Source organism: Ranitomeya imitator, chromosome 4, assembly GCF_032444005.1.
Source record: "Ranitomeya imitator isolate aRanImi1 chromosome 4, aRanImi1.pri, whole genome shotgun sequence".
Taxonomy (NCBI): domain Eukaryota; kingdom Metazoa; phylum Chordata; class Amphibia; order Anura; family Dendrobatidae; genus Ranitomeya; species Ranitomeya imitator.
Window position 1 is genome coordinate 398,844,269 of NC_091285.1, and position 72,089 is coordinate 398,916,357.

Here is a 72,089-nt window from a genome sequence, read left to right on the forward strand (position 1 = left end):
TACACGGGCAGCAGTGACCTGGTCAGTGTAGTAGTAGTTGAAAGAATGGACCGCAGACAGGCATCGAAGGCCTAAAATAAAAAAATTGGGCTGGCTGTAGGCAATTTTAAATTGGTTCCAGGGGTACACGGGCAGCAGTGGTGTGGTCAGTGGAGGCCTAGTGGAAGGAGTGACCGCAGACAGGCATCGAAGGCCTAAAATAATAACACATGGCTGTAGGCAATTTTAAATTGGTTCCAGGGGTACACGGGCAGCAGTGGTGTGGTCAGTGGAGGCCTAGTGGAAGGAGTGACCACAGACAGGCATCGAAGGCCTAAAATAATAACACATGGCTGTAGGCAATTTTAAATTGGTTCCAGGGGTACACGGGCAGCAGTGCCCTGGTCAGTGTAGTAGTAGTTGAAAGAATGGACCGCAGACAGGCATCGAAGGCCTAAAATAAAAAAATTGGGCTGGCTGTAGCCAATTTTAAATTGGTTCCAGGGGTACACGGGCAGCAGTGGTGTGGTCAGTGGAGGCCTAGTGGAAGGAGTGACCGCAGACAGGCATCGAAGGCCTAAAATAATAACACATGGCTGTAGGCAATTTTAAATTGGTTCCAGGGGTACACGGGCAGCAGTGCCCTGGTCAGTGTAGTAGTAGTTGAAAGAATGGACCGCAGACAGGCATCGAAGGCCTAAAATAAAAAAATTGGGCTGGCTGTAGGCAATTTTAAATTGGTTCCAGGGGTACACGGGCAGCAGTGGTGTGGTCAGTGGAGGCCTAGTGGAAGGAGTGACCGCAGACAGGCATCGAAGGCCTAAAATAATAACACATGGCTGTAGGCAATTTTAAATTGGTTCCAGGGGTACACGGGCAGCAGTGCCCTGGTCAGTGTAGTAGTAGTTGAAAGAATGGACCGCAGACAGGCATCGAAGGCCTAAAATAAAAAAATTGGGCTGGCTGTAGCCAATTTTAAATTGGTTCCAGGGGTACACGGGCAGCAGTGGTGTGGTCAGTGGAGGCCTAGTGGAAGGAGTGACCGCAGACAGGCATCGAAGGCCTAAAATAATAACACATGGCTGTAGGCAATTTTAAATTGGTTCCAGGGGTACACGGGCAGCAGTGGTGTGGTCAGTGGAGGCCTAGTGGAAGGAGTGACCACAGACAGGCATCGAAGGCCTAACATAACAAAAATGTCAATACAATGGTATTGTCAGTGGCAGGCATTGAAGGATGTCAGCGCATAGACTAAACATTGGTGGAGCTGTGAGATAATTTTGCAAGTGGTAGAGCACTGTTTGAGCTGGGGTGGGGGGAAACTGTCTTGTGGCCGGCGGTACAGGCCCAGGGCCCCTCATATTACAACGGTGTGTCTGACGTTGGGTGCGCACCACCACCGCCAGAGACACTTTATTGTACTAGGAGGGACCAAGTGGCAGTGCCGTCGACCAAAAGCGGGCTCACCCACCTCTTCAGACAAACTGCACTCTCACGGGTGCTGTCGCCAAGTGTCGATACCACGGCCCCGTGTGGGGAGTTTGGCCATTTAGTGAGGTGTAAACATGTCGTATGCTGGACAATCAGGTGCTGAAAATTACGAGATTGGAAAAGGCATTCAGAATAGTCCACAGGCAAGACCTTTTCATAGGAAAGCTAGGTGTCCGCCGGGCAAGGTGCGGCAAAAGATTTCGAAATCCAGTTGTGGTTCATTTTAATGAAGGTTAGATCATCTACATTTTGGGTAGCCAGACGAGTCCTTTTTTCTGTTAGTATTGAACCTGCAGCACTGAATACTCTTTCTGATAGGACACTAGCTGCCGGGCAAGCAAGCTCCTGCAATGCATATTCTGCCAATTCTGGCCAGGTGTCTAATTTTGATGCCCAGTAATCAAATGGGAATGACGGTTGAGGGAGAACATCGATAAGGGATGAAAAATAGTTTGTAACCATACTGGACAAATGTTGTCTCCTGTCACTTTGAATTGATGCTGCAGTACCTGTCCTGTCTGCGGTCATAGCAAAATCACTCCACAACCTGGTCAGAAAACCCCTCTGGCCAACGCCACTTCTGATTTCTGCCCCTCTAACTCCTCTGGTCTGCTGGCCCCTGCAGCTCGTGTGAGAACGATCACGGGCGCTGTGTGCAGGGAATGCCAGAAGCAAACGGTCAACAAGAGTTGATTGTTTGGTTGCTAATATTAGTTCCAAGTTCTCATGTGGCATTATATTTTGCAATTTGCCTTTATAGCGAGGATCAAGGAGGCAGGCCAACCAGTAATCGTCATCATTCATCATTTTAGTTATGCGTGTGTCCCTTTTGAGGATACGTAAGGCATAATCCGCCATGTGGGCCAAAGTTCCAGTTCTCAAATCTGCGGTTGTGCTTGGTTGAGGGGCAGTTTCAGGCAAATCCACGTCACTTGTGTCCCTCAAAAAACCAGAACCCGGCCTTGCCGCGCCACCAATTTCCAGTGGCCCCGGAAAAGCTTCCTCATTAAAAATATAATCATCCCCATCATCCTCCTCGTCCTCCTCCTCCTCTTCGCCCGCTACCTCGTCCTGTACACTGCCCTGGCCAGACAATGGCTGACTGTCATCAAGGCTTTCCTCTTCCTCAGCTGCAGACGCCTGATCCTTTATGTGCGTCAAACTTTGCATCAGCAGACGCATTAGGGGGATGCTCATGCTTATTATGGCGTTGTCTGCACTAACCAGCCGTGTGCATTCCTCAAAACACTGAAGGACTTGACACATGTCTTGAATCTTCGACCACTGCACACCTGACAACTCCATGTCTGCCATCCTACTGCCTGCCCGTGTATGTGTATCCTCCCACAAAAACATAACAGCCCACCTCTGTTCACACAGTCTCTGAAGCATGTGCAGTGTTGAGTTCCACCTTGTTGCAACGTCTATGATTAGGCGATGCTGGGGAAGGTTCAAAGAACGCTGATAGGTCTGCATACGGCTGGAGTGTACGGGCGAACGGCGGATATGTGAGCAAAGTCCACGCACTTTGAGGAGCAGGTCGGATAACCCCGGATAACTTTTCAGGAAGCACTGCACCACCAGGTTTAAGGTGTGAGCCAGGCAAGGAATGTGTTTCAGTTGGGAAAGGGAGATGGCAGCCATGAAATTCCTTCCGTTATCACTCACTACCTTGCCTGCCTCAAGATCTACAGTGCCCAGCCATGACTGCGTTTCTTTCTGCAAGAACTCAGACAGAACTTCCGCGGTGTGTCTGTTGTCGCCCAAACACTTCATAGCCAATACAGCCTGCTGACGTTTGCCAGTAGCTGCCCCATAATGGGAGACCTGGTGTGCAACAGTGGCAGCTGCGGATGGAGTGGTTGTGCGACTGCGGTCTGTGGACGAGCTCTCGCTTCTGCAGGAGGACGAAGAGGAGGAGGAGGGGGTGCGAACGGCTACAGCCAATTGTTTCCTAGACCGTGGGCTAGGCAGAACTGTCCCAAACTTGCTGTCCCCTGTGGACCCTGCATCCACCACATTTACCCAGTGTGCCGTGATGGACACGTAACGTCCCTGGCCATGCCTACTGGTCCATGCATCTGTTGTCAGGTGCACCTTTGTACTCACAGATTGCCTGAGTGCATGGACGATGCGCTCTTTAACATGCTGGTGGAGGGCTGGGATGGCTTTTCTGGAAAAAAAGTGTCGACTGGGTAGCTCGTAGCGTGGTACAGCGTAGTCCATCAGGGCTTTGAAAGCTTCGCTTTCAACTAACCGGTAGGGCATCATCTCTAACGAGATTAGTCTAGCTATGTGTGCGTTCAAACCCTGTGTACGCGGATGCGAGGCTAAGTACTTCCTTTTTCTAACCATAGTCTCATGTAGGGTGAGCTGGACTGGAGAGCTGGAGATCGTGGAACTAGCGGGGGTGCCGGTGGACATGGCAGACTGAGAGACGGTGGGAGATGGTATTGTTGCCACCGGTGCCCTAAATGCAGTGTTTCCTACTACGAAACTGGTGATTCCCTGACCCTGACGGCTTTGGCCTGGCAAAGAAACCTGCACAGATACTGCAGGTGGTGCGGAAAATGGTGGCCCTACACTGCCGGAAGGGATGTTGCGTTGCTGACTAGCTTCATTGGCCGAGGGTGCTACAACCTTAAGGGACGTTTGGTAGTTAGTCCAGGCTTGCAAATGCATGGTGGTTAAATGTCTATGCATGCAACTTGTATTGAGACTTTTCAGATTCTGTCCTCTGCTTAAGGTAGTTGAACATTTTTGACAGATGACTTTGCGCTGATCAATTGGATGTTGTTTAAAAAAATGCCAGACTGCACTCTTTCTAGCATCGGATACCTTTTCAGGCATTGCAGACTGAGCTTTAACCGGATGGCCACGCTGTCCTCCAACAGGTTTTAGCTTTGCCACCCGTTTTGGGCAAGATACGGGCCCGGCAGATGGAACCTGTTGCGATGTTGATGCCTGCTGCGGCCCCTCCTCCTCCGCTTCAGAACTGCTGCCGCCTGCACCCTGTTCCCCCAATGGCTGCCAATCGGGGTCAAGAACTGGGTCATCTATTACCTCTTCTTGTAGCTCGTGTGCAACTTCGTCTGTGTCACCGTGTCGGTCGGTGGTATAGCATTCGTGATGGGGCAACATAGTCTCATCAGGGTCTGATTCTTGATCAGCACCCTGCGATGGCAATGTTGTGGTCTGAGTCAAAGGACCAGGATAGTAGTCTGGCTGTGGCTGTGCATCAGTGCACTCCATGTCAGATTCAACTTGTAATGGGCATGGACTGTTAACTGCTTCACTTTCTAAGCCAGGGACGGTATGTGTAAAGAGCTCCATGGAGTAACCCGTTGTGTCGCCTGCTGCATTCTTCTCTGTTGTTGTTTTTGCTGAAGAGGACAAGGAAGCGACTTGTCCCTGACCGTGAACATCCACTAACGACGCGCTGCTTTGACATTTACCAGTTTCACGAGAGGAGGCAAAAGAGCTAGAGGCTGAGTCAGCAAGATAAGCCAAAACTTGCTCTTGCTGCTCCGGCTTTAAAAGCGGTTTTCCTACTCCCAGAAAAGGGAGCGTTCGAGGCCTTGTGTAGCCAGACGACGAACCTGGCTCCACAGCTCCAGACTTAGGTGCAATATTTTTTTTCCCACGACCAGCTGATGCTCCACCACTACCACTACCCTCATTACCAGCTGACAATGAACGCCCCTGGCCACGACCTCTTCCACCAGACTTCCTCATTGTTTTAAAAACGTTACCAAACGAACGGTATTTGTTGCTGTCACACAACTTACACGGTGAGCTATAACTTCAGTATGATTTAGCTACCCCTTTACAGGTGGGTGAGACCACAACGAAAAGCAGCCACAATGTTACACACTCGGTTGTTGTTGGCAACAAATGAGATGGCACACACGCAGGACTGTCACTGAAGCGCAAATGTAAATATTTATCTCCCACTGATTTGTGTTTGTTTTTTTTAAAAGGGAGACTTCAGAAAAAAAAAAAATTAAAAAAAAATTATTTTTTACAGAAGAATTTATAAAACAAATAAAATGAAATGATTGTTTCAGGGAGAATTTAGGAAAAAAAAAAAAAAAAAAGGCTTTGTAGGGCCCACTGAGTGAGAGAGGACGCACACAGGAGTCAGGAGTGGCACACAAGCCCAGAGGCCAATATTAATCTCCCACCGATTGATTTAGTGATTTTTTTTGGTAGATTTTGGAACCCAAATCAAGCAAAAAAATTTATAGGCTTTCTATGGCCCACAATTGGGGAGAGAGAGAGAGATGGCACACCCAGGAGTCAAGACTGGCACACAAGCAGAAGGGGCAATATGAATCTCCCACAGATTTTTTTTTTTTTTTTTTTTTCAGGGAGACTTGAGAGAGAAAAAAATACAAAAAAAATGATTTTTTTTCAGGAATAATTTAGAAACCAAAGAAAATAAAATGATTGTTTCAGGGAGAATTTAGAAAACAAATAAAACAAAAAATAGGCTTTCTAGAGCCCACTGAGTGACAGATGACGCACACAGGAGTCAGGAGTGGCACACAAGCCCAGAGGCCAATATTAATCTCCCACTGATTGATTTAGTGATTTTTTTTGGTAGATTTTGGAACCCAAATCAAGCAAAAAAATTAATAGGCTTTCTATGGCCCACAATTGGGGAGAGAGAGAGAGATGGCACACCCAGGAGTCAAGACTGGCACACAAGCAGAAGGGGCAATATGAATCTCCCACAGATTTTTTTTTTTTTTTTTTTTCAGGGAGACTTGAGAGAAAAAAAAATACAAAAAAATGATTTTTTTCAGGAATAATTTAGAAACCAAAGAAAATAAAATGATTGTTTCAGGGAGAATTTAGAAAACAAATAAAACAAAAAATAGGCTTTCTAGGGCCCACTGAGTGACAGATGACGCACACAGGAGTCAGGAGTGGCACACAAGCCCAGAGGCCAATATTAATCTCCCACCGATTGATTTAGTGATTTTTTTTGGTAGATTTTGGAACCCAAATCAAGCAAAAAAATTTATAGGCTTTCTATGGCCCACAATTGGGGAGAGAGAGAGAGATGGCACACCCAGGAGTCAAGACTGGCACACAAGCAGAAGGGGCAATATGAATCTCCCACAGATTTTTTTTTTTTTCAGGGAGACTTGAGAGAAAAAAAAATACAAAAAAAATGATTTTTTTCAGGAATAATTTAGAAACCAAAGAAAATAAAATGATTGTTTCAGGGAGAATTTAGAAAACAAATAAAACAAAAAATATGCTTTCTAGGGCCCACTGAGTGACAGATGACGCACACAGGAGTCAGGAGTGGCACACAAGCCCAGAGGCCAATATTAATCTCCCACTGATTGATTTAGTGATTTTTTTTGGTAGATTTTGGAACCCAAATCAAGCAAAAAAATTTATAGGCTTTCTATGGCCCACAATTGGGGAGAGAGAGAGAGATGGCACACCCAGGAGTCAAGACTGGCACACAAGCAGAAGGGGCAATATGAATCTCCCACAGATTTTTTTTTTTTTTTCAGGGAGACTTGAGAGAAAAAAAAATACAAAAAAAATGATTTTTTTCAGGAATAATTTAGAAACCAAAGAAAATAAAATGATTGTTTCAGGGAGAATTTAGAAAACAAATAAAACAAAAAATATGCTTTCTAGGGCCCACTGAGTGACAGATGACGCACACAGGAGTCAGGAGTGGCACACAAGCCCAGAGGCCAATATTAATCTCCCACTGATTGATTTAGTGATTTTTTTTGGTAGATTTTGAAACCCAAATCAAGCAAAAAAACTTATAGGCTTTCTATGGCCCACAATTGGGGAGAGAGAGAGAGATGGCACACCCAGGAGTCAAGACTGGCACACAAGCAGAAGGGGCAATATGAATCTCCCACAGATTTTTTTTTTTTTTTTCAGGGAGACTTGAGAGAAAAAAAAATACAAAAAAAATGATTTTTTTCAGGAATAATTTAGAAACCAAAGAAAATAAAATGATTGTTTCAGGGAGAATTTAGAAAACAAATAAAACAAAAAATAGGCTTTCTAGGGCCCACTGAGTGACAGATGACGCACACAGGAGTCAGGAGTGGCACACAAGCCCAGAGGCCAATATTAATCTCCCACTGATTGATTTAGTGATTTTTTTTGGTAGATTTTGGAACCCAAATCAAGCAAAAAAATGTATAGGCTTTCTATGGCCCACAATTGGGGAGAGAGAGAGAGATGGCACACCCAGGAGTCAAGACTGGCACCCAAGCAGAAGGGGCAATATGAATCTCCCACAGATTTTTTTTTTTTTTTTTTCAGGGAGACTTGAGAGAAAAAAAAATACAAAAAAAATGATTTTTTTTCAGGAATAATTTAGAAACCAAAGAAAATAAAATGATTGTTTCAGGGAGAATTTAGAAAACAAATAAAACAAAAAATAGGCTTTCTAGGGCCCACTGAGTGACAGATGACGCACACAGGAGTCAGGAGTGGCACACAAGCCCAGAGGCCAATATTAATCTCCCACCGATTGATTTAGTGATTTTTTTTGGTAGATTTTGGAACCCAAATCAAGCAAAAAAATTTATAGGCTTTCTATGGCCCACAATTGGGGAGAGAGAGAGAGATGGCACACCCAGGAGTCAAGACTGGCACACAAGCAGAAGGGGCAATATGAATCTCCCACAGATTTTTTTTTTTTTTTTTTTCAGGGAGACTTGAGAGAAAAAAAAATACAAAAAAAATGATTTTTTTCAGGAATAATTTAGAAACCAAAGAAAATAAAATGATTGTTTCAGGGAGAATTTAGAAAACAAATAAAACAAAAAATAGGCTTTCTAGGGCCCACTGAGTGACAGATGACGCACACAGGAGTCAGGAGTGGCACACAAGCCCAGAGGCCAATATTAATCTCCCACTGATTGATTTAGTGATTTTTTTTGGTAGATTTTGAAACCCAAATCAAGCAAAAAAACTTATAGGCTTTCTATGGCCCACAATTGGGGAGAGAGAGAGAGATGGCACACCCAGGAGTCAAGACTGGCACACAAGCAGAAGGGGCAATATGAATCTCCCACAGATTTTTTTTTTTTTTTTCAGGGAGACTTGAGAGAAAAAAAAATACAAAAAAAATGATTTTTTTTCAGGAATAATTTAGAAACCAAAGAAAATAAAATGATTGTTTCAGGGAGAATTTAGAAAACAAATAAAACAAAAAATAGGCTTTCTAGGGCCCACTGAGTGACAGATGACGCACACAGGAGTCAGGAGTGGCACACAAGCCCAGAGGCCAATATTAATCTCCCACCGATTGATTTAGTGATTTTTTTTGGTAGATTTTGGAACCCAAATCAAGCAAAAAAATTTATAGGCTTTCTATGGCCCACAATTGGGGGGAGAGAGAGAGATGGCACACCCAGGAGTCAAGACTGGCACACAAGCAGAAGGGGCAATATGAATCTCCCACAGATTTTTTTTTTTTTTTTTTTCAGGGAGACTTGAGAGAAAAAAAAATACAAAAAAAATGATTTTTTTCAGGAATAATTTAGAAACCAAAGAAAATAAAATGATTGTTTCAGGGAGAATTTAGAAAACAAATAAAACAAAAAATAGGCTTTCTAGGGCCCACTGAGTGACAGATGACGCACACAGGAGTCAGGAGTGGCACACAAGCCCAGAGGCCAATATTAATCTCCCACTGATTGATTTAGTGATTTTTTTTGGTAGATTTTGGAACCCAAATCAAGCAAAAAAATTTATAGGCTTTCTATGGCCCACAATTGGGGAGAGAGAGAGAGATGGCACACCCAGGAGTCAAGACTGGCACACAAGCAGAAGGGGCAATATGAATCTCCCACAGATTTTTTTTTTTTTTTTTTTTTTTCAGGGAGACTTGAGAGAAAAAAAAATACAAAAAAAATGATTTTTTTCAGGAATAATTTAGAAACCAAAGAAAATAAAATGATTGTTTCAGGGAGAATTTAGAAAACAAATAAAACAAAAAATAGGCTTTCTAGGGCCCACTGAGTGACAGATGACGCACACAGGAGTCAGGAGTGGCACACAAGCCCAGAGGCCAATATTAATCTCCCACTGATTGATTTAGTGATTTTTTTTGGTAGATTTTGGAACCCAAATCAAGCAAAAAAATTTATAGGCTTTCTATGGCCCACAATTAGGGAGAGAGAGAGAGATGGCACACCCAGGAGTCAAGACTGGCACACAAGCAGAAGGGGCAATATGAATCTCCCACAGATTTTTTTTTTTTTTTTTTTCAGGGAGACTTGAGAGAAAAAAAAATACAAAAAAAATGATTTTTTTCAGGAATAATTTAGAAACCAAAGAAAATAAAATGATTGTTTCAGGGAGAATTTAGAAAACAAATAAAACAAAAAATAGGCTTTCTAGGGCCCACTGAGTGACAGATGACGCACACAGGAGTCAGGAGTGGCACACAAGCCCAGAGGCCAATATTAATCTCCCACTGATTGATTTAGTGATTTTTTTTGGTAGATTTTGGAACCCAAATCAAGCAAAAAAATTTATAGGCTTTCTATGGCCCACAATTGGGGAGAGAGAGAGAGATGGCACACCCAGGAGTCAAGACTGGCACACAAGCAGAAGGGGCAATATGAATCTCCCACAGATTTTTTTTTTTTTTTTTTCAGGGAGACTTGAGAGAAAAAAAAATACAAAAAAAATGATTTTTTTCAGGAATAATTTAGAAACCAAAGAAAATAAAATGATTGTTTCAGGGAGAATTTAGAAAACAAATAAAACAAAAAATAGGCTTTCTAGGGCCCACTGAGTGACAGATGACGCACACAGGAGTCAGGAGTGGCACACAAGCCCAGAGGCCAATATTAATCTCCCACTGATTGATTTAGTGATTTTTTTTGGTAGATTTTGGAACCCAAATCAAGCAAAAAAATGTATAGGCTTTCTATGGCCCACAATTGGGGAGAGAGAGAGAGATGGCACACCCAGGAGTCAAGACTGGCACCCAAGCAGAAGGGGCAATATGAATCTCCCACAGATTTTTTTTTTTTTTTTTTCAGGGAGACTTGAGAGAAAAAAAAAATACAAAAAAAATGATTTTTTTTCAGGAATAATTTAGAAACCAAAGAAAATAAAATGATTGTTTCAGGGAGAATTTAGAAAACAAATAAAACAAAAAATAGGCTTTCTAGGGCCCACTGAGTGACAGATGACGCACACAGGAGTCAGGAGTGGCACACAAGCCCAGAGGCCAATATTAATCTCCCACCGATTGATTTAGTGATTTTTTTTGGTAGATTTTGGAACCCAAATCAAGCAAAAAAATTTATAGGCTTTCTATGGCCCACAATTGGGGAGAGAGAGAGAGAGATGGCACACCCAGGAGTCAAGACTGGCACACAAGCAGAAGGGGCAATATGAATCTCCCACAGATTTTTTTTTTTTTTTTTTTCAGGGAGACTTGAGAGAAAAAAAAATACAAAAAAAATGATTTTTTTCAGGAATAATTTAGAAACCAAAGAAAATAAAATGATTGTTTCAGGGAGAATTTAGAAAACAAATAAAACAAAAAATAGGCTTTCTAGGGCCCACTGAGTGACAGATGACGCACACAGGAGTCAGGAGTGGCACACAAGCCCAGAGGCCAATATTAATCTCCCACTGATTGATTTAGAGATTTTTTTTGGTAGATTTTGGAACCCAAATCAAGCAAAAAAATTTATAGGCTTTCTATGGCCCACAATTGGGGAGAGAGAGAGAGATGGCACACCCAGGAGTCAAGACTGGCACACAAGCAGAAGGGGCAATATGAATCTCCCACAGATTTTTTTTTTTTTTTTTTTTTTCAGGGAGACTTGAGAGAAAAAAAAATACAAAAAAAATGATTTTTTTCAGGAATAATTTAGAAACCAAAGAAAATAAAATGATTGTTTCAGGGAGAATTTAGAAAACAAATAAAACAAAAAATAGGCTTTCTAGGGCCCACTGAGTGACAGATGACGCACACAGGAGTCAGGAGTGGCACACAAGCCCAGAGGCCAATATTAATCTCCCACTGATTGATTTAGTGATTTTTTTTGGTAGATTTTGGAACCCAAATCAAGCAAAAAAATTTATAGGCTTTCTATGGCCCACAATTGGGGAGAGAGAGAGAGATGGCACACCCAGGAGTCAAGACTGGCACACAAGCAGAAGGGGCAATATGAATCTCCCACAGATTTTTTTTTTTTTTTTTTTTTTTCAGGGAGACTTGAGAGAAAAAAAAATACAAAAAAAATGATTTTTTTCAGGAATAATTTAGAAACCAAAGAAAATAAAATGATTGTTTCAGGGAGAATTTAGAAAACAAATAAAACAAAAAATAGGCTTTCTAGGGCCCACTGAGTGACAGATGACGCACACAGGAGTCAGGAGTGGCACACAAGCCCAGAGGCCAATATTAATCTCCCACTGATTGATTTAGTGATTTTTTTTGGTAGATTTTGGAACCCAAATCAAGCAAAAAAATTTATAGGCTTTCTATGGCCCACAATTGGGGAGAGAGAGAGAGATGGCACACCCAGGAGTCAAGACTGGCACACAAGCAGAAGGGGCAATATGAATCTCCCACAGATTTTTTTTTTTTTTTTTCAGGGAGACTTGAGAGAAAAAAAAATACAAAAAAAATGATTTTTTTCAGGAATAATTTAGAAACCAAAGAAAATAAAATGATTGTTTCAGGGAGAATTTAGAAAACAAATAAAACAAAAAATAGGCTTTCTAGGGCCCACTGAGTGACAGATGACGCACACAGGAGTCAGGAGTGGCACACAAGCCCAGAGGCCAATATTAATCTCCCACCGATTGATTTAGTGATTTTTTTTGGTAGATTTTGGAACCCAAATCAAGCAAAAAAATGTATAGGCTTTCTATGGCCCACAATTGGGGAGAGAGAGAGAGATGGCACACCCAGGAGTCAAGACTGGCACACAAGCAGAAGGGGCAATATGAATCTCCCACAGATTTTTTTTTTTTTTTTTTTTTCAGGGAGACTTGAGAGAAAAAAAAATACAAAAAAAATGATTTTTTTCAGGAATAATTTAGAAACCAAAGAAAATAAAATGATTGTTTCAGGGAGAATTTAGAAAACAAATAAAACAAAAAATAGGCTTTCTAGGGCCCACTGAGTGACAGATGACGCACACAGGAGTCAGGAGTGGCACACAAGCCCAGAGGCCAATATTAATCTCCCACTGATTGATTTAGTGATTTTTTTTGGTAGATTTTGGAACCCAAATCAAGCAAAAAAATTTATAGGCTTTCTATGGCCCACAATTGGGGAGAGAGAGAGAGATGGCACACCCAGGAGTCAAGACTGGCACACAAGCAGAAGGGGCAATATGAATCTCCCACAGATTTTTTTTTTTTTTTTTTTTTTCAGGGAGACTTGAGAGAAAAAAAAATACAAAAAAAATGATTTTTTTCAGGAATAATTTAGAAACCAAAGAAAATAAAATGATTGTTTCAGGGAGAATTTAGAAAACAAATAAAACAAAAAATAGGCTTTCTAGGGCCCACTGAGTGACAGATGACGCACACAGGAGTCAGGAGTGGCACACAAGCCCAGAGGCCAATATTAATCTCCCACTGATTGATTTAGTGATTTTTTTTGGTAGATTTTGGAACCCAAATCAAGCAAAAAAATTTATAGGCTTTCTATGGCCCACAATTGGGGAGAGAGAGAGAGATGGCACACCCAGGAGTCAAGACTGGCACACAAGCAGAAGGGGCAATATGAATCTCCCACAGATTTTTTTTTTTTTTTTTTTTTTTCAGGGAGACTTGAGAGAAAAAAAAATACAAAAAAAATGATTTTTTTCAGGAATAATTTAGAAACCAAAGAAAATAAAATGATTGTTTCAGGGAGAATTTAGAAAACAAATAAAACAAAAAATAGGCTTTCTAGGGCCCACTGAGTGACAGATGACGCACACAGGAGTCAGGAGTGGCACACAAGCCCAGAGGCCAATATTAATCTCCCACTGATTGATTTAGTGATTTTTTTTGGTAGATTTTGGAACCCAAATCAAGCAAAAAAATTTATAGGCTTTTTATGGCCCACAATTGGGGAGAGAGAGAGAGATGGCACACCCAGGAGTCAAGACTGGCACACAAGCAGAAGGGGCAATATGAATCTCCCACAGATTTTTTTTTTTTTTTTTTTTCAGGGAGACTTGAGAGAAAAAAAAATACAAAAAAAATGATTTTTTTCAGGAATAATTTAGAAACCAAAGAAAATAAAATGATTGTTTCAGGGAGAATTTAGAAAACAAATAAAACAAAAAATAGGCTTTCTAGGGCCCACTGAGTGACAGATGACGCACACAGGAGTCAGGAGTGGCACACAAGCCCAGAGGCCAATATTAATCTCCCACGGATTGATTTAGTGATTTTTTTTGGTAGATTTTGGAACCCAAATCAAGCAAAAAAATTTATAGGCTTTCTATGGCCCACTATTTGTGAGAGAGATGGCACGCTCAGGACTGGCACACAAGCCCAGAGGCCAATATTAATCTCCCATTTTTTTTTTTTCCAGGGAAAATTTATAAACCCAATAAAAAAAATAATAATAAATAGGCTTTCTATGGCCCACTATCTGAGAGAGAGAGATGGCACGCTTAGGACTGGCACACAAGCCCAAAGCCCAATATTAATCTCCCACTGATTGATTTAATGATTTTTTCAGGTAGAATTTAGAACCCAAATCAAGCAAAAAAATTAATAGGCTTTCTATGGCCCACTGAGTGAGAGATGGCACACACAGGAGTAAGGAGTGGCACACAAGCCCTGAGGCCAATATTTTTCTCCCACTGATTGATTGATTGATTTTTTCAGGTAGAATTAGGAACCCAAATCAACCCAAAAAATAAATAGGCTTTCTATGGCCCACTATTTGTGAGAGAGATGGCACGCTCAGGACTGGCACACAAGCCCAGAGGCCAATATTAATCTCCCATTTTTTTTTTTTGTCCAGGGAAAATTTATAAACCCAATAAAAAAAATAATAATAAATAGGCTTTCTATGGCCCACTATCTGAGAGAGAGAGATGGCACGCTTAGGACTGGCACACAAGCCCAAAGGCCAATATTTATCTCCCACTGATTGATTGATTGATTTTTTCAGGTAGAATTATGAACCCAAATCAACCAAAAAAATAAATAGGCTTTCTATGGCCCACTATTTGTGAGAGAGATGGCACGCTCAGGACTGGCACACAAGCCCAGAGGCCAATATTAATCTCCCACTTTTTTTTTTTTTCCAGGGAAAATTTATAAACCCAATAAAATAATAAAAAAATAGGCTTTCTATGGCCCACTATCTGAGAGAGAGAGAGATGGCACGCTTAGGACTGGCACACAAGCCCAAAGGCCAATATTAATCTCCCACTGATTGATTTATTGATTTTTTCAGGTAGAATTTAGAACCCAAATCAAGCAAAAAAATTAATAGGCTTTCTATGGCCCACTGAGTGAGAGATGGCACACACAGGAGTAAGGAGTGGTACACAAGCCCTGAGGCCAATATTTTTCTCCCACTGATTGATGTTGTGATTTTTTCTGGTAGATTTTGGAACCCAAATCAAGCAAAAAAATAAATAGGCTTTCTATGGCCCACTGAGTGAGAGATGACACAGACAGAGATGGCACTCTAGCAGAAATGTCAATCTTAATCTCCCACAAAAAAAAAAAAAAAAAAAAAAAGGAACTGTCCTTCAATTACTATCTCCCTGCAGTAATCTCAGCCAGGTATGGCAGGCAGCAATAAGGAGTGGACTGATGCACAAATTAAATAAAAAGTGTGGACAAACAAACAAGATAGCTGTGCAGAAAGGAAGGAACAAGAGGATTTGTGCTTTGAAAAAAGCAGTTGGTTTGCACAGCGGCGTACACACAGCAATGCAGCTATCAGGGAGCCTTCTAGGGCAGCCCAATGAGCTACAGCGCTGAGGAAAAAAAAAAAAAAAGGAGCTTCCACTGTCCCTGCACACCGAAGGTGGTGTTGGGCAGTGGAAATCGCTACAGCACAAGCGGTTTTGTGGTTAATGGACCCTGCCTAACGCTATCCCTGCTTCTGACGAAGCGGCAGCAACCTCTCCCTAAGCTCAGATCAGCAGCAGTAACATGGCGGTCGGCGGGAACTCCCCTTTATAGCCCCTGTGACGCCGCAGACAGCAAGCCAATCACTGCAATGCCCTTCTCTAAGATGGTGGGGACCAGGACCTATGTCATCACGCTGCCCACACTCTGCGTTTACCTTCATTGGCTGAGAAATGGCGCTTTTCGCGTCATTGAAACGCGACTTTGGCGCGAAAGTCGCGTACCGCATGGCCGACCACGCACAGGGGTCAGATCGGGTTTCATGAAACTCGACTTCGCCAAAAGTTGGCGACTTTTGAAAATGTTCGACCCGTTTCGCTCAACCCTACCCCTGAGCACTAGCATATTGGCTCCAGTTGGTCTGCATGCTGTTCATGCGTGGTCCACTTGTGCACACGGACAACAAACAGAACAAAAGTTCTAGTCCTCTTCCTCTCTGAAGAGGTATTGTCATCTTAGCATTAGGTCATCTACAAGGACTTGTAACTACTTTGATAAGGATTTTGGTGCTGAGAGACCCCCTTTAAACCCTTTAACCCCAAGGGTGGTTTGCACGTTAATGACCGGGCCAATTTTTACAATTCTGACCACTGTCGCTTTATGAGGTTATAACTCTGGAACGCTTCAACAGATCCCAGTGATTCTGACATTGTTTTCTTGTGACATATTGTTCTTCATGATAGTGGTAAAATTTCTTTGATATTACCTGCGTTTATTTGTGAAAAAAGCGGAAATTTGGCGAAAATTTTGAAAATTTTGCATGTTTCCAACTTTGAATTTTTATGCACACAAAATAGATATGTCACACAAAATACTTAACAAGTAACATTTCCCACATGTCAACTTTACATCAGCACAATTTTGGAACCAAAATTTTTTTTTTAAGGGAGTTCTAAGGGTTAAAAGTTGACCAGCAATTTCTCATTTTTACAACACCATTTTTTTTAGGGACCACATCTCATTTGAAGTCATTTTGAGGGGTCTATATGATAGAAAATACCCAAGTGTGACACCATTCTAAAAACTGCACCCCTCAAGGTGCTGAAAACCACATTCAAGAAGTTTATTAACCCTTCAGGTGTTTCACAGGAATTTTTGGAATGTTTGAATAAAAATGAACATTTAACTTTTTTTCACAAAAAATTTATTCAGCTACAATTTGTTTTATTTTACCAAGGGTAACAGGAAAAAATGGACCCCAAAAGTTGTTGTACAATTTGTCCTGAGTACACCGATACCCCATATGTGGGGGTAAACCACTGTTTGGGCGCATGACAGAGCTCGGAAGCAAAAAATTGCCATTTGACTTTTCAATGCAAAATTGACTGGAATTGAGATGGGACGCCATGTTACGTTTGGAGAGCCACTGATGTGCCTAAACATTGAAACCCCCCACACGTGACACCATTTTGGAAAGTAGACCCCCTAAGGAACTTATCTAGAGATGTGGTGAGCACTTTGACCCACCAAGTGCTTCACAGAAGTTTATAATGCAGAACCGTAAAAATAAAAAATCATATTTTTTCACAAAAATTATCTTTTCGCCCCCAATTTTTTATTTTCCCAAAAGTAAGAGAAGAAATTAGACCCCAAAAGTTGTTGTACAATTTGTCCTAAGTACGCTGATACCCCACATGTGGGGGTAAACCACTGTTTGGGCGCATGGGAGAGCTTGGAAGGGAAGGAGCGCCATTTGACTTTTCAATTCAAAATTGACAGGAATTGAGATGGGACGCCATGTTGCATTTGGAGAGCCACTGATGTGCCTAAACATTGAAACCCCCCACACGTGACACCATTTTGGAAAGTAGACCCCCTAAGGAACTTATTTAGAGGTGTGGTGAGCACTTTGACCCACCAAGTGCTTCACAGAAGTTTATAATTCAGAACCGTAAAAATAAAAAATCATATTTTTTCACAAAAATTATCTTTTCGCCCCCAATTTTTTATTTTCCCAAGGGTAAGAGAAGATATTGGACCCCGAAAGTTGTTGTACAATTAGTCCTGAGTACGCTGATACCCCATATGTGGAGGTAAACCACTGTTTAGGCGCATGGGAGAGCTCGGAAGGGAAGGAGCGCCGTTTGACTTTTCAATGCAAAATTGACAGGAATTGAGATGGGACGCCATGTTGCGTTCGGAGAGCCACTGATGTGCCTAAACATTGAAACCCCCCACAAGTGACACCATTTTGGAAAGTAGGCCCCCTAAGGAACTTATCTAGAGCTGTGGTGAGCACTTTGACCCACCAAGTGCTTCACAGACGTTTATAATGCAGAGCCATAAAAATAAATCATATTTTTTCACAAAAATTATCTTTTTGCCCCCAATTTTTTATTTTCCCAAGGGTAAGAGAGGAAATTGGACCCCAAAAGTTGTTGTCCAATGTGTCCTGAGTACGCTGATACCCCATATGTTGGGGTAAACCCCTGTTTGGGCACACAGGAGAGCTCGGAAGGGAAGGAGCACTGTTTTACTTTTTCATTGCAGAATTAGCTGGAATTGAGATCGGACGCCATGTCGCGTTTGGAGAGCCCCTGATGTGCCTAAACAGTGGAAACCCCCCAATTATAACTGAAACCCTAATCCAAACACCCCCCTAACCCTAATCTCAACGGTAACCCTAAACACACCCCTAACCCTGACACACCCCTAATCCTAATCCCAACCCTATTCCCAACCATAAATGTAATCCAAACCCTAACCCTAACTTTAGCCCCAACCCTAACTTTAGCCCCAACCCTAACTTTAGCCCCAACCCTAACTGTAGCCTTAACCCTAGCCCCAACCCTATCCCTAACCCTAGCCCTAACCCTAGCCCTAACCCTAGCCCTAACTCTAACCCTAACCATAGCCCTAACCCTAGCCCTAACCCTAACACTAACCCTAGCCCTAACCCTAGCCCTAACTCTAACCCTAGCCCTAACCCCAACCCTAGCCCTAACCCCAACCCTAGCCCTAACCCCAACCCTAACCCTAGCCCCAACCCTAACCCTAGCCATAACCCTAGCCCTAACCCTAGCCCTAACCCTAACCTTCCCTGTACCGCCGGCACACCGCGATCATGTTTGATCGTGGTGTGCCGGGAATTAATGTACCGGGAGCGGTCCGTGACTGCTCCTGGCACATAGTGCCGGATGTCAGCTGCGATAGGCAGCTGACACCCGGCCGTGCTTGGCCGCGCTCCCCCCGTGAGTACGGCCGATTGCTATGACGTACTATCCCCAGAAAGGGGTTAAAGAGTACATTTCACCAGTATGAGCATATTAAACTGATATATATTAAATGTATTTTTTATTTCACCTCTCCCTTGCAGGGATATTAGCTTGTAAAATTTAGGTTATAATTTATGATAAGTCCAATTGGGTGTTACCAGAAATTTTTAATTGGTGGAGGGTACTTCTTGCAATCCTTGAGATTAACTACCGTAGTCAATAAAAAGCCAGTAACACATAGGAGAGAAAATAAAACACTCCCACAATAGCTTACAGCAGGTTTTCTAAATGTGAGACATGGAATGACAGACAGCTGGCACTCCTTACTGGTCTCACTGCAGAAGCTGTGTGCAATTACAAAGTGCTTGTAGTAGTAGAGCAGAGACGAGTATGATTACATGCACCTTTCAGCTTTCATCTCCTGGCAGTTAGTGTAGGGGGAGAGTTGTTACAGCACATCTGAGCTTTTTGTCAATACAAACACCTATCCAGCTGCAGTTTTCTTTTCACATTGCTTTCCCCTCCTCCCACACTGACTGCTGTGTGATGAAAGCAGAAACATGTATTTAACCCCTTAGCGACATATGATGTACAGTTACATCATATGCTGGCTCCCTGACTTTGATAGGGGGCAAGAAACTGAGGCTGAATCTTTCCTGGCAAATGATAGCTGTGATATTCAGCCATTCTCTTCTTCTAACAGCCAGGGGAGATGTGGAGCTCCAGTTGTGACTGTTTACGTGTTAGGGTACGTGTCCACGTTCAGGATGGCCGGCGGTTTTGAAGGAGCGGCAAACTCGCTTCGCCCAAAGCCCCGCCCCTTCTGGAGACGCGATGATGCCGGATGTGTTCATTGCACACATCCGGAATCATCGCACCCCACACATAGGGCCCTGTGCTATACATTGCGGCGGTGCAGCATCGCCACAAGGTAAACGGACATGCTGCGATCTAAAAAGACGTGCCACATGTCCGGAATCGCAGGGCCACCGGATGCATGTAACCACGCATAGTGGAGACGAGATTTCATGAAATCCCCTCCACTATGCTGTAACATCTGGACGCTGCGTGTTTGACGCTGCGTCTCTATGCAGCGTCAAACACACAGCGTTTCCTGAACGTGGAAACATACCCTTAAGGGCTCATACTCACTTGCGAGCAACTCGGATGAGTCTCGCATGTTAAAACCCGCTGCCGGCACTCAGATCGGAGCGTGCGGCCGCATAGGAATACATGCAGCCGCATGCTCCGCTCCTCTGTGCCAGGTTCAGTGCCGGGTTTTGCTGTGCGAGACTCATCCGAGTTGCTCACAAGTGAGTATGAGCCCTAAATGTTGCTGTCACTTGCTGACTGCAGCATTTACAGCGCACCTGCACGGGGCGCGTAATTTCATGCCCTTCTGACGAGACCGCAAGGAGCCAATTGGTTGCATGGCAGCCTGCTGAAAACCCCATGCCTGTCATGATGGAACTCCTGTGAATGTCAGTTTCTGGCTGGTGTACATAAGAGACTGATTTGATGCTGTGGTATTTTCTGTACATAGCACAAGCAATCAGATGATCGCAGGTTCAAATCCCCTAGAGGAGCCAACCAATACAGTGAAAAGTACAAAACATTTTCTTTTAAAAAATCTCTCTCTCTCTCTCTATATATAAATTAAAAGTCACCCCCCCCTTTTGCCCCATTAAAAATAAAGAAATTAAATATACACATATGTGGTTTCATTACATCCATAAAAGTTCAATCTGTTAAAAATATAAAATAGAATAACCCAACCGGTAAACTGTTTAATGAGAAAAAAAACAACAGAATTACATTTTTTTGGGCACCGCAACACTACAAAAGAATAAATGATAGATCAAGACATCATATTTACTCCATAATTGTATCAATAGAAATGTCAGCTCAGTGCATAAAAAATAAGCCCTAACACATCTCTATTGACCAAAATTTTAAACATTGTGGGTCTCAGAAAATGGTGTCACAAGCAATTTTTTTTGTTTTGTTACAAATAACTGATTTTTTCCACCACTAAAATAAAACAAAAAAAGAAATGCATGTTTGGCATTTCTGGAATTGCACTGACCTGGAGAATCATTTTTACAGTAAAGTGAGCACAGAAAATAAACTCCCCAAAAATTGTGGCATGAAACTTTTTTTTGCAATTTTGCTGCACTTTGAATTTTCTTCCAGTTTTCCAGTATTTCACATGGTAAAATGAATGATCTAGTTCAAAAGTACAACTCATCTTGCAAAAAAACAAGCCCTCAGATGACTATGTCTACATAAAGATAATACATAGTGGATGCTTTCCTGAAACAGAAAGTACTTGCAAGCAGCATAATACAAAGAATAGCAGGTTTACCCAGAATCCTTTGCAGTAGGCGGAGCTATGCAAATCATCTCTTTCCACCCCTGTCTAATCCACAGCGCTTGGAACCGCCAAGCGTGCAATGCTGCGGATTAGTTTCTAAATTTACACAGCCAACCAATTCCTACCTGTGGACACGTGTTTCGGGCTTTAGGCCCTCATCAGCACAGGGCTGGAATTGGTTGGCTGTATGGAGTGGGGCTCGGTGAGCAAGCGATACATACATGCTAGCCACCTTAGGGAGAAGTACTCCCTAAGAGAGAAGTACTTTCCGTTTCAGGAAAGCATCCACTATGTATTCCCTTAAGTAGAGGGCTTTTCGGTCTCTTTCGTCCCGCTACAATTAGCCCAACTTGGGTCTCTCCCTAAGGTGGCTAGCATGTATGTACATAAAGATAAAAAATCTATGGTTCTCGGAACAAGAAGAGGAAAAGCAAAAGCGCAAAAAGGCCAAATAGCTATGTCGGGAAGGAGTTAATCACACTAATCTCTCCTTTGATCCTGGCAATATGTAATCACACACAGCCCTGTACTGAGGAGATCAGGCTGTCTGTCATTACATGTCATACATAAAATGCTTGTTCTAACGCATTGTTGCAGCGTGTTCTTTTTTCCTCTGTGTGTTGCTGCCTGCTTATGATTGATCTACCTCATACAGGGGAAGAAGTAGACGCCCAGAGACAAATCTTTGGTAGCACCCTGTTGAACTATAGAAAATTATAACCTAAACTTTACAAGCTAAGATCTCTGCAACGGAAAGGAGAAATTAAAAAAATAAATACTACATTTTATTCAGGTTAGCATCCGCCATTCAACTATGTGAAAGCTTTAGTTATGATATATTTTATATTGAAACCTTTTCCAAACGTTGCTGCATAGCTTTATATGACTTTATATGAAAAATACATTTATATATCTTTGAGAAAAGCTTGAACATGTACGGACAATGTAATAAAAACATTTTTTCATATAATTTTGCAATTATTTAGGGTAATTTACATTTATTATTATATCAGGAAAGTAGATCATTTTTAATTATAGTGAAAACACATTAGGAGTACAAATTATCATTTGTTTTATTATTGTTAATAATAATTTATATCGCATCTTCCACCTAAAATAATAAGCAGATCATCGTCAATGTTTTCACAAGTACAAAGAAACCAAGCAATGACTGACAGTTACTAGTTTTTTTATTAAAATATTTCCACATGGACAGTATCTCAGAAGGCCAGCTGTACACTTGGCATCTCATCGGTGGGAAAGCATGTTCCTTTCTCATGCCCACTTTGGGAACTAAGTTCTATTTTTTGCCACAGTAAATTTGCTAAAGCCACTTTATGGCTGGATCTTGATCTTTCCATCATAGCTCATTAAATGCTAAGTGAAATCTGTTCATATGAAAAAACCCGCTTTGTTTTGGAAAATGATCCATTGATTTATGTATACTATTTAAAGGGACTGACTAGGCACATTCCTCCAATACTCTGTCCCCCACCATCTGGTGGTGGCCAGATACATACAGTAAATGGAGCTAAGAAGCATTACAGCATTTACTGTCTAGTGGTCATTCTCCGGTACTGCAGCTCAACTCCTATTGGTCTGAATAAGAGCTGCAGCACTCAAGAACTGACATTACATAGTGTCTGGGCTTAATAGATGATTGTCAGAGTTATAATATACTGCTATATTACAGTATTGAAATGTATTATACGAGCAATAAAGCGAATGCAGGTTCAATAAAAATTGTACAAAAAAAACTGTTCAAATATCTTAACACATAAAAATATCATAATATAAAAGTTGAAATCACCACCAAAAAATAAACTACCGTATTTTCCGGCGTATAAGACGACTAGGCGTATAAGGCTACTTTCACACTAGTGTCGGAATCTCCCCGTCGCAATGCGTCGGGCAGAGATTCCGACGCTAGCGTTTAACGCACTGCACAACGGAGGCAGCGGATGCATTTTTCCTGCGCATCCGCTGCCCCATTGTGAGGTGCGGGGAGGTGGGGGCGGAGTTCCCATACACAATAATGGTGTAGCCAGATCGGCTACTGGGAATACCGTGATTGGCCGCGTTCATTGCATCATCGGGTCTTATGGACCCGGTGACACAATGCTCAGCACATTGTCCTCTGGAAGCAGTTCAGAGAGAGTTGTTATATGAGGGAGAGCTTAGATTAATGTCCACCCACCTCTAAATATTATAAAGTTGCACCCTTTACTGCCTTTCATAACCTTTTATAAACCTATTAAATAAATAATTAATTAAACTCAATGACCTGGGGTCCCTTCTATTTTTAATAACCAGCCCAGGTAAAGTAGACAGCTGTGGGTTTATATTATCAGACTTGGAAGGTCCAAGGTTATTTGGCCTTTCCCTACCTAAAAATATCAGCCTGCAGATGCCCCAGAATTGGTGCATCACATTTGATGCGCCAATTCTGGCACTTTGCCCGACTCTTCCTGATTACCGTGGTGCGTTGGCAATCGGGATAATATTTTTTGGGATTGATGTCAGCTATGTAATGTCAGCTGGCATGAACCCATGGGGTTAGTAATGGAGAGGTGTCTATCAGACGCTCCCTCCTCCAATGTTGTCCACGTTCCTCTATGTTTCTGGTGACTGTGAAGAGTGGTAAAGTACAGCTATTCATAGGCGCCGGATAGTGACAACAACTCTCATCAGAGCCGTTGGCTCTAGCTGAGTGCAGCATTGAGCCTTTGGCTCTGATGAGAGTTGTCACCAATAAATTGGTGACAAGTTATCAAAAATAGGGGGGAACCCAAGTCATTTTTAAATTATTTATTTATTTAGTTCCCAGCAGCGACCTGAGAGTCAGAGATGTGTCCGGGCATCTTCTCCATGCTATTCCCATTCCATTTGAGCGCTGGTTACATCCATTCAGCAATTTTTCTGCATCCCCACCAGCCCTCTTGTTAGAGTCTGACCTGCTTGATTCGAGTACCGAGCACTCAATCATTTTAGTGCTTGATCATCACTACCACGAAGTCAAACACAACGAAAATCATTTCAGTACATTTTATATATTTTAGAATAAAGGCAGCTCAGCTCTCTGACTTTAAAGTGATTTCCAAGATTAGAAAAATAGTGTCTAAATGGTAATAAATATTGCATAATGAACATGAAATATTTCAAAAGCAAGTTTTAAAGTGGTGTCCAGCACAAGAAAACCATGGATGCTTTCTTCCATTAAGAGCACCACACCTATCCACAGGTTGTGTGTGGTATTGAAACATTCCCCCCTATGGAGCTGAGCTTAAAAAACAGATATGACTCATGGACGCTATGGTGCTGCTTTTGGTAAGAGCTGGTGTGAGGTGGTGGTGGTGAAAGCCCTAGATGGGAAAGACATTACACAAGCACCACTTTTACCATCCAATATCCCACTTAACTGTTGTACACAAAATAATAGGTAAATAACTAAATAACAAAATTATTGATGATGATGACAATATCCAGCATAATTACAATAACATTTGCATAATAGAGCCAGTATGTTATTCGTCTTACCAGCATGACCCAGTTTTTGACAGGACCGGGATGCACTACTTCAAAATTCAATGTTATTGAAAAATTAAGTAATTTGTGTTAATGGCATTCAGCATTGTTTTTAATTGCTAGAAATGAAAAACAAGAGAGAAAAGTGAACATGTTGTTCCAGATAAACAGATGATGCTGTAAAAAGTGTAATACATTGCAATACCTAATTCTGTAAATGAAAGACAGGACGTTATGTCTTGAAGCTATAAAGACCTCAGTAATGTTAACTCATATGTACTTCCATTTCCTGCTAACTTAAACCCCTGACTAATGAAAAAAGAAAACACGTCTCCATTAAGAGGCCAAGCAGAGACCGCCAGGATAAACAAACGGACCTGGGAACCTTACCAGTCTAAGGAATATGCTTGAGTTCAAAATAAAAGTAAATATAGATCTACGTTAGAAGGAAAACCAAAATGTAACCGAAATATGAACATCAGCAAAAAAGTATTAATTTGTGGCAAAAAAATAAACGTAAAATAATGAAAATAAATACAAATTAAGAATAAAAAATGCTAAAGTAAAGTTTTTTCATGTCTGATCTAACACTAGCACCTTAATCAGCACCGGTGCTGCATTCCATAAAAGGGGTATATAATCCCCTGACTCCACCAATATATCCCCCCAAAAACCTTTAGAAACTTTCCTGTGCTCTATGTAAATGTTGCCGTTCCGGTCCAATAGATGTCCTTGCTGAGGTGTCTATCCCTGCTCCCGTCTTCTGATCACCGTCCTCCTGCTCTGATTGATGTGGATGTCACCTACTGTGTCATCCACATAGCTGGGAGAATTCTCATGCCTGTGCAGAGACATCAGCGACTTGTGCCGGCGCACTTTGCTCTGCCCTACTGTAGGCAGAGCGTAAAACATAAATGCGCATGCGACTGTCTGTGTTATACGCTCTTGTGAGCAAGCCCTTACTCTGAAAAACTGTGTGGTGAAAGGCTGGTGGCTTTGCCTTGCCCTGCTCTGCTAGTCTGATAAGTCGCCTGCTATGCACACCCATTAAAAGAGAAACATAGACCTTGGCTATCTTCTCAAAGTATGTATTCCCTGAAATGCATCTGCAGCGCCCCAGAGTCCTGGTCCTTGCAGTAATGTTATTCTTCCACCAGGGGGAGTGATATTACGTCTGATGGCACTAAAGGAGTTCACCTTGCCAGGTATCACAAACCATACACTATGCTTCACACTCCAGTCCACCAGGGGGAGCCTTGCTCCTATCTACTAGGGCACTCCTCACATTAGGGTAAAACTGGTGTGTTGGATAGAAAGTTAGTCAGTCGCTGCCTGGGTTTTGCCCAGGGAGTTCCTGTCAGGCAGACAGCGGGAAAGGAGGAACACCACAAAGCTGCAGACAGAGGGCCCCAGACAGGGGTGGAATCCTGTCAGAGGCATAGACAGAAAGACACGGAGCTGCGCCTGCCCCACGTGCGGCAGCATTCTAAGAAAGGATACGAAGAGAATTGTATTGTAGAGAGTGAGAAACGAAGTCATAGCCAAGGAGAAGAAAACCAGAAGGAGTTCTGCCCTGAGAGAGACTGCCTCCTTCTGAGGCACGTAGCCGGTGGCCGGAACACCGAGGGAGTAATAGACTCTACGCTTTACTTCAGAGACCGGCAGGACAGTCAATTCCAAGTTGGCTGCCCGACCTTAATACCTAAGAAGACACGGTGGCAAATTGTGGGGGTCGGGGCATCTCTAGGGTCCCTATAAACAAGCCTCAGGCCTTCAGTCATACGGGTTTGTCCTATCCACACCATCTGGGGGACAGAGAGAAAGAAATAACATCTAGAACATCTACAACAGTTGTGAGGACCTTACCGAGTTGCTCAGCAGAGAGGTACTACAACACCCAGGCGCTAGTAGGAAGGCTACTGAATTCCACCTGGATAAGGGGACTCTGGATGTGCCTTCTGACCGGTCGAACTCTGCCTATCCTGTGGTCTGGTGCCCTGGACTGTGGATGTTGAAGCCTTCAGTAAAGGTAAAGAGACTGCAACCTTGTGTCCGTGTTATTCCCTGCGCCTTACATCATCCACCATCTACTACCTACACTCTGGGAAACCCTGGGGACACACTTCACCTGTGGGAAGGTATACCATCTAGCTGCCATAACATCACCCCAGCGGACCCCTAAGCAGCGTCGGTCACCCTGACCGAATACCACAGGTGGCGTCACGAATATTATCCCTTTAAAGACCTTTCCCCACACACATTTTCAACGGACGTCCCCTAGGGCCACAGACCAGGTCAGCCGCCGTGACATCCCCACTGAGAACCGAAGGACCCGGTGCCGAGTACCCCATTGCCCTACTACGGGGGCGCTCCACATCATCTTTTCAGACTGAAACATGCATGGCTGCAATAATGCAGCAAGCAAAAACACAAAGATTGAGCTTGATTTGAGTTTGTATACATGCAGCACATAAACGCATGTTCACATTGGCCACAAAACATACAAAACCTACAAGAAACAAAATGAGCAAAAACCCTGCTGTAACTAAATAAGTAAAAAGCAAAAGTGCATTTAAATAACACACAGTTCTTAGTAATACTGTTTTTGATCAAAAATAGCATAAAAGCCATCCCAACATCGTCAAGGTGACCCTGGTCAGGACTGTCCTATGTTGTCTAATATTAACAACCTTACCCTGTGTCAGAGTTGACCTCAGTGTGTGAATAAGGGCAGACAAATGGACTGGGACCAGTGGACACCAGTCTGGGGAAGTCTTTAAGTGTAATTTCCAGCTCAGGAGCGAGAGGCCACTCCCTGGCTTGCACAGAATGTAAAAATACAAATAAAAAACACAACAATTGAGCTTGATTTGAGTTAGTATACTGTACATACAGCACATAAACCCATGTTCACATTGGCCAATGCAGAAGGTGCCTGGTTCATGCTTTTTCAGCCAGTGTATGATTGATAGTGTAATAGTTGAAATGCACATCTGAATCTAGGAATCTGAAGTTATCTACAAATTGTTACAGGAAAAATGCTTCTTGTAATAGCGGATCCATACCAGTTGGTACAGAGGACTCTTACCCTTAGGCCCCTAAGTAACATGTGTTCTGCTCTGGGTCACCTTTCAAGCCTTCACCCCTCTAAAAAGGGTCCGCTATCTGGCTCCTGTCACTCTGTCCTTGCTGTAGTGGTAAATTGCGCAGCCACAACTGGATGGGGGTGCTTTTTTGCCTTGTCCCTTTTCCAGCAGGTCTTGGCCATGGCCATGTCTAGCACTGATAGTAACATAGTAACATAGTTAGTAAGGCCGAAAAAAGACATTTGTCCATCCAGTTCAGCCTATATTCCATCATAATAAATCCCCAGATCTACGTCCTTCTACAGAACCTAATTGTATGATACAATATTGTTCTGCTCCAGGAAGACATCCAGGCCTCTCTTGAATCCCTCGACTGAGTTCGCCATCACCACCTCCTCAGGCAAGCAATTCCAGATTCTCACTGCCCTAACAGTAAAGAATCCTCAGCGAGATATTTGTATTGTCCCCTTATATACTTATACATGGTTATTAGATCGCCCCTCAGTCGTCTTTTTTCTAGACTAAATAATCCTAATTTTGCTAATCTATCTGGGTATTGTAGTTCTCCCATCCCCTTTATTAATTTTGTTGCCCTCCTTTGTACTCTCTCTAGTTCCATTATATCCTTCCTGAGCACCGGTGCCCAAAACTGGACACAGTACTCCATGTGCGGTCTAACTAGGGATTTGTACAGAGGCATTATAATGCTCTCATCATGTGTATCCAGACCTCTTTTAATGTGTGGCACCCCTAGGGGTATTTGCCACAAAAATAGTTACTGACAGAAAGTACAAATACTAAAATAGCAAGACTGCACTACCACCTCCGGCCAGAAGGGGGAGCTCCAGAGACTCCCCTTGATCCATTCTGGTCTGAGAGAAGAACTGGCAGTTGGGCCAAGGAGCTGATAGTGAGAGGTCATACAGTTGAATCTCTAACAGCCCTGTGACTGTTACCAGGCCTAAATCACCGGCCTGAGGAGAAGAGGGATAGAGAAAAAGGACATTGTGAGAACCGGGTAGCATTAATCACTACCCAGAACAGGTGCAAAGACGGATACCGGATCCGTGGCTGTATTCATTATATATAATACAGCAACCGGAAAAACGTGAGGTGATATCAGCTTCACTAGGGCCGGACGCAGCAACAGACACAGAGTTCAGCGGTACTCCCAGAGGGGGTAAACCGATAAAAGGACTCGGGTTGCCCGTCGAACCAGGACCCGGAGGGGACAGATTGGGCCGGCAGCCAGTTCACATACAGCAGCAGGGCCACACAGAAATTGCGCACAATAAGAGGCGAAGACCCCGGCAGGGTCAAAGTAACTCAGAGTTCCCATACAGACTCCGGTGACAGGACTGGTTGTAAATCCTTTTATGTTAAAGTAAACTGGTTAAACGTTTCAGTGCCTCAGTCTTTCATTTGGACAATAGCTATCTATCCAGGATCGGGATCGTCACCGCTGGGAGAACCTGCTGCTGATCAAGTAAGTGCCTGTCCCCTCATGATACCCCTTACACTGTGCATTGCCTGAGGCCACAGCACCGGGTCAAGCAACCCGTGACATCCCCCTCAAGAGACAGACTCCATTGGTCCGGTGCTGGGTATCCCGGTCTCCTGGGCGTCACAATTGGCGTCACGAACAGGATCTAGCCAGCCCGTATACCGGGTATTGTGTGCCGTGATTGGAGCCCAAAACTGTGAAAACTGGGATGAAAAATCTTGAAAATTGACTTTATTAAAGAAAAATCCATTCCCCATTGAAAACTATTGAAAGTGACTTTTCCCCATTGGTTATAATGGAGTAAAGATGGCCGCCATCCCCTGAGGTAATCACTTCATAACCGTTAGGCACGAGACTGTTAATTGAGCTACGCCATGACCTGAGCCCCAGTCTAACTGAAAAACTTCAGAATCCGCCATTACAGAGCGCGGTGGGTGGGAGCAGCAGGGGGCGTGTCATTGTGGGCGGCACCAAGCTGAGCGCTCTGACATCAGAGCAAGGGGAAAATCGATCCTGCTGCACAGCGGAACGAATCTACACTATCTCGACGGAAGCGGAGGACCGGAAGGGTCCGGATTAACTAAGGGGGCACAGTATGTCGCAGCACGGAGACGCCGCAGCACCCGGCGACGCTAATGCAGCTGAAAGACAGAGTGTCAATAGAGAGTCCGGCAGCGCAGCGGTGCAAGGAGTGGCGCCGATCATGCCGGTGCTGATGCCATATACCCCGGGTGGCCCATGGCTTCCAATGTATGAAGGTGAGCCTAATACCCTTGACAATTTCAGAGAAAAGATGCTGGCCCATTTTGACATGTTCCCTGTGGGTGAAGTTCAGCGTGTTAGTCTCCTGATGATGCAGTTAAGTGGCCATGCTAAGCGAGAAGTCACAGCATGGGCAGCTGATCTAAAAGGCACTGTTGAACGCATATTTGCTGGATTAAAAGCTACATTTGAAACCACGGCCAGCAGCAAAGCTAAAATACGATTCTTTAATTGCAAACAAAAAGCTAATGAGGGCGTGAGAGACTTTGCCTTAAACCTGCAGGAAGCCCTTAAATCACTTACACTGGCTGAACCCATTTTTAACACCGGAGCGGATAAACTGCTAAGAGATCAATTTATTGAGGGACTTTACACCCCTTCTCACCGGGGGCATGTGAGCATGCTTGTTTTTAAGAACCCTGAATTGACATTTGCCCAATTAAAGGAGAGCGCTATACGTCTCCAGCTGGCAGAGGCATCTCGGGATCAGGATCCTGCGCAACCCATGGCAGAGGCACCTCAACAACAGGGAGTGCCAGTGACATCAGCTATGTCTGGGGCCATTGCTAAGCCCCTGGGACCCAGTACTAATGAGGCTCTTCAACAAAAGCTTGACTCTTTAGCTGATGTTGTTGCTTCAATGGCTAAAACCATGCAGGAGATGAGAGGACACAAGATGGAGTTGGCAAACTGTAGAGAGGATGTTCCATGGATGAGACCCCGGAGATACCCGACATGGAGAGGACGACCCCGCGATCGCTACCAACCGGATGGACAGCCCATTTGCCGCCATTGCCAGCAGCCGGGCCACTTTGCACGAGATTGTGATTTAAACGGGAATCCCCTGGGAATGCGGGCCGCTTCGCAGGAATGAACTTTCGAGGCCCAACACCCTGGCACGACAGGTACATCGGAGGACGACCCATTATCCCTATCGTGCTGGACGGAATTCCCCTCAACGCTTTGCTGGACACAGGTTCCCAGATTTCATCTATACCGTATATCCTTTATAAGAGGTACTGGGCTGATGCAGATATTGATAAAGGGCCCTCTGATGTTGAACTAGATATATGGGCCAGTAATGGTAAGTTGGTACCGAAACTAGGATTCAGGGAGATGACCATAAAGATTGGTAAAGTAGAACTGAAGAAACAGGGTATAATTGTTGTTGATGTTGACCGGCGGAACTGTGAACCAACTGTATTGATAGGAATGAATGTGTTAGAGAACTGCTTTTCCGAAGTCATTTCTGTCTTACAGCAAATTGCTGAAACTGCCCAATCCTGCCAGCAGAGAGTTCTCCGGAGGGAAATAAAAGTATTGATGTTAAGGCAACAGGTAGAAGTTGCAGGTGGAGAAATTGGCAGTGTGAGGGTAAGTGATCCAACGTCTATTGTAATCCCACCAAAAACAGAAATGCTGGTATGGTGTAGAGCAGCCATTGGTACTAAGGGACGAGATTATCAAGCCTTAATAGAACCAGTCTACACTGACAGCAGGCCCACTATACTCACAGCATGAGGGATAGTCGAGGTACACCGGGGACGAGTGCCGGTACGACTTTTGAACTGTGGAGAGGAAGAGGTCACTTTGCCAAGGTATGCTACAATGGCAAAGCTATATACTGTTGACAACAATGCCATCACAACCATTGAGCCCTTAGAACCAACCTGTCAGGTGGAAGGCAATGGCTCAGATGGAGAAATGGAGGATTGGTGCCAACAGCTACACGTGGGCATAAATTCAACACCTACCCATCAAAAACAAGGGGTGTATAGGCTAGTGACGGAATATGAACAAGTCTTCAGTAAACACCCATTGGACTTCGGACGGATAGAAGGGGTAGAACACACAATCCCCACAGGTGACCATCCCCCAATAAAAGAAAGATATAGACCCATACCGCCCGCTCACTATCAATGTGCAAAAGATATGCTGAGGGAAATGAAACAGGCCGGGGTAATAAGAGACAGCTGTAGCCCCTGGGCGGCCCCTCTAGTGATTGTCAAAAAAAAGGACGGAACCATGAGAATGTGCGTAGACTACCGGAAGATTAATAACATCACCCATAAAGACGCCTACCCCTTGCCTAGGATAGAAGAGTCCTTAACTGCTTTGAAATCTGCTAATTATTTTTCCACCTTAGACTTAACAAGCGGGTATTGGCAAGTCCCTGTGGCTGAGAGAGATAAGGAAAAGACGGCATTCACCACACCAATGGGTCTATGTGAATTTAATCGCATGCCGTTCGGACTCTGCAACGCATCCGGTACCTTCCAGCGGCTGATGGAATGCTGCCTCGGACACAAGAACTTCGAGACCGTCCTCCTGTAGCTAGATGATGTGATCGTCTACTCAAAGACTTACGAACAACACTTAATAGACCTGGCAGAAGTGTTCGAAGCCTTATCCAGGTATGGCATGAAAGTCAAGCCATCCAAATGTCACCTTCTCAAGCCAAAGGTACAGTACCTGGGACACATCGTGAGTTCGGAGGGAGTAGCACCAGATCCCGAGAAAATAAGCGCCATAAGGGATTGGCCAAGACCTACCAGCGCAAAGGAAGTGAGACAATTCCTGGGATTGGTGGGTTACTATCGCAGATTTATAAAAGGATTTACCAAGTTGGCAGCACCCTTGCAAGACACCTTGGTAGGGCAGACGAAGAAACCTTCAAACCGAAACCCTCCTTTTCAGTGGAACGACGAAAGGGAAGACTCCTTTGAACAACTAAAGAAGGCACTAACCGGAGAAGAGGTTCTGGCATACCCAGATTACCATAAACCTTTCATCCTCTACACCGATGCCAGTAATGTGGGACTAGGAGCGGTGCTGTCACAAAAGCAAGAAGGTCGGGAGAAAGTCATCGCCTTTGCAAGTAGAAAGCTCCGGCCTACTGAAAGAAATTCAGAAAATTACAGCTCCTTCAAATTGGAACTACTGGCAGTAGTTTGGGCTGTGACGGAGCGTTTCAAACACTATCTGGCCGCTGCAGAATTTATTGTCTATACTGACAACAATCCGTTGACCCACCTGGACACAGCCAAATTAGGTGCGTTAGAACAGCGATGGATAGCCCGGTTATCTAATTACAACTTCATAATCAAGTATCGAGCAGGTCGCAAGAATGGAAATGCCGATGCCCTATCCCGGATGCCACACTTGAGAGATGTAGAAGAGGAAACGGGGGAGCTTGAAGAAACTGAACTACCAGCCTTCCATCGTCCCAAGTCAAAACATCATCAGTCAAGTACCTATCAGAAACAACAAGAGGTGAATTTTAATCCGTTAGCACACCATAGATGGGCTGACACCCAAGACAGCAATCCGGCTGTGAAGTTGGTGAAGGAACTGTTGACTGAGCAAAGTGCATATCCCGATGAGGATGCCCCAGAAGAGACGCATCAACTCTGGAAAGAGAGAGGCAAAATGTTCCTGTATCAAGGGAAGCTCTGTAGAAGATACACCAATCCGAAAACACATGAATTGGTTTGGCAGATTATTGTGCCTAAATAAGATGTGAAGATGGTCCTCGAAGCTTACCATAATGGTGCTGGTCACTTCGGTTGGAAAAAGTTAGAAGTACTTCTAAGAGAAAGATTTTATTGGGTCGGGATGAGAAAATCAATCGAACAGTGGTGCAGAAATTGTGGCCCGTACAACCTCAGAAGAAACGATCAAAAGAACCAAAGAGCACCACTGCAGCCCATAATCACCAAACAACCACTTGAACTTGTAGCCATGGACCATGTGAAGTTGACACCAAGCCGGTCCGGCTATGTCTATGCCTTGACCATCGTGGACCATTATTCACGTTTCTTGGTAGTAGTACCCGTAAAAGATCTGACAGCAAAAACAGCAGCCAAAGCGTTCCAAACGTACTTTTGTAGACCCCATGGATATCCGGAACAGGTTCTCACCGACCAAGGTACAGCCTTTGAATCAGAGATCTTCAGAGAATTCTGTAATATGTATGGTTGCAAAAAGATCCGGACGACGGCCTATCATCCACAAACAAACGGCTTATGCGAGAAGATGAACCATATTGTAATAGACCTACTAAAGACTTTACCTGAGACAGAAAGGAATCAATGGCCAGAGAAATTGCCTGACTTGGTGGATCTGTATAATCATGTCCCGGTGAGCTCCACCAACTGCACCCCAGCTTACCTTATGCGTGCAAGACCCGGCCAATTACCAATCGATCTAGAAATGGGAATTCTGAAACCAGACGCAGAAGTTCAAGACTCCAATTGGGATATCATACGGCAAAAGCAGTATCGCCAAGTGCAAGAGAGTGTGGAAAGAAACCTTCAGCAAACTAGAGAAAGACAAGAGCGAACTTTCAACCAGAATGCTCTAGCGACCCCATTAAGACCGGGTGACCAAGTGCTCAAGAGAAATCGTCGAACCAATAAACTGGACAATCAGTGGGAAGCCGTACCCTACACAGTTTTACCAACAAGAGTGGATAATCCTAAAATGTGTCTCATTAGCAAAAACGGAGGCTTAACATCTGTACTAGTGTCAAGAGACAATCTTAAATTATGTCCGGAAGCATTGAAAGAGCCAGACATTGTCCAGCCAGAACCAGAAGTTATTCAACCCATACAGGTTCAACCAGTAAAGGAAAAAGAAGAGGAAGTGTATCACACCTGTATAGGAGACTTTCCCAAAACCCTACTAACATACCATGGTGCAGTAGTGGTTCCCATGGTGGCCTTTTACCCAACACCGAACCCAATACCAGAAGTCCCAAGACAGGAAGAGGCTGACCCCGTACTACAGGAGGTTCCAGGCCAGGAAGAACAGATTCCTGGTCAGAGTAATCCCATTCACGGTGGACTTGCCAACTCCATAGTCGTGGAATTATCTTTAGCAGAGCGGGCAGATACTACATCCGCAGTAGACAGTAGTACACCACATGAAGAGACACCGCTATTACGTAGATCACAGCGTAGTACCCAGGGTCAATTACCGGCCAGGTATGCAGATTACCAACTATAAAGCTCATAATGTGAATTGTATATATGTTATGCCGTATATAGTTAAACAGAAAATGTAGTATAGTCATTGTTATCAGTCTGCAACGTTTAAGCCCAGTGCCTACAGAGACTTGTCTGTATGAACTTATTGCATATTCTTGAACTTTTTATCAGCCCGGAGGCACTAAATCAAAGCTCCGGAAAGACTGCTTTTTGAACTTTGCTTTTTGCTCTTTTTGAACTTTCTTTAGACTTTATATTGATAACTCCGTTGGAAAAATGGAACTAAATTCCTGGACACTAAGTACAGTGCCTTTCCTAATACCTTCAAGGATAGAACTGTATTAATGGACGCTATTTGAAGTGACTTTTTACAGAACTCTATTTTTGTTTCCTTGGGTGGTTTTTGTAACTTTTCATTTTTAAAACTCTGTACATATTAATTGTTATTTCAAAATGTTATTGTCCCACAGTCCCGGAGTACTGTTCTTAACTAAGGGGGAATGTGGCACCCCTAGGGGTATTTGCCACAAAAATAGTTACTGACAGAAAGTACAAATACTAAAATAGCAAGACTGCACTACCACCTCCGGCCAGAAGGGGGAGCTCCAGAGACTCCCCTTGATCCATTCTGGTCTGAGAGAAGAAATGGCAGTTGGGCCAAGGAGCTGAAAGTGAGAGGTCATACAGTTGAATCTCTAACAGCCCTGTGACTGTTACCAGGCCTAAATCACCGGCCTGAGGAGAAGAGGGATAGAGAAAAAGGACATTGTGAGAACCGGGTAGCATTAATCACTACCCAGAACAGGTGCAAAGACGGATACCGGATCCGTGGCTGTATTCATTATATATAATACAGCAACCGGAAAAACGTGAGGTGATATCAGCTTCACTAGGGCCGGACGCAGCAACAGACACAGAGTTCAGCGGTACTCCCAGAGGGGGTAAACCGATAAAAGGACTCGGGTTGCCCGTCGAACCAGGACCCGGAGGGGACAGATTGGGCCGGCAGCCAGTTCACATACAGCACAGGGCCACACAGAAATTGCGCACAATAAGAGGCGAAGACCCCGGCAGGGTCAAAGTAACTCAGAGTTCCCATACAGACTCCGGTGACAGGACTGGTTGTAAATCCTTTTATGTTAAAGTAAACTGGTTAAACGTTTCAGTGCCTCAGTCTTTCATTTGGACAATAGCCATCTATCCAGGATCGGGATCGTCACCGCTGGGAGAACCTGCTGCTGATCAAGTAAGTGCCTGTCCCCTCATGATACCCCTTACACTGTGCATTGCCTGAGGCCACAGCACCGGGTCAAGCCACCCGTGACATCCCCCTCAAGAGACAGACTCCATTGGTCCGGTGCTGGGTATCCCGGTCTCCTGGGCGTCACAAATGCACCCCATGATCCTGTTTGCCTTGGCAGCTGCTGCCTGGCACTGGCTGCTCCAGGTAAGTTTATCATTAACTAGGATCCCCAAGTCCTTCTCCCTGTCACATTTACCCAGTGGTTTCCCATTCAGTGTGTAATGGTGACATTGATTCCTTCTTCCCATGTGTATAACCTTACATTTATCATTGTTAAACCTCATCTGCCACCTTTCAGCCCAAGTTTCCAACTTATCCAGATCCATCTGTAGCAGAATACTATCTTCTCTTGTATTAACTGCTTTACATAGTTTTGTATCATCTGCAAATATCGATATTTTACTGTGTAAACCTTCTACCAGATCATTAATGAATATGTTGAAGAGAACAGGTCCCAATACTGACCCCTGCGGTACCCCACTGGTCACAGCGACCCAGTTAGAGACTATACCATTTATAACCACCCTCTGCTTTCTATCACTAAGCCAGTTACTAACCCATTTACACACATTTTCCCCCAGACCAAGCATTCTCATTTTGTGTACCAACCTCTTGTGCGGCACGGTATCAAACGCTTTGGAAAAATCGAGATATACCACGTCCAATGACTCACCGTGGTCCAGCCTATAGCTTACCTCTTCATAAAAACTGATTAGATTGGTTTGACAGGAGCGATTTCTCATAAACCCATGCTGATATGGAGTTAAACAGTTATTCTCATTGAGATAATCCAGAATAACATCCCTCAGAAACCCTTCAAATATTTTACCAACAATAGAGGTTAGACTTACTGGCCTATAATTTCCAGGTTCACTTTTAGAGCCCTTTTTGAATATTGGCACCACATTTGCTATGCGCCAATCCTGCGGAACAGACCCTGTCGCTATAGAGTCCCTAAAAATAAGAAATAATGGTTTATCTATTACAGTACTTAGTTCTCTTAGTACTCGTGGGTGTATGCCATCCGGACCCGGAGATTTATCTATTTTAATCTTATTTAGCCGGTTTCGCACCTCTTCTTGGGTTAGATTGGTGACCCTTAATATAGGGTTTTCATTGTTTCTTGGGATTTCACCTAGCATTTCATTTTCCACCGTGAATACCGTGGAGAAGAAGGTGTTTAAAATGTTAGCTTTTTCCTCGTCATCTACAACCATTCTTTCCTCACTATTTTTTAAGGGGCCTACATTTTCAGTTTTTATTCTTTTACTATTGATATAGTTGAAGAACAGTTTGGGATTAGTTTTACTCTCCTTAGCAATGTGCTTCTCTGTTTCCTTTTTGGCAGCTTTAATTAGTTTTTTAGATAAAGTATTTTTCTCCCTATAGTTTTTTAGAGCTTCAATGGTGCCATCCTGCTTTAGTAGTGCAAATGCTTTCTTTTTACTGTTAATTGCCTGTCTTACTTCTTTGTTTAGCCACATTGGGTTTTTCCTATTTCTAGTCCTTTTATTCCCACAAGGTATAAACCGCTTACAGTGCCTATTTAGGATGTGACCCTTGTACTTACCAAGGTGATTTTACTTTTTAAAATATGTATAAGTTAATCAGCATCTGGTTGTAGTTTGCTAATTTGTTCATGTAAACCTTAAACTGCTTTTAATATCCGCTTGATAAAATGCCTATATAGATACATGAAGTTCTAAAACCAGAAGCATATTGCTGTGCTGTAAATGCATATCGGCATTTTTCCAGTTAATAACGATATGAGTCACCAATAAAGATATGATATCATATGTGTAAGATAATGTACAGTACATCTCCTGTCAGCGGTGACCTTTCGATGTGATCTGTTTCTATACAGCAGTGATGATGTCATGATTGGCATGTTCAGATACTCTCCAGCTCTGATTCGGGGAGCTCAGTGCCGAGACTATCCTCTGGTGTTATCCCTGTGCTGTGTTTACAGAGCAGATATAGTATTACATACATAGGCAGGTGGGAGCGATGACAGATGATTTGGGTGATGTAATGGCGTTATTCTTAGCTTCCAATGGTTACGAAGTTTGGGACAGAATTCCTGCACTCCTGTTTCCGCCAGCACATTGAGTAGGTTACACTCCCATAAACAGATCCATACTATATAAAAGTTTATGCTGCTGGGATCTAATTGTTGCAACAGTAACCACAAAAGCTAAACTGTATGTCTGGCCAAAGCACATTGTAATGGAGGTCCAGCTGGTAAATATATCTACAAGACATTCTTTCAGTCTTTCTGTTAATAACCTTGGAAAAATAATCTTCAGGAGATTGAAAAAAAGTGCTGACATGTTTGAGCAACCTAAGTAAAAGAATGAAAATGGTGTATGTGTTATACATTATACAAACAGACATAATTGAGCTTTTTTCTGAAAGTTGATATATTAATGCAAGGAAAAAGGTATTGATCATCACCATTACTTCTCAATGTCTTCAATTTATCTAACAATGGAAATTAGGTCATCGAGGACTGGCATCAGTGAAATTCTGTCGCGAGTTCTTGTTATATTGCAACATAACTCATGTGAAAAATAATAAAGTTTTTATTATGAACTCAACTTTGCCCCTGAGAGTGCAGTAATGCAAACAGAACCGTATGTTCAGGTTTAACTGTAAACAATTGAAAATATTTATTACTGTTTGTGTCATTGTTTATAATGGAAACCACAAAGTAAGGCCTCTTTCACACTTCCGTCGTTCGGGGTACGTCCTAATGCAGTAAAGTGACGTATCGACGGATGTTGTGAAAATCGGGAAAAACGTGTGTAACGCATCCAGTGTTATGACGGGGGAGAGAGAGAGAGTGAGAGATGGAGATTAATTTATTTTTCCTTGACTTGGAAAATAGTTCTGGGCATGCTCAGAATGAAAAAACGGGATACATCGCTGGATTCCAGTGTTTGACGGTCAGCGACGGATCCTGCGTCCATAGGCTTCCATTATAGGCAACGACGAACAGCGCAGTACCCGTCGCTGAGCGATTTTCCGACGTGCAGAAAAAACGTTCCTCTGAACATTTTCTCCGCATGACGGACCGCTATTTTCCGACGGATCCAGTGCACGACGGATGAAACGGAAGGCCATCCGTCACAATCCATCACTAATACAAGTCTATGGGAAAAAACAGGATCCTGCAGAAAAATTTGCAGGATCCTGTTTTTTCAAAACTCGACGGATTTCGACGGGAGGAAAAAGATGGAAGTGTGAAAGAGGCCTAAGACAATTGACACCGACTCATTCAGGGTTGCTGTCACCACCCAGGCAGGTGGTCCTGGATGAAGAGGGGGGCCACTCGCCGTTGGGGACAGCATCACGCTATGGGGCCTATATACTCACCTCTTTTTGTTCCAGATCCAGTGTATTCAGCGTCTTCTGAATCTCTGTGACGTCTCAGGGCAGAGAGCGCAATTATGTCATTACAGCGCACCCTCTGTGTTGAGTACTACAGAGAGTCAGAAAATGCTGAGGTGAGGTGACTATTTGATTTTTTTTTTAATGTATAGAGCATTATATGGGGCCCATTTTACTGTATCTCTAAATATATTATACTAGCTATTGAACCCGTTCTACGCCCAGGTGGCGAACATTTATATTGGTATATGGTCTCCATCCTGGTATGTGCTGCTCCATCCTGCGTCCCCATCCTGTCATGTGCTGCTCCATCCTGCGTCCCCATCCTGTCATGTGCTGCTCCATCCTGCATCCCCATCCTGTCATGTGCTGCTCCATCCTGTGTCCCCATCCTGTCATGTGCTGCACCCATCCTGCGTCCCCATCCTGTCATGTGCTGCACCCATCCTGCGTCCCCATCCTGTTATGTGCTGCTCCCATCCTGTGCCCCCATTCTGACATGTGCTGCACCCATCCTGCGCCTCCATTCTGACATGTGCTGCACCCATCCTGCGCCTCCATTCTGTCATTTGCTGCTCTCATCCTGCGCCTCATCCTGTCATGTGCTGCTCCATCCTGCGTCCCCATCCTGTCTTGTGCTGCTCCATCCTGCGTCCCCATCCTGTCATGTGCTGCACCCATCCTTCATGTGCTGCACCCATCCTGCGTCCCCATCCTGTCATGTGCTGCTCCCATCCTGCACCCCCATTCTGACATGTGCTGCTCCCATCCTGCGCCCCCCATTCTGACATGTGCTGCACCCATCCTGCGCCTCCATTCTGACATGTGCTGCACCCATCCTGCGCCTCCATTCTGACATGTGATGCACCCATCCTGCGCCTCCATTCTGTCATTTGCTGCTCTCATCCTGCGCCTCATCCTGTCATGTGCTGCTCCATCCTGCGTCCCCATCCTGTCTTGTGCTGCTCCATCCTGCGTCCCCATCCTGTCATGTGCTGCACCCATCCTGCGTCCCCATCCTGTCATGTGCTGCACCCATCCTGCGTCCCCATCCTGTCATGTGCTGCTCCCATCCTGCGCCCCCATTCTGACATGTGCTGCTCCCATCCTGCGCCCCCATTCTGACATGTGCTGCACCCATCCTGCGCCTCCATTCTGACATTTGCTGCACCCATCCTGCGCCTCCATTCTGACATGTGATGCACCCATCCTGCGCCTCCATGCTGTCATGTGCTGCTCCCATCCTGCGCCCCCGTTCTGTCATGTGCTGCTTCCATCCTGCACCCCCGTTCTGTCATGTGCTGCTCCCATTCTGCGCCCCCGTTCTGTCATGTGCTGCTGCCATCCTGCACCCCCGTTCTGTCATGTGCTGCCCTATTCTGTCATGTGCTGCTCCCATCCTGCGCCCCCGTTCTGTCATGTGCTGCTCCCATCCTGCGCCACTGTTCTTTAATTTGCTGCTCCCACCCATACGCTGCTCCATAAAGGTTTATGGCCCCCATAAGATGCTCCATAGTATATGCCCCCGTACACTGCTCCATTATGGTTGATGGCCCCCATAAGATGCTCCATAGTGTATGCCCTCGTACACTGCTCCATTATGGTTGATGGCCCCATAAGATGCTCCATAGTGTATGCCCCGTACGCTGTTCCATAAAGGTTTATGGCCCCCATAAGATGCTCCATGGTATATGCCCCCGTACACTGCTCCATTATGGTTGATGGCCCCCATAAGATGCTCCATAATATATGCCCCGTACACTGCTCCATTATGGTTGATGGCCCCCATAAGATGCTCCATATTATATGCCTCCGTACACTGCTCCATAAAGGTTTATGGCCCCCATAAGATGCTCCATGGTATATGCCCTCGTACACTGCTCCATTATGGTTTATGGCCCCCATAAGATGCTCCATGGTATATGCCCCCGTACACTGCTCCATAAAGGTTTATGGCCCCATAAGATGCTCCATATTATATGCCCCCGTACACTGCTCCATAAAGGTTTATGGCCCCCATAAGATGCTCCATGGTATATGCCCCGTACACTGCTCCATTATGGTTTATGGCCCCCATAAGATGCTCCATGGTATATGCCCCGTACACTGCTCCATTATGGTTGATGGCCCCCATAAGATGCTCCATTGTATATGCCCCGTATGCTGCTGCAATATATAAAAAAAATACCATACTCACCTATCGTCGCTGGGCGCTGAGTGCTGGGGGGCCTGAGCAGGCGGGGACACCGGCGCGCTGTGGGGGTCAGGTGCCGGTATCGCCGCTAGCTCAGGCCCCCGACACTTGCTATATTCACCTGGCCCCGTTCCACCGCTGCGCGCCGCCATCTTCCGGGTCCTCTGGCTGTGACTGGTCAGTCAGAGGGCGGCGCGCATTAAGCGCATCATCGCGCCCTCTGAACTGAACGTAACAGGCAGAGGACCGGGACACGGAGACGGAGCCGCTCGCAGCGCTGGAACGGGGGACAGGTGAATATAGCCGATACTTACCCTCCTGGCGGTCCCTTCCTCTCCGTTGGAGATCGCGGTGTGCGTTCAGTGTTTACGCATACCACGATCTCCTGGGAGCGTCACTCTGTGGGGTCCAGACTGCGCCGGCGCTTGCGCAGTCTATAAAGGCTTCGGACAGAGTGACGCTCCCAGCGTTATATTATAGATAGTTGGCCACTATATACTGTATGTAGCAATATATTGAGTCCACTATACTGTATGGTGCATTATATGGGGGCCATTATATACTGTATGGAGCAATATATGGGGCCCATTATACTGTTTGGAGCAATATACAGTTATATGAAAAAGTTTGGGCACCCCTATTAATCTTAAGCTTAATGTTTTCTAAAAATTGTTTTTGGCAACAGCTATTTCAGTTTCATATATCTAATAACTGTTTGACACAGTAATGTTTCTGCCTTGAAATGAGGTTTATTGTACTAACACAAAATGTGCAATCTGCATTCAAACAAAATTTCACAGGTGCATAAGTATGGGCACCTCACCAGAAAAGTGACATTAATATTTAGTAGATCCTCCTTTTACAAAAATAACAGCCTCTAGTCGCTTCCGTAGCTTTTAATGAGTTCCTGGATGAAGGTATTTCTGACCATTCCTCTTTACAAAACAATTCCAGTTCAGTTAAGTTTGATGGTCGCCAAGCATGGACAGCCCTCTTCAAATGATCCCACAGATGTTCAATGATATTCAGGTCTGGGGACTGGGATGGCCATTCCAGAACAGTGTAATTGTTCCTCTGCATGAATGCCTGAGTAGATTTGGAGCGGTGTTTTGGATCATTGTCTTACTGAAAGATCCATCCCCTGCGTAACTTCAACTTTGTCACTCATTCATGAACATTATCGTCAAGAATCTGCTGATACTGAGAGGAATCCATGCGTCCCTCAACTTTAACAAGATTTTCGGTGCTGGCATTGGCCACACAGCCCCAAAGCATGATGGAACCTCCACCAAATTTTACTGTGGGTAGCAAGTGTTTTTCTTGGAATGCTGTTTTTTGACCGCCATGCATAATGCCTTTTTGTATGACCAAACAACTCAATCTTGGTTTCATCAGTCGACAGGACCTTCTTCCAAAAAGAAATTGGCTTCTCCAAATGTGCTTTTGCATACCTCAGCCGACTCTGTTTGTGGCGTGCTTGCAGAAACAGCTTCTTTCGCATCACTCTCCCATACAGCTTCTCCTTGTGCAAAGTGCGTTGTATAGTTGACTGATGCACAGTGACACCATCTGCAGCAAGTTGATGCTGCAGCTCTCTGGAGGTGGTCTGAGGATTGTCCTTGACTGATCTCACCATTCTTTTCTGCCTTTCTGATGTTTTTCTTTGCCTGCCACTTCTGGCCTTAACAAGAACTGTACCTGTGTTCTTCCATTTCCTTACTATGTTCCTCACAGTGGAAATTGACAGGTTAAATCTCTGAGACAGCTTTTTGTATCCTTCCCCTGAACAACTATGTTGAATAATCTTTGTTTTCAGATCATTAGACAGTTGTTTTGAGGAGCCCATGATGCCACTCTTCAGAGGAGATTCAAACAGGAGAACAACTTGCAAGTGGCCACTTTAAGTAGCTTTTCTCATGATTGCATACACCTGGCTATGAAGTTCAAAGCTCAATGAGGTTAGAAAACAAAAAAAAAGTGCTTTAGTAAGTCAGTAAAAAGTAGGTAGGAGTATTTAAAACAAGAAAATTAAGAGGGTGCCCATACTTATGCACCTGTCAAATTTTGTTTGAATACAGATTGCACATTTACTGTTAGTACAATAAACCTCATTTCAAGGCAGAAACATTACTGTGTCCAACAGTTATTAGATTTATGAAACTGAAATAGCTGTTGCCAAAAAAACAATTTTTAGAAAACATTAAGCTTAAGATTAATAGGGGTGCCCAAATTTTTTCGTATAACTGTATGTGCCCACTATACTATATGGAGCACCGTGTAGGGCAATCATACTGTATGGAGCAATATATGGTGCTTATTATACTGTATGGAGCATTGCATGGGGCCCATTATACTGTATAGAGCATTATATGGATCCCATTATCCTGTATTGAGCAGTATATGGGGCCCATAATACTGTATGGAGCAATATATGGAGCCCATTATACTATACGTATGGTTTCTGAGCTGTGAAATTAAAAGTGGTGCTACATACATCTCTTTTCTTTCCATCAATTGTGATGCAATCTACCAATAGAGTCGTAATCACGCACAAAAACTAATGACATGGGCAATTTCTATACGAGACACCAGTTTTTGAATGTATAGATTTAGAAAATACATATCTGACAATGAATGCTCCATTAAAAACCTCTGGGTATAGAGGATAAGGAATGGATAGCTATTAGATGTCAGCAGATCAATCAGCAGAGTAACTTATGTGAGTCTAATTTCTTGAAATTCGCAATTTCACATTTATTCAAATAATGAAATTTAATGGTTTGCAAAAATATCCCAAAACGTTCCCAGGATCATTTCACAAAGCTCCACTCTGCTGAATCATCAGAGACAGGGATAATTTCTTTTTGTGTGGCCATGGAGACTTCTCCATAATGTCCTACAGCTATGACATATAATTTCATACCTTGTACAGTGGTATCTGGGCCATCACAGCTGAGGGGTTCGTAGTGAGCTCTAAAGCTAATCTCTGATGAAAACCTAGGGCACAATGACTTTGGGCACAATGATTGGGGCACAATGACTTTGGTGACTACTGAAATTTGTGGTTTCACTTGAAGTTGAACATTTTGAGCTTTGATTAGCAATTCACAAACAAAAACTAAACTTGCCACCATTTCTCAGATTGCTGAAGCATCAGGGAGCAGGTTAACACCATTCTGGTTTGCCGCAAAGTCCTCCCCATAATGCCATGTAGCGATGACATCTAGAGTATTATCATACCTTGTGTACAGTGGTGGTCAATCATTACTTGGGCCATCACAGATCAGCAGATCCCAGTGGTGCATAATTTGTACAGCAGAGTTGTTTTCCATCTCCAGAGTCACTGGGTAAGTCCCTCCCTTTTGTAGGGTGTAAGCTTTTATGGTCATCGGGATCCTCTCTCTCGCCTGTAAAGGATAAGCTCTTATGATCAGTGGGGTCCTTTCTCGATCTTCTGTAGAGTGTAAGCTCTTATGGTCAGTGGGGTCCTCTCTCGCTCTTTTGTAGAATGTAAGCTCTTATGGTCATTGTGATTCTTTCTCTCTCACCTGTAGAGTGTAAGTTCTTATGATCAGTGAAGTCTTTCGCTCTTTTGTAGTGTGTAAGCTTTTATGGTCAGTGTGGTCCTCTCTCACTCTTCTGTAGAGTGTAACCTCTTATGGTCAGTCGGGTCTTCTCTCTCTCGCGTGTAGAGTGTAAGCTCTTATGGTCAGTGGGGTCCTCTCTCTCTCTAGCTAGTAGAGTGTAATCTCTTATGATTAGTGGGGTCCTCTCTTTCTCGCCTGTAGAGTGTAAGCTCTTATGGTCAGTGGGGTCCTCGCTCTCTCTCTCTCTATCTAGTAGAGTGTAATCTCTTATGATCAGTGGGGTCCTCTCTTTCTCGCCTGTAGAGTGTAACCTCTTATGGTCAGCAGGGTCCTTTCTTTTCTGTAGAGTGTATGCTCTTATGGTCAGTGGGGTTCTCTCTCACTCTTCTGTAGAGTGTAACCTCTTATGGTCAGTGGGGTCTTCTCTTTCTCGCCTGTAGAGTGTAATCTCTTATGGTCAGCAGGGTCCTTTCTCTTCTGTAGAGTGTATGCTCTTATGGTCAGTGGGGTTCTCTCTCACTCTTCTGTAGAGTGTAACCTCTTATGGTCAGTGGGGTCTTCTCTTTCTCGCCTGTAGAGTGTAACCTCTTATGGTCAGTGGGGTCTTCTCTTTCTCGCCTGTAGAGTGTAATCTCTTATGATCAGTGGGGTCCTCTCTTTCTCACCTGTAGAGTGTAATCTCTTATGGTCAGCAGGGTCCTTTCTCTTCTGTAGAGTGTATGCTCTTATGGTCAGTGGGGTTCTCTCTCACTCTTCTGTAGAGTGTAATCTCTTATGGTCAGTGGGGTCCTCTCTTTCTCGCCTGTAGAGTGTAAGCTCTTACGGTCAGTGGGGTCCTCGCTCTCACTTCTGTAGTATGTAAGCTCTTATGGTCAGTGGGGTTCTCTCTCTCTCTCTATCTTTCCTCGCCCATGTGTATTTTCCAAGCAATTACAAGCTTTACAGTATTGAGATTTGTGCAAATTTATTCGCCGCAAAATAAATTCTTTGAGGAAATTAATCAAAGCTGGCAAATTTGAATTTCAAAAGATTCACTCTTCTCTGATAGCTATGAACAGGTGATAACTTTCTATCTTTGGACTAACCCTTTAAAATACCAAATATCGGCATCATTAAATGGCTAGCACATGATGTACCCCTACCCATTCCTGCTGCACCTTCTGTACTCAAATGGTTGTGCAACTTCTTTTTTCTCATACAGCATATTTATTGTGCAATGGAGAGGTAAAGGTTAAAGTCCAACTGAGCAGCACTACATAGCATTCCCGTGCTACAGTGACATCCGGTAAAGTGAGATCTGTGTGTATGTCATATTATTTATTCTGGCTTAAAAGGAAAAATGAAATGCTAACGTTTTTATGGTTATCATGAGGAAGTGAAAGTTTTTCTGTAGTTTAACTGTCTCACAGATTTCCAAATCAATAGAGTTATTTGCCACAAGATGGTGCTGAAGAACATTGAAGTCATTTCTAGGAAAATCAGATTGAAATCCCGAAATCAGTATTCTAAACTTCTGTTGCTAAAGATGGGAGTCTAAGGCCGGGGTCACATAACCATAGATTCTCTCATTGGGTCAATTATGCTAACGACACTCTGATCAAATGTATATTTTTATAAAATTTGGAAAACCACGTAACCTTTCCTTTATACTTCACAAATACTTCCTACTTTGTGTTTGATTATCACATAAAATCCAAATAACATACATTTATATTTGTAGGCAAAAAAATGTGGAAAAGTTTACGGGATAGGCATAGTTTTTCAAGGCAGTGTACTTATAATAGTACTACATAGAAACACCAAATTCATGAAGCCCCATTTTTGAACAGACATGAACAAGGCCATGTTTAGACAAAGTGATCCCAAATGCTAACACATTACACCATAACACAAACATATAAGGTGCATTTACATGAGCCGCTTTCAGAAAAATTAGCACTGATTAGCAATATTCAAGTTAGTGCTTGTATACCGGACTCTTTGTAGAGTCGGAAGAAGAATGATAGTGACTATTCTGTCCTGCTAAACCAAAAATACTCTAAAAGTACAATGAAGGAAGCACCTGTTAGCTGCCATTACATAATACTTGTGGTAAATCAAGTCGTAACAGTTGTTATGGTACCACTAGCTATATGGTAGGCTAGGCTATAAGCTTATGGTTCTATGTCTTATGTTTTGCTGCTATGTTCTACTGATCAGACATGATGACATCATTCACTATGATGATGTCACTGTGCTGGCTTCATTGACATCATTCAGGTGGCAATTAGCAGATTCTCAGTATTTTTCTCAAAAATCAGGAAACCAAGTTTAATAATCCATATACAGCGGGGATAATAAATATTTGATCCCTTGCTATTTTGTAAGTTTCCCACAGACAAAGACAGGAACAGTCTATAATTTTAAGGGTAGTAGGCTAATTTTAAGAATGAGAGATAGAATATCAAAAATAAAATCCATAAAATCACATTGTATAAACTATATAAATGTATTTGCATTTTGCAGTGATAAATAAGAATTTGTTTCCCTACCAACCATTAAGAGTTCTGGCTCCTACAGACCACATAAACGCTCCTAATCAACTCGTTGCCTGCATTAAAGACAGCTGTCTTACCTAGTCACCTTTATAAAAGACTCCTGTCCACAGACTCAATTAATCAATCAAACTCTAACCTCTACAACATGGGCAAGACCAAAGAGCTTTATAAGGATGTCAAGGACAAGATCATAGACCTGCACAAAGCTGGAATGGGCTACAAAACCAAGTAAGATGCTGGGTGAGAAGGAGACAACTGTTGGTGCAATAGCAAGAAAATGGAATAAATACAAAATGACTGTCAATCGACATCGATCGGGGCACCATGCAAAATCTTACCTCGTGGGGTATCCTTGATCATGAGGAAGGTGAGAGATCAGCCTAAAACTACATGAGGGGAACTTGTTAATGATCTCAAGGCAGCTGGGACCACAGTCACCATGAAAGCCATTGGTAACACATTACGCCATAAAGGTTTAAAATCCTGCAGTGCCCGCAAGATCCCCCTCCTCAAGAAGGCACATGTGCAGGCCCATCTGAAGTTTGCCAATGAACTCCTGGATGATTCTGAGAGTGATTGAGAGAAGGTGCTGTGGTCAGATGAGGCAAAAATTGAGGTCTTTGGCATTAACTCAACTCGCCATGTTTGGAGAAAGAGAAATGCTGCCTATGACCCAAGGAACACCGTCCCCACTGTCAAGCAAGGAGGTGGAAACATTATGTTTTGGGGGTGTTTATCTGCTAAGGGCACAGGACTACTTCACCCCATCAAAGGGAGAATGGATGGAGCCATGCACCGTACAATCCAGAGTGACAACCTCCTTCCCTCCGCCAGGACATTAAAAATGGGTTGTGGCTGAGCTATCCAGCAAGACAATAATCCAAAATACACAGCCAAAGCAACAAAGGACTGGCTCAAAAAGAAGCACATTAAGGTCATGGAGTGGCCTAGCTAGTGTCACATTCACGCCCTGACTGGTGGGCGTGAGCCAGGGGGTTTGTGGCCCCACTGTGCCACGAACCAGACTACCCTGGAAGGGGCATGACTATGACAGCTGCCTTGGTCTTTTCTGGAGCCTCTGATGGTGAGGTCAGACTTGTGTGGCAGGCAGCTGTCTGGTGCTACTCCAGGGCGGTGTCTGGCTGTGGCTGCTGATCCCACTTGGAGAACAGGAACACTAGGACAGGTGCGGGCATCAGGCAGGACTGGCAGATGAAGACGGCTGAAACTCAGATGAGTAGGGGGGCACAGCTGAGACACAGGGCTGGCAGGCACGGCTGAGACACAGGGCAGGCAGGCACGGCTGAGACAGGGCAGGCAGGCACGGCTGAGACACAGGGCAGGCAGACATGGCTGAGACACAGGGCAGGCAGGCACAGCAGAGACACAGGGCAGGCAGGCATGGCAGAAACACAGAGCAGGTTGGTGTGGTGCATGAGAAAACCTGTTCACACAGAAGATGCTAGTACTGAAACAGACAGGAAGGAGTGGTGTATGACGGAACAGGTTTGGACCTGTTCACACAAGAGGTGCAGGTACAGATGCAAGCAGGAAGGAACAGGTTGGGACCTGTTCACACAGGAGATGCAGGTACGGAAACAAGCAGGAAGGAAAGAAGTATGAAGGAACAAGTTTGGACCAGTTCACACAGGAGATGTGGGTACGGAAACAAGCAGGAAGGAAAGAAGTATGAAGGAACAGGTTGGGACCTGTTTACACAGGAAGAGAACCGCAAGGCTGCGGATAGGAGCGGTAGAGCAGCAAGAGATAGAGCAGCAACAGAAGCTAAGCAGAGCAGAACCGCAAGGAATGCGGAGAGCAGCTGCAGCAAGAGATTTCTGCAGCAGCAGAAGCTAAGCAGAGCGGAACCGCAAGGAATGCTGAGAGGAGCTGCAGCAAGAGATTTCTGTAGCAGCAGGAGCGGAGCAGAATAGAACAGAGCAGAACTGCAGGAGTGCGGAGCAGAGGTAAAGCTGCAAGAGAGCGGAGCACAGGTAAAGTCACAAAGGTACAGAGCAGGCAGAGACGCAAGAGTGCGCAGCATAAGCAAACAGAGAGGACACAAGGAAAGACACAGCAGGGAAATAAGCCACAGACAAGGAGACAGAGGTAGGACAATGTTCAGACAAGGTAATGAAACAAGACAAGGTACAAGAACGAAGACACAGGGACCAGGATATTCTGCCTCCTGGAGGACGGACAGACCCAAACAAGGCAAAGCAAGGACACAGACACTGAGACCAGGATATAAAGCCTCCTGGAGGGCAGACCAACAAGAACAAGGAAAAGCTAAGAGTAGAGCCTCCAGAGAAGGAGGAACACAGAGCAAGGCCTGGGAGCTCAGAAGCTTGACACTAACTGAGTTTAGACATTGCACAGGCCCAGTCCACAGGGTGGAGCTGCCCTAAATACTGGAGGCCTCTTGGTAATTGGTCAGGAACAGATTAGACAGGTGCGCCCTGATTCCATAAGAAGTTCTGGCGCCGCCCCCCTATGCACACAGCTAGGAAGCATGCAGAGAGCAGAGGCACAGAATATGGAGCCGGCAACAGACAGAACACAACATGACATGGAGCAGTGAGTAAGATGGTGTGTGAGGGATGGAAGGCCATGTAGTGATGCCAGCAGAGTTGTTGCAGCCAGTCTCCAGACCTCAATCTCATAGAAAACTTATGGAGGGAGTTGAAGCTCTGAGCTGCCAAGCGACAGCCTCAAAATCTTAATGATTTAGAGATGATCTGAAAAGAGGAATGAATCAAAATTCCTCCTGACATGTGCTCAAACTTCATCATCAACTACAAAAAACATCTGACTACTGTGCTTGCCAACCAGGGTTTTGCCACCAAGCATTAAGTCTTGTTTGCCAGAGGGATCAAATACTTATTTCTCACTGCAAAATGCAAATACATTTATATAATTTATACAACGTAATTTTCTGGATTTTATTTTTGATATTCTATCTCTCAATGTTAAAATTAACCGACCCTTAAAATTATAGACTGTTCATGTCTTGGTCAGTGGGAAAACTTACAAAATCAACAAGGGATCAAATACTTATTTCCCCCACTGTAATACACAAAATAAAAAGGCCTTCATCATTTATAGGAGAACATTATATTTCTAGATTTTTGCATTAAACCGAATACAAGATGTAGGTAATATACAGATGCACACTACTTCTCTATAAAGAAATGGCGGCAGACTGTTATGTTGTTGCTATGGTAACCAAAATCTTCATAGGATCATTCTTTCTAATAGTATAAAATGACATTTTATAGAATAAATGGATTCTTTATTATATCATTTCTTGATGTCCTTAGAAGGAAGTCAATGATTACTGCAGATGCAGCAATTACAGTGAGGAGTTTTATGTGTCGCTGCTCTTTCCTGTTAATGAATAAGCACATTGACTATCAGGACAAATAAATAGCACAAAAATTGACCGTCAACTACTTCATTTAACAATACTACTATTCTGGTCTCACACTTCTCATTAGAAATAATTGATCTGATGAGTAGATAGACATTACATAACTGGTCACATATGCACCTAGACGGACTTTACAGAAAAAAAAAGTTTCAAGAAGGTTGGCACCAGTACTAATAATCAAGACTTCCAAGTAGGGTTTAAAATATACATTAATGGGGCAGAAAATAAATCTACACTTTGTCTGCGTAGAAGCCATAAATCTGCCTTTCATTTCATATATCCACGTCTTATAGTTCTTTTTTGGGCAACATTCAGGCTTTGTCTATATAGCTAGCATGCCTTTGTCACCAAATTAGTTCAAAACCAAGGTCTCATAAGCTACTTTTGCACAGGGGACCTCTACACTTGGAGTCCATCCCTGCATGAGTTCCTCTACCTTTCTCTTGGTGCAATGTAAGGGTATGTCTGACATATCAATGTAATACGTTTGATTATTAAGTATTTTTTATTTACTATTGATCTTGTATTTTTCTTGGTAAGGCTTCGCCCACATGAGATATAACACGGCCGAGTGCTGTTCAATGTTTAACTAGCACCCATAAACTTGAATGGGTGCGTGTGCTCCAATTTGCAGAGCCACTCGCAGCATGCTGCAATTTTCTTCTCATGCGGCATCGGCATGAGGAAAAAAATACCAGATCAGTACTGGCCTATAGTATAATATTGAGTCGAGTGCTATCTGATAAAACATTGCATAGCAATGTAAATCCTCATTGTGAGTATGGGGTGGCTTGTCCTTTCTGTCCACCATTTTTGACATGTACTGGTCACACTACATGTTAGTGTACTTGTAAATGTTTTTAATTTGTGGATATGTTCTGCCTTTTTTATAGGGTTTACAATAAAGATATGCTGTTAGTTATTGCGATGTCCTATGTTTATACATGCTTCGTTGACTCTTTTCTTTTGGTTATACTGCCAGCATGTGATACAGACACAGACTGGACAACTATTCTATAATAATAGTAATAATCTTTATTTTTATATAGCGCTAACATATTCCGCAGCGCTTTACAGTTTGCACACATTATCATCACTATCTCCGATGGGGCTCACAATCTACATTCCCTATCAGTATGTCTTTGGAATGTGGGAGGAAACCGGAGTACCCAGAGGAAACCCATGCAAATACTATGCATTGTATGGGTTACCCTAGGGTTTAGGTCAGGAGATGCCATAAAAAGGAGTCATTTTATGTAAACACAAATTGGAAAAGTCCACTTGCAGAAGCGTGGGTTAAAGATGATTAAAGTCACCTTGTAACTGGAGCCTTAGGACCATATCACAGGAGTGGATTACTATACATCAAATATACAATGAAATTTCTTGCATATTACAGACAGTATGCGCTCTCGTTCATTATCACATTCCAGTGTGCAATGCATTGGGTGAAATTTGTGGGAAAACCACAGCAAAATCCACATGTAATTCATGCTGATTTTGCCATGAATACTTCTGCTCCATTTACGTCCCATGTGAATGTGACCTAAAGTGAGTAGGCCAGTGCCACACTAAATATAGATTTTCTTGAGCTATTTTCTCAGTTTTGGATAAAAATAGTCAACCGTTTGCTCTCATTATAAATTATTCTTTTTTAATACCTGGATGATAAATTTCTTAAAGGGAACCTGTCACCAGTTTTGTGCTATATAAACCATGCCGATCACCTTTAAAATCATGTAAATGTGGTTCCTACAACCCCTATACAACTCCAGAGATACCTCTGCATCAAGTGCTTTATTCATGTTCCGTGCTGCATGCAAATTGTGTGTTCCGGTCCAATGGGCAAAACCAGATCGTGCACAGTCCTGATCCCTTCAAGCGCCACATCTGGATGGAAGTGGATGATGTCTCCTACTTCATCCACACAGTGCTCAAAGTCTGTTATGATCTGGTGGCCTAGGAGCAGCATGAGACGTACTCTGGAGAAGGTGGTACCTTTACTGACCGCAAACCCTGAACTAGCAGCGCAACTAGAAGTAGCCGTGGGGGGTACCTAACACTCCCTAGACCCCTCGACAAAGCCTAAGAACTAACTACCCCTAAAGACAGAAACGGGAAAACTATCTTGCCTCAGAGAAAATCCCCAAAGGACAGACAGCCGCCCACAAATATTGACTGTGAAAGGAGAGGGAAATAACATACGCAGACATGAAATCAAGATTTAGCATATGAGGCCACACTAGCTAAAAAGGAAGAATAGGACAGAGTACTATGCGGTCAGTATGAAAACACTAGAAAATATCCACCACAGAAAATACAAAACACCACATCTGACTAAAGACATGGAGGTTATATCTGTATCTCTAGAGACACAGCTAGGCTGCAAAAAATCCTTCACAGACAAAGCTGGACAAAACAAAACAAGAAAATGCACAGACTATAAGGTCCACAGCAGGTGGACAGCAAAAACAAGGCCAGAACTTATCTTTGAAGAAATAAACAGCAGACCAGGAGAGACCAAGAATGGATGTGAATCCTCCAAAAACAATGGACAACTGGCACTGACAAAGGATAAGGCAGGACTTAAATAGCCCAGCCCAAATTACAAAAAATGGATACACCTGATAAATGCTGCGATCCAACTACCGCAGCACTACCACTGGAGGGAGCCCAAGAGCAGAATTCACAACAAAGTCTTTCACTAGTGCAGTGGAATCAGAGACCTACGTAGGCGAGCCTCACTCTACCCTATTGAACAGCCAAGGAGCTAGTGACATACAAGTGTAGCCGACGCTTGGGCATTACATCACTTCACACTGCCAGTCTCGAACTTTCGAGCACTGTGTGGATGACGTAGGAAATGTCATCCACTTCCATCTAGTGGACCATGATCTGAATTCACTCTTGACACCGGACCACACAATTTGTTTGCAGGCCAGGAAAGGTATGCAGGAGCATCTCTGAGGGTACAAAAGGGTTTACACAATTTTATAGGTGATAGGCATGGTTTATAAGGCAAAAAGATGTTGACAGATTCCACTTAAAGTCTCCTTACTCAGCAGAACATGAAAGTGTGAGGAGACTATTCATGTTTTTGCCTTTGAACGTTGAAGAAATAGCTTTTATTATTGCTTAAAAAAATAAAAAAATTCACATTTACTCTGAATGTATTCATACTTCAGGTGACGTGGATAGGGGCACATACTTATTGTACTTATTCTGAACTTATTCTTCCTTTTTGGTGTTTGAGGGACTATATTTAGATTATTCTACTTGGTGTTCTTTAGAATGCAGGATCTGCCCTCTGACCCTTGGAAAGCACCATTCTTCATTAGAGTTCACGGAGTCATTCACTTGAGTTCTTCAAGGATATCAGGCTGACATACAGCTGTTCCATAGATCACACTAGGACAGAAATATATAGCAATCGTGATGTTTCACTTTTTTACCTAGAAGATACTGTGAACATGAGAGAGAAAGTATGAGTGTTAATAGTCATGCATGTAAATACTCGCTTTGCTAATGTCCCGGATAAGCTGTGTGGAGCGTTCAGAGCCAGTGGTCACATAACATTGGTACAGGTCTAATTACATCAACTGGAGACCAAGCAAAATCTTATTTAGGACTGAGAAGAAATGTAATCCACATGCTAGACTATTTGGGAATTAAAAACCTCTTGGCCACGGACTCTGTGTGTCTTGTGTGTTCATAACACATACCATACAGTTAAAGCACCGGCAGCAGAATATGTAATTCCGGACTAATATCCTGGAGAAAACTGTGCCAATTAGCTTCTCTGACGGGAAAATGGCAAGTTACATAGGAGTGTATTTGTTTGTAACAGCCTTGAACTCTCCAGCAGACCGCCTGTCAGAAATCGCTTTAATTTATTCACCGTGTCCAGACTGGGATATTGGATTTCACACCACAAAGCAGGCTGGCTGGGGTGACAACTATTTTGGTAATTTTAACCTGAGAAATTTCCCGTCTCTTGATCCCATGCAGACAGTCTTGTGAAAGGCAGCTCTGTTCAACCAGAGGAAGTGAAGGGGAATGTGAAAGTTTGCAGTCTCCCCTAACTAAGTTTAATAACAGGTGTGGGGGATCTCATTCTCCGAAAATAAGTTTGGCGGCTATAAGGATTTCTGATGTTCTTTGCTTTTAGAACATTATAGTATGAAAGTATTGTAATATTTTACTTTTGTCATTATAATGCCTCCAAATAGCTCAATTGATGTAAATAATTGATCTTCATCTTGTTGAATGGATTGTTGGTATCTTATACACCGTGTATGCATAGAGTGGAGACCATATGCCAAATTACAGAATCCCTAACACTTCTGTGAGATACATTCAATGTGAATAATTGTAGTGAAATAAAAAAGTATGTCAAACATAGTTAAAACAGTTTTCCAAAATGTCCTCTAATTAAATAAATGTATCATTAACTCCTTCACCCCGAAACCTGCTTTCACCTGCCTGATCAAGCAAAAAGTTTCAATTCTGACCAGTGTCATTTTAGGTGGTTATAAGTTGGAACACTTCAACGGATCCTACTCATTCTGAGAATGTTTTCTCGTGACATATAGTACTTCATGATAGTGGTAACATTTGTTCTATATGACTTGCATTTATTTGTGAAAATATTGGAAATTTGGGGAAAATTTGGAAAATTTTGCAATTTTCAAATTTTTAATTTTTGTACCCTAAAATGAGAGTTATGTCACACAAAATAGTTAATAAGCAACATTTCCCACATGTCTACTTTAAATCAGTGCAAATTTGATGCAACTTTTTTTGTTTGGAGGTTATAAGGGTTAAAACTTGACCAGCAATTTCTCATTTTTCCAGCAAACTTTACAAAACCATTGTTTAGGCACCACTTCACATTTGAAGTGACTTTGAGGGGTCTATATGGCAGAAAATACCCAAAAGTGACATCCTTCTAAAAACTGCACTCCTCAAGGTGTTCAAAACCACTTTCAAGAAGTTTATTAACCCTTCAGGTGCTTCACAGGAATTAATGGAATGTGGAAGGAGAAAATTAACATTTAACTTACATTTTACCTCCAGGGCCTAAGGGGCGGGGGAAGCGGGGGGGGGGGGGAACGCTCCACAGTCCATGGCAGCGCGCCTGCTCATCCATAGCAGCGCATTACATGTGTCCGGCGTTTGCTGACATCATCAGTGGGCGGACACAGCAAGCACCGGAGGACAGAAGCCTAGGAGGTGGAGAGCCAAGAGAGCCTGGGAGACAGCCTGCTGGTGTAAAAAAGGCTAATAATGTAAAAACAGTACACACACCATACACACAATGCTGTGTAAGTGTAAGGTGTTTTTTTCAGTGCTCAATTTTCAGTGCTCAATCTTTTGGACTCCCATTGATGAAAATAGAAGGCAAACCATTTTCAGCGCTAAATTTACTGCATAGGAAAACGTAGTGTGAACGGGCCCTAAGGCTCCATTCACACTGAAGAATCTGCCATCCAAATAGGCAGGAAGAATCCTCAGTCCTCACAGAGCAGAGTGCTCCGTTATATTTAAACTCATGCTATGCCATGGTGAAATGTTATTTATTGGAATTAGTAATAAATATTTCTCAACATATGATTAAATATTGTTTTGTGATTAATCACTATGCTTAAATTATGTTTGATTTGTAGCAATGAGAATACATAATGCACATCAGGTATTTACATTCCGAATCATAACTGTAGCAAAATTACAGTTATGAAGTAGCCACCAAAATTATTTTTTGGTTTGGGGTCACCGCAACATGAGGAACTGTATTGCGGGGTCACGGCATTAGAAAGGTTGAGAACCACTACTTTAGACCCAATTATTTTTATTTTTGCAAGGGTAGCAGAAAAAAATGGACCCCAAAATTTGTTGTGCAATTTCTCCTGAGTACATCAATACCCAATATATGGGGGAAAACTACTGTTTTGGTACAATACAGGGCTTAGAAGGGAAAGAGCGCCATTTAACTTTTTGAATGTAAAATTTGCTGGAATAATTAGCTGCCACCATATTGCGTTTGGAGTGCCCTGATGTGGGCTGTTATTTCCAGGCTAGTAAAGGGCCATGGATATAGCAGCCCACAGTGGCCCCAGAAAATGCACATCTATTAGATGCATCAATTCTGGCACTTTGGCAATTGGGGTTCATATTTGTTCTATAAGATGCCTATCCAATTGTAATCCAATTGTTATACTGTAAATTAACAGGCAACTAGAATACAGTCCTTTAATTAAAAGAAATACACAGACTCATTTAATGAATTTAAATTAACCCAAACTCACGTCATCGCCCAGTCCACAGAAGTCGTTGTCTTCTGTAACAAAATTAAAATAATAAACAACAATATTTCTCACCTATTGGCAGAGGAGATAATAATCTATTTGTCCTGTGACGGGTCAATCTCTCCTACATTTAGATGGAAGACTGCATTGTTGCATGATGTATTTATACAGACTACTCAGTATCTCCCAGTAGACTGTTGTGAATTCTGTGGTCAAGCTCCCTCCTGTGTTCGTGAGTGGTACTTCGGCTGGTTCTGTCTATGAGCTTCCTCTGGTGGATGTGAGTGGGGCTGCGGCTTCTGAGTTTCCTTCCTCAGGTGACGAGGTTAAGTCGTTAGGTGCTGCTCTATTTAACTCCACCTAGTTCTTTGTTCCTGGCCTCCAGTCAATGTTCCAGTATTGTAGAATATGAAATTCACCGCACACTCTTAAGTAGCATGAAGTATAGTGTGAATTTTATTAAACACACATTCTGGGAGCAAAACAGAATATACAACTAGTGCGATCTTTTAAACAATGTTTCGGCTCAACCAGAGCCTTTTTCACGAGATCGCTAATGAGATGTCAAGACTCCACCTGAAGCAGCCAGGAATCTGGTTCTGCGGTGTGCTGGGTAGTAAGCGGCGCTCCCGCGCCCTGCTGTAATCGGCGGGAGCGCCGCTTACTACCCAGCACACTGCAGAACCAGATTCCTGGCTGCTTCAGGTGGAGTCTTGACATCTCATTAGCGATCTCGTGAAAAAGGCTCTGGTTGAGCCGAAACGTTGTTTAAAAGATCGCACTAGTTGTATATTCTGTTTTGCTCCCAGAATGTGTGTTTAATAAAATTCACACTATACTTCATGCTACTTAAGAGTGTGCGGTCAATTTCATATTCTATTATATTGGAGACCTTTGGTCTATTACACCAGCACCTCGCTCTATAGGCCGAGTGCACACCATTACCTCTTTTCTAATGTTCCAGTATTGGTCTTGCTCTTTCCTGGATCGTTCTTGTGGCCTGTCTGCCCTGCATAAGCTAAGTTTTGCTTGTGTTACTTTTGTTTGCTATATTTTCTGTCCAGCTTGCTATATTGGTTTTTCTTGCTTGCTGGAAGCTCTGAGACGCAGAGGGAGCACCTCCGTACCGTCAGTCGGTGCGGAGGGTCTTTTTGCCCCCTCTGCGTGGTTGTTTATAGGTTTTTGTGCTGACCGCAAAGCTATCTTTCCTATCCTCGGTCTATTCAGTAAGTCGGGCCTCACTTTGCTAAAATCTATTTCATCTCTGTGTTTGTATTTTCATCTTAACTCACAGTCATTATATGTGGGGGGCTGCCTTTTCCTTTGGGGAATTTCTCTGAGGCAAGGTAGGCTTATTTTTCTATCTTCAGGGCTAGCTAGTTTCTCAGGCTGTGCCCGAGGCGCCTAGGTCTGGTCAGGAGCGCTCCACGGCTACCTCTAGTGTGGTATGATAGGATTAGGGATTGCGGTCAGCAGAGTTCCCACGTCTCAGAGCTCGTCCTGTGTTAGTACCTATCAGGTCACTTTGTGTGCTCTTAACCACTAGGTCTATTGTGGTTCTGAATCACCTGTTCATAACAGTAGACTTCTATGACCTGACTGACGTCACCACGAGCGTGAGAAAGTTCTCAACTAGCGGTACTGTCAGAAAGGTCCTGGGAGTTCATAGCAAATGAACTCAGTGCAACTCACTAATGTCAGCACGAGAGCCGTGGGAAAAGTTGTAACGGAGCATGGTGCTGCAGCCTGACAATACAAAGGTGACATCAACCCCACTTGCCACCGCCACAGGTCAAGTGTGAAGAGCTGGGCAAAGGCCAGAATTAGCGCATATACTTTGCTTATTTCTTGGGCGGCTGTGGCAGCTATTTTTAGGGTGGGGCAATATCCAGGGCCTTTTACCAGTCTGGGAATATCAGCCCACAGATGTCTTCTTTAGCTTGGCTGGTTGTCAAAAATGAGGGGGACCCCACACTGTTATTTTAAACAGTGTTATTTACTTAAATATTTAAAAAATATGGTGTGGGGACCCCTCTCTTCCTGATAACCAGTCTTGCTGAAGCTGACTGCTAAAGGTTGCAGCCCACAGCTGTCAGTTTTGCCTGACTGGTTGACAAAAATACAGGTGAATCCCACATTACTTTTAAAAAAAATGTATTTATAGTGCAGATGGTGGCTGATGAATACTCCCATCAGTTGCCACCTGCTCTCGCTGTTAATAGTTGATTACAACTCTCAACAATATTTCCTGCTAGCCTGGACTGGGGACCATGATGTGAGCGGTCTTCACTTCAGCACCTGGCCCGGGCCCTTAGTAAACCCAGTCATTTACTGAGCTTTAGGCGACTTTTGCCGATTTTTAGGAAAAATGCTCTGAAATTCAAACACGTTTCTGAATGAGCTATGTTCGTGCCGAATTTGAGATTGCTGAAAATAAAATAAAAAAATCACATTTTCACCACAAAAATGTTTTTAGCCCCAATTTTTTTTTCAAAATTTTTAGCAGGAAAAAATGAACCACAAAATTTGTTGTGCAATTTCTCCTGAATATGCAAATACCCCATATGTGGGGGGACACTGGGCAAACGACTGAGCTCAGAAAGGTTGGATTGATTTTTTGTCGCGCTTGGAGAGCCCCTGATGTGCCCAAAACAGTGGAAACCACCACATCTGACACAATTTTGGAAACTAAACCCCTAAAGGAACTTATCTAGATGTCTGGTGGGCACCTTCAACCCTCAGGTGCTTCCCAGTTAAAGTTAATAACGTTGAGAAATAAAAATACAAAAACATCACATTTTTTTCCACAATAATATTCTTTTAGCCCCACATTTTCATTTTCATAAGGTTAACAGGAAAAAATGGACCCAAAATGTGTTGTGCAATTTCTTCTGAGTACAACAATACCCCATAGGCTACGTTCACATTAGCGTCGCGTCGCTGTTGCGTCGGCGACGCAGCGGCGACGCAGCGGCGACGCGCCCCTATGTTTAACATAGGGGACGCGTGCGTCTTTTTGCACGCGTTTTCCGACACGTGCGTCGTTTTAGACGCTAGCGTCGGACGCAAGAAAACGCTACAAGTTGCATTTTTCTTGCGTCCGATTTCGTCAAAAAACGACGCACGCGTCGCAAAATGTGAACGTAGCCTAAGGTAGCCAAAAACTACTTTCAAGGCACAGTGCAAAGCTCAGAAGGGAAGGAGCGCCATATTGGAGTTCAGATTTTGCAGGACTGGTTTGAAGGTGCCGTATCAAATTGGTAGAGTCCCTGTGGTGCCAAAATAGCAGAACCCCCATAACTGACCTTATTTTACAAACTACACCTCAATATATTCATCTACAAGTGCAGTGATCATATTTACATCACAGGTATGTCACAGAAACATATATACAATTGGGCAGTGTAGAAAAAGTAATTACATTTTTACTGCCAAAATTTTGTTTTAGCCCCCGATTTTACATTTTCACACTGGGAAATGGGTAAAAATGGCACCAAAATTTGTCCCACCATTTCTGCTGAAAGTGGAAATACCCCATATGTAGCTGTACAGTATTGCTTAGCCATACGGTGAGACTCAGAAGGGACAGAGCGCTATTTTCTTCCTATAGCGCAGATATTACTAGAATAGTTTGCATTTTTTAAACAAGTCTTGTGGATCGATGAGGTCAAAATAGAACTCTGGCCACAATGATCAAAGGTATGTGTGGAGAAAAAAAGCGCATATAATTTCAGGAAAAGAACATCACACCAACCATTAACCTCTTCATGACCTTGGGATTTTTCGTTTTTCCGTGTTCGTTTTTCACTCCCCTCCTTCCCAGAGCCATAACTTTTTTATTTTTCCGTGAATTTGGCCATGTGAGGGCTTATTATTTGCGGGACGAGTTGTACTTTTGAACGACATCATTGGTTTTAGCATGTCGTGTACTAGAAAACGGGAAAAAAATTCCAAGTGCGGTGAAATTGCAAAAAAAGTGCAATCCCACACTTGTTTTTTGTTTGGCTTTTTTGCTAGGTTCACTAAATGCTAAAACTGACCTGCCATTATGATTCTCCAGGTCAGTACGAGTTCATAGACACCTAACATGACTAGGTTATTTTTTATCTAAGTGGTGAAAAAAAATTCCAAACTTTGCTAAAAAAATAAATAAAAATTGCGCCATTTTCCGATACTCGTAGCGTCTCCATTTTTCATGATCTGGGGTAGGTTGGGGGCTTATTTTTTGCGTGCCGAGATGACGTTTTTAATGATAGCATTTTGGTGCAGATACGTTCTTTTGATCGCCCGTTATTGCATTTTAATGCAATGTCGCAGCGACAAAAAAACCGTAATTCTGGCGTTTCGAATTTTTTTCTCGCTACGCTGTTTAGCAATCAGGTTAATGCTTTTTTTTATTTGATAGATCGGGCGATTCTGAGCGCGGCGATACCAAATATGTGTAGATTTGATTTTTTTTTATTGATTTATTTTGATTGGGGCGAAAGGGGGGTGATTTAAACTTTCATATTTTTTTTATTTTTTTCACATTTTTTTTAACTTTTTTTTTTTAACTTTTGCCATGCTTCAAATTGGCTAGAAGCAGGCACAACTCGATCGCCTCTGCTACATAGCAGCGATCTGCTGATCGCTGCTATGTAGCAGAAATGGAGGTGTGCTGTGAGCACCGACCACAGGGTGGCGCTCACAGCCACTGGTGATCATTAACCATAGAGGTTTCAAGGACCTCTATGGTTACAATGGAGATGCATCGCCGACCCCCGATCATGTGACGGGGGTCGGCGATGACGTCATTTCCGGCCGCCCGGCCGGATGCGGTAGTTAAATGCCACTGTCTGCGTTTGACAGCGGCATTTAACTAGTTAATAGGTGCGGGCAGATCGCGATTCTGCCCGCGCCTATTACGGGCACATGTCAGCTGTTCAAAACAGCTGACATGTCCCGGCTTTGATGCGGGCTCACCGCGGAGCCCTGCATCAAAGCAGGGGATCTGACCTCGGACGTACTATCCCGTCCGAGGTCAGATAGAGGTTAAGCATGGGGGTATATCAATCATCATTTGGGGTTGTGTTGCAGCCAATGGCACGGGGAACATTTCACAGGTAGAGGGAAGAACGGATTCAATTAATTTTCAACACATTTTTGATGCAAACATAACACCGTCTGTAAAAAAGCTGAAGTTGAAAAGAGGATGGCTTCTATAAATGGATAATGATCCTAAACACACATCAAAATCCACAATAGACTACCTCAAAAGGGGCAAGCTGAAGGTTTTGCAAAGGCCCTCGCAGTCTCCTGATCTGAACATCATTGAAAATCTGTAGCTTGACCTCAAAATAGCAGTGTATCCAAGACAATCCAGGAATCTCACAGAACTGGAAAAATTTTCCAAGGAAAAATGGATGAAAATCCCTCAAACAAGAATTGAAAGACTCCTGTCTTGCTACAAAAAGCATTTACAATCTGCAAAACTTACAAAAGTAGAGGTGAACATAATGCAAGTGCAGCCGATGCAGCTGCACTGGGGCCTAGAGGTGGAGGGGTGCTGCCTACAGGAGAAAATGGCAGCTGAGCAGCAGGGATTCATCCTCTGCTTCCAAACCAGCACTTCATGTCTGACACAGCTGAATGGCTGGATGATGTCAGCATTCAGCGTGCAGCTGTGTCGGACAGAAAGCTGCCAGAGACGGAGATGCTGCAGGGAACGTGCAGAGAGATGAGTGGTATGTATATGTGTGTGTAGGCAATGTTGGGGCTGGTGGTGGAGAAGGCAATGATATAGGTGGTGGGAGAGGGCAATGATGGAGGTGGTGGGAGAAGGCAATGACGGAGGTGGTGGAGAAGGCAATGACAGAGGTGGTGGAGAAGGCAATGATGGAGGTGGTGGAGTAGGCAATGATGGAGGTAGTGGCGAGAGCAATGATAGAGGTGGTGGAGGAAAACAATGACTGAGGTGGTGGAGAGGTCAATGGTGAGGGTGATGGGGAGAACAATGATTGGAGTGGAGGAGAGGGCAATGATGGAGATGGTGGGGGAGGACAATGATTGGGGTGGTGGAGACGGCAATAAAGGAGGTGCTGGGAAGAATAATAATTGGGGTGGTGTAGGAGAACAATGGGGTGGTGGAGAGGGAAAAGATTGGGGTGGTGGAAAGGGCAATGATTGGGGTGGTGGAGAGGGCAATGATGAAGGAGATGTGGGAGGGCAATGATGGGGTTGTGGGAAAAGGCAATGATGGAGGTGGTGGGAGAAGGCAATGATGGATGTGGTGGAGAAGGCAATGATGGAGGTGGTGGGGGAAGGCAATGATGGAGGTGGTGGGAGAAGGCAATTATGGCAGTGGGGAGAAGGCAATGATGGAGGTGATGGAGAGGGCAATGATGGAGGTAGTGGAGAAGGCAATGCTGGAGGTGGTGGAGGAAAACAATAATTGAGGTGGAGAGAGAAATGATGGGGTGGTGGAAAAGGCAATGATGAGGGTGGTGGAGGGTGGTGGAGAGGGCAATAATGGAGGTGGGGGAGAGGACAATGGTGGGATGGGGAGGAGGACAATAAGCCATGTGGGAGATTGGTATGGGAGGAAGGGGGACTTATAATGGACTTACGAACAGGGGAGGAGGACATTAGATTTGGATGTAGAATGAATTGGGTGGTGGAGGAAGGTGTTAAGCCCTTGATGGTGTTCTCCTCCATCTCACAATTCATTGTGATGCTATCAGGGACTTAAAATGTATTGGGGAGTGGGAGAGGAGGCGATAAGGTACATAGTATCCTTTATAATGTATTGAAAGGTAGGACAAGATGCCATCAGGGACTTGTAATGAATTGATAGGTGGCGGAGAACGCTCAGTACCTGATAGCGTCTTCTCCCACCCCCAAATTTATTATGATGCTGTCAAGGACTTATAATGACTGGGGGATACACAGTACAGGGACTATGGCTATATGCACACATTCAGGATTTGCAGGAGAAAATTCTGATGCATATCCTAATATGTTAGCAGGAAGAAAGTTGCGTAAAATACATTTAATTTTTTTCCACCTTTTTCCCATGCTTTATGTATTTTCTCCCTTTAGTATGGGTGAAATATGCTGCAAGAATTGACATCATGTAGATTTTAATATGCTGCAAATCTGCAAGGAAAAAATAAGCAATGTGTGCACGAGATTTCAGGGATCGCATTCACTTCACTTGTACTGTAAAACCTTTCATATTTTCCATGTGCACATAGCCTTACAGTTAATTAGGGAGAGTCACAGACTGAATCATTTATATTATTTGGAGTCAAAGAATATACTTAATGAGGGACACAGTGCTGCTTATCACTTTACATTTTTAATAGTGAGGTACATATCTGTATTCAGGGGGGCGACACATGTATGTACAGTATACAATGTATGTGACCTCATTATTTTCAGGGCTTCGATGATCATCGTGACAATGGCTGGGAGATGTCGACATGAAGGTCTGACCAGATGTAGAAGAAACAGGAGAAAGTGGTTCTAATCAGATGAGACGTATCTGCACTGTGTGACTTAGGGTACATACCCATATGCAAGAAAAACGGACGAGTGCAATCCGATAAAAAAGCGGATTGCACTCTGACCAATGTTATTCAATCAGTTACATCTCATCTGCGAATTTTTTTCTCATCTCAAATCGGACTCCGAAAAAAATTCGCAACATGATGCAATTTGCAACGTATCTCGGACGAGACTCACCAATGCAAGTCAATGGATGTGAGAAAAAAACGCACAGCACTTGCACTCTGCGAGTATTGTCTTTTTTTTATGGATTGTAGTTACCGAATTTTACCAAAAGGCACAAATCATCCCATGACAGGAAGTGACATACAGGGAGGTGTTGGCAGGCTCCCATAAACCACCTGTCAGGAATCATTGCATGTGACACACCTCCACGGAGTATATTGTTTTGTAAGTTTGCCATGACTCGTGCATTTAATGTTGAGATGCTCTTGGTTTTAGCCCAGGAGCGCCCTGAACTTTGGGATCCTCGTGACTTAAACTATCAAAATCACCATGGAAAGGATGACTCCTGGACCTATATTTGTCAGCAATTATTTCCAAAGTATGCTGATGCTGACTGCACCCCAGATGTCCAAATGGGGATGAGTAAGTAAAATTATTGATATTTTTTAATGTATTTTTCCTAAAACATTGTAGCTTTGATTAATTGTTATGTTTATATTTAGCTAACTTTTTATTTATTTTATTGTGACCTTACATGGTTACTTACATGTGTAAATAGAAATGTTCCTTTTGCCAGTAAATGATATAAGCCGGAGATGGCGGAGCTGCTGAGATCAATAAAGGAGGGAGCGTCAGCAAAGTCAGCAAAGTGGTTCTGGGGCCACCAAAGAAAGGCTCTACCTGTATATGTCATTTAAACTTTTTAGTCCCATGGGGGGGTCATGGACCTAAGACCGTAACTACTGGTTTTTAGGCCACATTGATAAGGTTTTAAACAGATTTGTAGTAATGTAACAAAAATGTTTATACAAATAAAACACTAAAGCAATCACCCGGCCCGGGACATGTGAAATACAGGCTTTTGATATTCATCAACCTACTCATGGATATCTCTTGAACAAAACCCTCCAGACTTAACAAATTGCACTGCCAGGGAAGAGAAAATCCCTGTCTAGAAGAGAATACCTACTGAATGCAACTGTCGGGAAAAAGACCTGTTTGGCCGAAACGTGTTGACACTCAAAAGTTGCTCTTATGTCTTGAACTTTAATAAAAGAAATCTTGTTTGCATTGAAAAAGGAGTGTGCAATTGATATTTATTCTATATAGTCTATTAGAGATCTCACCAATCCCCTCAATTGGCACCTCCATTAATGACATACTTCAGTGTGCACGCCAATATCTATTTTTCATTTATATATAGAACAGAATCCAACACATGGGAAAGAGACAGCCTGTGAGGCAGAAGCAGGGCCATCCCAACCTGCAGATCAACGCCCATGTGAGGAAGATGTCCCTGGACCATTAGAGGAGGAAGGTCATGGACCAACAAACCGTAAAGAGGATGCAGCACAGCACGAAGAGCAGGCCAGGAACAGCAGTCATACATTGCCCTTAGATAACTCACCCCATGCATCAACACTACGGCACCATGGCAAATGCGGAGAAGGAGGGATGCCCAAAATATAGTGTCAAGGAGGCAAATTGATAGCTGTGTAATGGATTATATTGGTAGAACCATTTCGGATGATGGAGAGGAGGCATTTTGTCGCAGCTTGGCCCAACATCTTCGCCAAATATCCACAGAATTAAGCCTGGACACCGAAACATCAATACAACACCTCATTCATGCTGCCATCCCACCCAAAAATCCAAGGTATCTTTTTGATTTCATAGAGAGACACCACCAACAGCTGTCTTAGTGCCACCATGCATCCAGCTCTGGGGCTGCTCATGGCCCTGCAACTAGGGAGTCACACCAACCACCTACAACTCTGCCACCTACTGACTCAGGTTGTCCATCTTCAACTGTACTTTCACCACAATCATGGCAACGTCATACGAGTGTGGAAGGCCCATATGTACAGGAGCATGGCACCATAGGCCAACCACCTCCTTTAGTAGGGACTTCACAGCCACCAATAATCCCCCCACACTTACTCAGCCAGCATGGACCTCCACAACAAACTTCAAATATTGTCTGACACAGTCAAAGATCTTACCGCCAACATACACATGAACCTGCTTGATATTATCAGGGACCAGTGGATTGTGTGCCCATTCGCCAACAACCAATACCAACACAGCACAACTCCCCAGCAGCTATGAATCCAAACCAAACAACACATCAGCAAAGCACTCTTCCCAAAAACCCCAACAATCCCCTTTCACCAACTTCACCAACCACATCACATCATTCTTTTTTGGATTTGTAAAGTTTGTTATTGTTATGATAGCAAAATCATTGGCAAAGTTGGTTATTTCTTAGTTAAGCCAAAATGAAGGATGTTTTTTATTTTTATTTGTATTTGGCTCAAAATAAAAGGAAATCTTGTTTTCAAAGCAAATATAGTTTATTCCTCAAAAAATTAATGCAGGCATTGTGCAAAGCCAAAAAAGAACACATAGTATGATTATTGAAATGAGCATCATCATAAAAAATTAAAGAAAACATCATGGGCCAACATTTTCTTACCAGGGTATGGATCCCTGAGGTGTAAGAAAATAATCAGTCAGAATTTCACAAAGGCCTGGAAGCTCTGTGCCTCTGGGCAAAGCCTGGGCAATTTGACCAGGATTGTTAGCCAATCCTCCCTCGGCATTCTCAGACACACGCAAATCATGGATACGTGTAAAATTGTGTAATATGACACATGCCTTAATTACAACGTCCACATTTTGCTCTCTTAACTGGAGGACACTAAGCAATACCCTCCACTTTGTGGTCAAAATGCCAAAGGCGCATTCCAGCAGACGCCGTGCCCTCGTTAGTCTGTAAATAAAAATCCTACGACGTCTGTCAAGACCACACAGAGGATAAGGCCTCATGACATAGCGCGTGAGTTGAAAAGCCTCATCAGCCACTATCACAAAAAAATTGGTGGACCACCTGAAGCAAGAAGACTCCTTGGGGGTGGAACACCCATGTGATTGTCTTAAACCGCCGACCCATTAAGGAAGAATTGAAAATTTGAGAATTTCCAGTTTTTCCATAAGCCCCAGTATCTACAGTTATAAAATTATATTGGCTATCAACTAATGCCAGCAACACTACTGAAAAAAACTCTCATAATTGTAGTATTGGGACCCTGAGTTCAGCAGCTTCTTGACCTGGATGTGCTTCCCATCTAAAGCACCCAGACAATTTGGAACCTGACAACTCAGGTACATCCCATTTGAGATGTGTTCCCAGGGTTCGGGGGTTGGCTCTGGCATGACTTTCTCCTTAAGGCGATCCCAGATTTGTGTACAGGTGTGCTTTACAATATTTGAGATGGTTGTTCATCCAAGGAGAAATTCTAAATGTAGGGCAGCATAAGACTCTCCCGTTGCAAGAAACCTAAAATGTAAATACAGTTACAAATGAAGGGAAAGTTCACATTAATGTAGAAGAATGGCAGACATTCTACTTGAAGTCGTGTTAAGAAATATACCAAACAATATTCAAAGATTACCTACAAAAATTTGGTAACTCTGTATGTTCCTAACATACATTAATATATGTTTCACATATGGCAAATAAAAACAAAAAAATACCTCAAGATACGCAGAAGCCATTCTTCCGCAGAAATGCATTTGCAAAAATGAGAATTTTGAAATGTTATTGCTGGACGAACCTCAGCCAGTAGAATGTCAAATGTCTCAAGTGACATCCTCGTGTAGGCAAAATGGCCTCTATTAGGATGCTGGGTGAGGATTGGATGCACCCAAAATCTATGCCGCCTCTTCGGAAGGACAACAGGGCAATATCCAACCCCATACTCCCAGAATAACACACAGTTGAAGAGGAGTACCTTGGTAGGATCCAATCTCAGATTCCAAGCAGCCATACTTGCTTGGAGTTAATGCCAACAGCCAAAACTCTAAATATGGATGTGCTTACCAGCAGACAAGTTGTTAACTAGCTTTATATAGGGCTAGCACACAAATGAAGCTTGCTTGGGCCTTCTATCTCCATAGAAAACGCATTGAATACGGATTGTATATGCATGACATACGGATGTTCTATTTAAAAAATCGCAAGACACTTGCATGACACTCGTATATGGGTACGTACCGTGATAGTGATAATGTTATTTGTAAAATCCCTTATCCTACATTCTCACATTTTTGTGAAATGTCCGTGTGCTTCCAGGTTTTTTATAGGACGGCACATGGGCTCATAGAGATTTATAGGTTCATTCTCACATACATAAAAATCACGGATCTGAGAATGAGATCCCTGAGGATAAGAGAATGCTCTGTTCTGATCCAATTTTGAGGATCAGAATAGGACGTGCTCAATGGGTCTGTAAAAAGCTCGCTGCACACTGACACTGCACACAGATACAGGAATGTAGCCTTATGTATAGCACAGTCTGTTAGTATATAGTGTACTCGCTTATTATGTATAGCACAGTCCCTTAGCATATAGTGTACTCACTTATTATGTATAACAGAGTCCCTTAGTATATAGTGTAGTCACTTATTATGTATAACACCATCCTTAGTTGCATAGTTTTCTCTTTTATTATGTATAACACCATCCCTTATTACGTACCATCCTCTCTAGTTATATATGGTGTCGTCCCTTATGATATAGCTTCCTCTGCTGTTATGTACAGTGCTGTCTTCTACATAGTGTATTCTTGTTCTTTATGTTATTCACAGTGGCCTCTTTTATTACATAGTCCCCTTTCTTGTTAGATATAAAATGACTGCTGTTGGAGCAGCCGGTGACCAGACGACCAGTCCATCAGCTCCTCCATTAGAAAAGAAGCTTTCCCATGCTCCTTTAGCCTTCATTGCATTATATTCCTAACAAGACAGAACGATATGTAATAAAGAACAGGGCTCTATACAATTCGATATGTAAGAGATGGTGCTGTACATAACAAGAGAGGGCACTGTGTAATAAGGGACGACAATATACATAATAAATGAGACTATGTACAGTATATATATATATATATCTGAAAACACAAAAAAGCACAGTAAAACCAAGAGCACTCTGTTGCAAAAAAATCACAGTGGACAGCAAGTGCTAGTAAAAAGATGGAAAAAGCAGGGTATTTGGTTGATACGTTTTTTGCAAAAAAATGTATATTAAGCCGCTCTACCAAACATCAAGGTATACCCATATCAGAGCAGTCCTAACTAATGTATGTAATTTTTTTTGAGCTGTGCGCACAGGAGGCATTCTGTCCAGCGTGTCCACATGGATATTCCTTTTCTGAATCCTGCTCATACAGGTATTGTACATATGACCAGGTTTTAAATACATCACATAGGAATTACATACATTAGTTAGGACTGCTCTGATATGGGTATACCTTGACGTTTGGTAGAGCGGCTTAATATACATTTTTTGCAAAATACATTTCAACCAAATACCCTGCTTTTTCCATCTTTTTACTAGCACTTGCTGTCCACTGTGATTTTTTTGCAACAGAGTGTTCTTGGTTTTACTGTGCTTTTTTGTGTTTTCAAGTTTCTTGGTGATGTGAACATGTCTCTACGGGCTTGTTCACTGTGCGCGCAGCTCATGTGTTCTAGTATATATATATATATATGTAGCTTGGAGCAGGGCCCAGACACATTTCTTGCACAGGGGCCCCAAGTTGTCAGTGTCCGCCCCTGCTACTAGGTACAAACCATCTAAGGTGCCCAAACTTTTGCATCACCCCATTTTCCTTTTTGTAATTTTTAAAATCTAAAAGATGAAAAAATAATACAAATATATCCTTTTTTTGCCTATAATACAAAGTAAACGAGTCATCTTTAAGTTCAGCCCTTTTAGAGATAATTTCATCTTCAACTTGCTCAACTGCTCACAATAACAATAATTTTGAGTTAGGGTCCCCAAACTTTTACATGCCATTGTATGGTCCCCAGCTGGAGACCAAGTGTGCATTGTTATAAACAGACCATCATGAGGAAAAGTCGCATAGTGCAGCAGATGAGTAACACAACATGCATACAGTGGGTACGGGAAAGTATTCAGATCCCTTTATATTTTTCACTCTTTGTTTCATTGCAGCCATTTGGTAAATTCAAAAAAGTTCAGTTTTTCTCATTAATGTACACTCTGCACCCATCTTGACTGAAAAAAACAAAAATGTAGATTTTTTTTGCAAATGTATTGAAAAAGAAAAACTGAAATATCACATGGTCATAAGTATTCAGACCCTTTGCTCAGTATTGAGTAGAAGAACCGTTTTGAGCTAGTACAGCCATGAGTCTTCTTGGGAATGATGCAACAAGTTTTACACACCTGGATTTGGGGATACTCTGCCATTCTTCCTTGAAGATCCTTTCCAGTTCCATCCCATCAGGTTGGATGATGAACGTTGGTGCACAGCCATTTTCAGGTCTCTCCAGAGATGCTCAATTGGGTGTAGGTCAGGGCTCTGGCTGGGCCAGTTAAGAACGGTCACAGAGTTGTTCTTAAGCCACTTCTTTGTTATTTTAGCTATGTGCTTTGGGTCATTGTCTTGTTGGAAGGTGAACCTTCAGCTAAGTCTGAAGTCCAGAGCACTCTGGAAGAGGTTTTCATCCAGGATAACCCTGTACTTGGCCGCATTCATATTTCCTTCAAATGGC